This window comes from Diadema antillarum, unplaced genomic scaffold (assembly GCF_040938485.1).
Source record: "Diadema antillarum isolate AM-2024a unplaced genomic scaffold, OU_Dant_1.0 scf00000014, whole genome shotgun sequence".
Lineage (NCBI taxonomy): Eukaryota > Metazoa > Echinodermata > Echinoidea > Diadematoida > Diadematidae > Diadema > Diadema antillarum.
Genome location: NW_027270903.1, coordinates 430,726 through 502,814, shown reverse-complemented (window position 1 = coordinate 502,814; position 72,089 = coordinate 430,726). Strand labels below are relative to the sequence as shown.

The 72,089-nt window shown below is 38.5% G+C and overlaps 2 protein-coding genes across 3 annotated transcripts; both read right to left on the bottom strand.

Annotated features, from left to right (window-relative positions):
- Positions 1–3,045: 3,045 nt before the first annotated feature.
- LOC139722645 (uncharacterized) lies at positions 3,046–21,682 on the bottom strand. The gene is made up of 6 exons (XM_071633941.1): positions 21,530–21,682; positions 10,880–12,142; positions 9,991–10,205; positions 5,334–5,423; positions 4,402–4,506; positions 3,046–3,385 (listed from the first exon to the last, which is right to left on the bottom strand). Exons 2-6 carry the CDS (start codon positions 11,004–11,006, stop codon positions 3,299–3,301), a joined length of 624 nt encoding a protein of 207 aa, XP_071490042.1. The 5' UTR covers positions 11,007–12,142; positions 21,530–21,682; the 3' UTR covers positions 3,046–3,298.
- A 15,029-nt stretch (positions 21,683–36,711) lies between these two features.
- Positions 36,712–70,597, bottom strand: LOC139723261 (ras-related protein Rab-10-like). 2 transcript variants are annotated; one of them, XM_071634523.1, is made up of 3 exons: positions 44,593–47,729; positions 38,354–38,553; positions 36,712–37,159 (listed from the first exon to the last, which is right to left on the bottom strand). In XM_071634523.1, the coding sequence occupies exons 1-3, from the start codon at positions 44,786–44,788 to the stop codon at positions 36,977–36,979; spliced, it is 579 nt and encodes a 192-aa protein (XP_071490624.1). In that variant the 5' UTR covers positions 44,789–47,729; the 3' UTR covers positions 36,712–36,976. The 2 variants fall into 2 exon arrangements, with proteins under 2 accessions (XP_071490624.1, XP_071490630.1); XM_071634529.1 differs by lacking the exon at positions 44,593–47,729 and adding an exon at positions 70,389–70,597 and having other exon boundaries at positions 36,753–37,159.
- Positions 70,598–72,089: the final 1,492 nt, after the last annotated feature.

Below are 72,089 nucleotides of genomic sequence, written 5' to 3'. Positions count from 1 at the left end.
TTTTGTTATAACGGTAGTGTGCTGTACTCCGCTTGAAGAAAGACTATACTTCAGTATCAGGTACTAGGTTTCATCCGCTTGTCTGCACAAATCGCACGTTATTTCATTTCATTTCTTTCTTATTCAAGGGAAATGAAAAACAAACACGCTGGTCAATGTGCGATTATGCATGACTGTTTATACCTCGCTGTACCGAAGGACAGCTTCCCACAGTGTCCTACACACGACCATGGGCCGTATACGGTGAGTTTGTCGGTTACGTCAACTTTTGTCAACGTTTTTAATTCCTCGTTGATGTGAAATGCGGCCTTGTAATCACAGCCTTTCAATACTGAAATTTCATCTATGATTGTTACAAGACTTGAATATGTATCACATTTGAAAATACACATACTGTACTAGATTTCACCGTACAGTGCACATCGCACACTGTCGATTTCATGCAAGGCCCTGCAACAATAAAATAATCCTATTTACGCGCGAGATCGTTCAAATGTTACATAATTACAAAGAAGTTCCGACCTCGAAGGAGAATTATGTTTCTCCGTTTGTCATGTATTTAATCATTACTAGGACTAGGGAATGTCGAAAGTATTATTTTCCTGCCCACTGGCACGCTAATAATAATAGATGGCATGTCACACGCTATTGTATGTCCCTTGAATAGGTGTATATAAAAACACATTACATACACATTCACACGCACAACACACAGATACACAGCGTACACAATGTACGCAGGGATACACACACGCACAAATCCATGTCACCCATCCCTACTTTGGTTATCAAACAAAAAAATGTGGATACCAAGAAAAATCCCCAAACCAATCTGCGAAAGCTTGTTTAATGGAATACTGAGCTGGCTTCAAACTATCTTATTTGTAAACTGAGTCAAAATCCCCTCCAAAATCACCAAAAATAACATAGATAAAAGTGAACACTGCAATAGTTGTGTGTAAAACATTGGACAATACCTTAAACTGACTCACGCTGCTGTCTGTACAGATGTGTGATTTCATTTACAGAAATATAAGAAAAATATATCTCCTTTCGAATAAATATACAGCGGACAAAATATTTCAGTTACACTACTTTTCTTCCTATACCACAAGTCTGCTGCTGAAGCGTCTCAAAGATGATTTTTGACACAGAAAGAGAACAAATAAAGAAACTAGATTTTAACCCGTTTGGTTGTCATAATATATGGATATGCTGGTATAGCATCATGGTAGCCTTTTGCAAAGGCAGCTTGCTATAATTTGAGGACACACACAAGGTCTGAAGTGGAGTGGACTCCAAAACACAGCGCGCGAGCGGCGAGATGCGATCCGATCGTTGTGTGCGTGCGAGTCCATTGCGAGCTGCCCTTGCAAAAGGCTAGCATCATGGTAGATCATGAATCGAGATATTACCATTCACCTCCAAATGACAGCCCATACGGTTTGTAGTATACGTAACGATGACGTTACAATGTAAAATCGATGTCAATATGGAAAATAACCAACGCTCTGTGACAGAAGATGATCCTCAGTAAAAGGAGAGCTGTGATCTGAAGGGCATTTCATGAAGCGTTTGGTCAATTTTTTTTTCAGACAAACTGTTACAAGCTATTGAAATCCTTGCATCTGATTGACTAAGAGCGAATTTGTCCGACAAATTTGTCGGACAAAACATTTGATCATTATAATTATGTATTTTCAACTATTTCAGAATGTTTGGCTGTCTGACACTCCATGGTATGCTAGCTGGAAAATGACGTCACTGTTCATGACGACATTTTCGAAATAGTGCACTATTTGTGAAATGATGTCCAGAGTAATTATGACATCACAAAGCAATTCTGACATCGTGCGCTGTTTTCTTACCGTCACTCTTTGAACTGTAACAATTTCTAACAAAACAATTGTGACATCACAACATAGCATTCACCACACAACTTCTTGCCTCACAATTTCCCCTTCTTTGGTTTAAACTTTTTTATCCAAAATATAAAACAAATTTACTCTGCTTAAGCTTTTAACCAGAAACTCTCAAGGCAATATATATTTGTCTACTATTTCAGTGTGGTCTACATAAAACAACAACAACAACAATAATAATAACAATACTGTTATAACAATTATGGCACTTCACGTGGAACAAAAAACCTTTAAAGTGTCTAAATCATTATCATGGACATGACACTGACGTAGTTCTATATGTTTGGGGAAAATTCTGTAGATTGTAAATAAAAATCTGCAAATAATTGCTAGCACAGAAAGTTATCGCTGACAGTATGCCTTCTCAAAGTGCTTTGACAAACCCATGACACAATGCATGATGATTTTGTTGTCGAGAGTGTACAAAATGTCCAAACCTCAAGGTTTGAAAGGCTATCTTGGAGAGTTATTTTACCCTCGACTTCTTCTCACCCAACCTACTCCTATATACATCGTAATGCCTTTCTTGCAAGTCCTCGAGGTAAAACGCAACAACACAAAACTCTACTTCCCCCTAATTTACCATGATATTTCAAACTGCGCTTGCATGGGTCTGAGATTTTGTGATGAACCATGAGTGAACTATTTCAGATAATGTCGTAAATACGTGTACGGGATTGCCGCCTTTGGTCAGCATCGGTAAAAACAATGGCTATAAATATCTTTGCAGTATCGTACAACATTTAAAAACCATATTTTTGAAAGGAAACTTTTTTTTTGACCAAAAGTTTGGATCTGAAGTCCATATATGGTTCGACCAGGACCACTGGACTCTTGGCGTAGAAAGACATACTTCCCGGGAAGTAACTTTGGGTCGTCTGCTACATGGACTTGTGTGTTTTGCCTTTGAATGAAGCAATATTTCGGCAACCTGCAAAACTTCTCGTAGCCGGCTAAAACGCAATTACACTGGTTCAGGGAGACTGCTTGTTGTAAGATTGTCAGTTCTCCTGATGGCGACTGCAGCTTCTTAAGGCGACCATGTGACTCATCATACCCTCATCGTTTTGTGGAAACATCAACTACTCGAAGATGTCATGCTCCAAAGTGTATCACACTTTCTCACCAATCGAGTGGGTTTATGAGTGCAAACTTCCTTTGAAACGCTCTCTCTGTTTTTGAGCAGTTAAGGTGCTATGTTAATGACGAGTTTCTCGAACGGGGTAGCCACTGGTGCCTCGTTGGCAGCGTGATCCCCTGCAAATCTCCGACGTTTGCGCACCGAAATCTCGCCTCGACGTGAAAACAGTCATGATGTCATCGGACAGTCCATGACGTAACGGACAAGTTATATGACGTCAGATGTGAACGCTTGGTCACCTGCAACATTCGGAGTGCTCGTCTTCCTTGCCCAGTTTGATGCTCTTCGCCCGAGGGCTGGCGCACGGGTTGAGCTTCGGATACTGCAGGGAGAGACAACAGAACCACACCAGTGATGCTGAATTAAATAGCGCCCTCTTGACCCATTGCGCCATCATAACCATTCGTACCCTTGAGTATACTGTAGGATTTGTACACACTTGACATTTGGGTCTCACAGTTCTCTGTGAATAAAGTAGACCTGCCGAGCCCCGTCACTTATTGGTACAAAAGGTACTGAAAATGTAGAAAAAAATATAAACGAACATAAGTCGGACAAGTATGTTAAACATTAATTAGGTGTCGTTGATGAGGGTGAATCCTTCAACAAATACAATGTACATGTCATTTGGAGTCTCGACCCTTTCTCTTGTAATTACTGGAGGGGGGGGGGGGACTAGGTTTGTTTCGACGCACAGTCAGAAAGCACATGAAATTATTTGGTAAAACCATAATCTTTCTCTAATGATCTCTTAGAGGAGTTTGAGAAGACAAAGCCCCCTTATAAATTTCAGGACTTCAGTGAAATAAGTTGGTCTAAGTATTATTTGAAACACAAAATGCATTGAATCTTTCGTGTGTATTATTTATTATTTATTATGTTTGTCCACGGAAAATCATTTACAGGAGTCAAACCTATACGTTGCTAAATGCTATTGTGCCTTGCAGTGGGCGCCATACTATACCATCGCAAAGCTCGATCGAGGTTTGCCTCGGGAATATCGATGAAGAGCAATTTGTCAACAATCAGTTGCAATAAAAACAACTCGATGCAGTGGTTCATTAATTTGAGAAATTCAAACCTGTTCGACGTTCATCAGTTAAAATCAGTGTACATTATGTATAGATATATGATTATATATTTCTTTGTTTAACCTGAATAATTGATTTGAACATGACACTCCATGTAAAGGTACCAATATTTCGACCTAAATTATGCGAACGTCTGAAAAGCGTTTGATTATCAGTAACACATCGTGACTGCACTCCCACCCCCAAACACAGATATGGTTGTATTGGTCACCTGACTACGCAGATTAAAAAGAACAGATATATTTACCGTATATCTCAGAATCTGTTTGGCGAGGATGTGAAAAGCGTCGAAGACCAGATGGTTCTCCCTCGCGCTGACCTCCACGTATGGACACCCGAGGCCTTCAGCCAGCTGTGGATATTACACGAGAATGTAGGACGGCGAGATGAGAATGACACCACGCAGACAATAAGGGGGGGGGGGGCAAAGAAGAACAAATAATAACAGTTTGATGGATTGAAAGATAGAGTAACATATTCCTGATAACGATTAGACACTTCTAGATTATGCAATATTAAAAACAAAACGAACAGAAGCTTCCAAGCAAATGTGTTCCACGTAATCTAAATATCAGATACGATATGCCCTACTGATTTTTTTTATTCATTTTTTTACATCACCTTGATTCAAGTTCAAATGCGTTGATGTGGCGGACATGTCCATTCGAGGTTCGATTCTACCATATCCGTGAAACAATAAATAAGACACAGTATCGTATAAAGCTAAGTTCATAGTTAGAGTAATCTGTAGCCTGTAAAACATGTGATCTTTTAAAGCTGCTGTTTTGATCTCCTATTCAGTAAAAATAAAATGAAATTATTGAAAGAACCTCCAAACAAATAAGGAGAAGCCCACTGGCGACATCAGTAAACTTAGAATCAATCATACCATTATATGCAATGTATTATTGAAAGGAGCTGACTTAATCGTGGAAAATGTTGCGTTATTCTTTACAGTTGACTATATGTTTAACTCTTGTTACTAATCAGTCCATTGTTTGTATTGCACAAAAAGTATTATGTAATCATGTTTTGTAATTATGTTAGTTCATCTTCAAGAAGCATTTATTTTGTCGTTCATTTATTTGTTTACTCTCCAACAGCATGGAGATTGGAGATCTAAACCTGGTTTACGTTACTTCACATTCAGGAAAAAAAAAGTTGCAAACCACTACTTACCGCATAGCCGTGCTCCATGCTTACTTCCCGCCAATCAGCGAGATCCACCTTGTTGCCTAGCAACATCCAAACAGCCTCCGGATCAGCGTTCTGCGTGACAGGGACAGAAACATACAAGCACGCACCGTTATGGTTTGGACAGAGTATTTGTAAGTTTGTAATTTTAGGGATAGCTACAGCTTACCATTTAGCGAATCTTTAGTCTATTTCCATAACTTCCTTTACTTTATCCAGAGAATTACTGAAAGATGCACAAATACAAAATGAATCATATTTAGTAATAGAGTCGGGTTTTCCAAGTCAAAATGGGCATAAAATAGTTTATTGTCATTATGATGATTCTCATTGATCTCATGACCAACCTTTGAATGATAGGTGTCTTCATGATAGCTTTGTGCTTCGTTATTCACGATCATATATTATTGTTTGAATAAGTGTACTGTTCCAAGAAATGGAAATTTGTTTTCTTGTAGCAAATCTTTTTAGTCTGGTGGGCTTTCTTTTCTTGAACATGGCACTACGCTGTGAGCTGTGAGTGCACACTGACTGCAAAGCAACTGAAAGTAAAATGCATAAAATATCAATCCATATTTACCTGTTTCATCATCATTCAGCTCGTCACTATAACTCATATTCGAGATACTTTCTTTTGAAGTGTTCTCTGAAAGATATACATTTTAACGAAGTCTAAAGGACTAGCGAGGTTTTTTTTTCACACCCTGAGCTCCATTGTCCTAACGAATAAGCCTTCATAATGAACTCAGTTCGCGCTCTCCCATGAGCTGAAATGAGGGATACATTTCCGACTTGAAAATCACAAAATAAACTCATTATATTTTTTATTCCACTGACTATACTAGAACTGCTTATCTGTAGGTCACAATTTGACTGACAAAATAACGAGGCTGTTAAATACGTGAGGTTATGTAAGGTCATTGCGAAATTTCTTGTTTTTTGCCTGGCGTTCACGTACCGTACGATACACATTGCTGTAAGCATTAAAATGACTATAGCACTGAATGAGTGCTCCTGCGAAGAGCATGCCCTATTGTCGTTAAAGAGTAAACACGTGACGCATTTGCAAATCTGTCTGTTGCCCGATGCTGTACAATGTCGTTTGTGTAATGTCGTTTTCGGCATGATATTAGATTAATGTCGATAAAATAAAAGCAATGACGTTGTCCTGTCGAATCATAACAAAACAAAGAAGTCATGGATATAGACTAAGTTGCTTTGTTGTCATTGTTTCTGTTCTTTATATTCATAACTACGGAGAAAAACAGTAGGTTTCTTCCTCTCTGTAAAAGTATACGTATTTGTGTGTACATGATGAGCTCCTTATGAGAACAGCGCCTTTGTGCACCCACATTTTAAACATCTCTTGTGTGTTAGCTGGTACCTGATGGGACAAACTACGACGGCTGTGTTATTACTAAAACAATGATACTTTGTGAATTAGTGAAAGACACATTAATGTGTATTACGTGATTTTAACCCTTAATGTTACCACTATACATGCTTGCTATATCAAAGTCCACATTCTTGCATTATCTGGGTAATAGCTTTGAACAAACAAACGTTCCCAACTCGGGTAAACACTTAGAACATACTTGAAATAATATGCGAAACAAAACAAACCCATTTATTCACACAAGCGGTCTTATCAAGGCATATAGTAAACGGTGCCAAAGATTTAGAAAAGCACGAATTGGAGGTATTTGACCTTTCATCACACGCGGTCATGATGTAATTGTGGCAGCACATTAACTCTACCATTACCCCGGTTATCAGATGCCAGACTAGTATTGATAGGTGTGGTTCCAGGTGGGTTAAGGACCACTTGAAGAGTCTGATAGCAAAACAAGTTAACTCTATTCTCGCTAAAACCTGCTAAAACACAGAAAATACTAAGAAGATATGGGTTATTTTTAATAAATTACAGGAATATATGCTACACGTGATGTGGCACTGGAAAGGTCTTTATTTTGGGCTATCTGATGATGGACTTAATGTCTGGAAATGGCAACTTAGCCCATTTTGCGATCAAACTTTCACATTATGTTTCCGGTTTTCATATAAAACACACATTCTCCGGTGGCTCAATTTCTGTGTGTGTTCAACACTTGAATCTCTCAGGGGTTAAGGTATGATGACATAGTTGGAGAGATGTGCGAAATCTCAGTGACACATATCGGGACGCCTAAAACCACACGTAAAACATTAATCAAGACCTGCTTCGAAGTCGTGTTAGAGATAACTGACTTTTGAAGAGTACGAAGGTGAAATAAAGCTTTCTCGAGAAATAAGAAGTACTATATTGATTTGTATTACGCAATACTTTCACTAGTGCTTGTGTGAGGCAAGCAGTAATATTTTCTGTCGCGCAGGAGAAAGAAATGAAGGATGAGATATGTTTACCAAAAATAGCCAAATTCATAGCTGTGCCATCGGAAGTGCTTCATTTACCTCACGCAAGGACTCAATTACAACAACAACAACAACAACAACAACAACAACAACAACACACACACACACACACACACACACACACACACACACACACACACACACTAATTTGTACAGGACCACGATTTTGGAATTCACTTTACTCTGCTGTTACTTGTTCTGTTAGTATTTCAGTTCTGAAGCTTAAATTGAAAAGCTTTCTTGTGCATATATCTTCATCTAGATCTATAACAGAGTTATATTCTTTCGCTAGTTATCAGTGAAATTTCTTCACACATGTACCTATTCATTTCTGCTGAATTCTCCATATACTTTAAGGTATTTTCGTTGCATTCTGAGTAGTCATCATGTAAGCCTATTTTTTCTATACGCTTCATGTTAACATCTATGCTCTCTCTCTCCCTTCATCCCCCCCCCCATCTCTCTTCCTCTTAGCTGTCCATTCTTTTGTAGTTATGTATTGTTATTATACTTGACAGTGTTTCAGTAAAGTTATGCAAACTTTCAGGGTAACTGGTATAATAGTTTCTCGTAAGTCATTATTTTGTTTTTGTTCGAGTGACTTTATTTCCAAGCCACGCTTGAAAAAAGGTCTCGTCGTCTTCAAGTGTTTTAAAAGTACCAAACCTTGTGATTGTTATGTATGATATCTGTATCTGAGAAAAGGAACACAAGTAAGTAAATTTCAAGTTCAAGTTCAGATAAACGGCACTTGTGTTGATTTTAATTAATTTCTTAAAGGTTGTGTGCGTAGTATAAAAAAAGAACAACTCGAAACGAAAATGGCTTTCTCTTCTAAACGGTGTATCATCGCAGCGGAATGATGAAGGGCAAGAATGTGATCTCTTCATGATGAATAATTTAAGCCACGCTATTTCACTCAGAGCAACATCCCTCATTTGCAAACGTTCTTACATGTTTGGAGGAAAAATAGTTCTATGGAATGTCAACGGGGGTTCATATTGCACAATGATCATGGTACTCTACTTAAGCCTACGTGAGAACATGAACATCGAAGGTTATTGTTCAAAGTCTTTGAATCTGTCATTATGGTAAGACGTCATGTATTGTGTGCATCTCAGTCCTTTACGGCAAGTGGCTATGATGCCACTTTCTCTGTATCCCTTAATAATTTTGTTTAGTACATCCCACACAACATTCTCTCCTTCTCCCTCTTTGAAGACACTGCTCTTCTGACAGTGGTGACATCAATTGATATAATATCCCACACAATATATTCTGGGCTACCAGATGGAGAAATTCAGTCCTTTCAAAAATATGTTGGATTAGTTGCCACTCAGTAGACTAATTAAGTCCTATGAGGGCTCTGAGAACTATGAAATGTGGAAGTCATGTAACCTTTAAAGGAAAACAACTAATATCACCTTAATCCACATGGCTCATCTTAGTTGAATCAAGGAGGTTCAAGAGAATGGAGTCACAACCGTCTTATTTCCTTTACTAGATGTTCGATGCCGCCGCTCAAAAATATTTGAAGCATGTGCCAAACAGGATCTGCCACGCAGATAGTAAGACAATTGACTCGTGTCTCATTGCATAATCACCAGCCACTTTCTGAGGAAAATATGTCTTTGTGATGGTAATTACTTTTCGCTCTCCCTTCTTATAAGAGATAGGTGGTACAGACACGAGGATGTGCGAATTGAAATTTCGCAAAAAATGCTGAAATAAAGATGAAAATTCCTCGACTGGGCATACCAGGACACTAATCTGATAAATCTATCAATAAAGAATTATACTTGAAGATTATTCCATGTTAGTTTTATTTGTCGGAATTAAGTGGAAAAGTGATAAAACCTACTTTACCAGGATGGTACAATTTTAAACATTTTCACACGATACAGCTCTGATTTACACTTTTGCACAAATTTTTGCACGGGATTGACTTTTGTTGTACATGCTTTATCATTCAGTGAAATTTCATTTTATTTAATAGATAGATAAGCAAAATATGGCCAATATTATGTTAACGTTCAAAATAAATCTTTAGATTGCTCAGCAAGATGGCGACTTCGAACATCGATCATCAAAGGCACAAATGCACCTGTGAAATTCTTTGTACATCAATAGAAATCTGACAACTGTTTGAATAATTACAGCCACTTGGAACTCCAACTCTTAAACCTCCTTGGTTGAATCACTAGCCTACATTTACCCCTTCACCCCTTACCTCGATGACCATCGGGATCCAGACTTCCTTCAGGTGCTTGAACGAGTCTAACCTGGTGACGTCAAAGACCAGGACCACGCCCATAGCCCGTCGGTAGTAAGATGCGGTGATGGCGTGGTAGCGCTCCTGACCCGTAGTGTCCCAAAGCTGCAACCGCACACGTGTTGGCCCCTCTTTGTCGTCAAGGGTCAACTTGGCGACGCTGAAATCTACACCTGTTTCGACAGATAGAAGCAGAAACAAACTGAATAGAGTAGAATGTGCCTTTAACCCTCTGTGTGCCACGTTTATTTCCTGGTCATAGATATAATGTGTGTAAAATGTGTGTACATGTGACTCATTGGCACATAAAAGGCTAAATGGACCGGGTGATTCAGGTACACTGTAATGCATTCCGACTCGGAGAGTGTTTTTCCACACAATTAAAGTTATACTATTGTCCTATATGAGTTCAAAGTTTGCTCAAAAGTTTGTCAGGGGTCTCTTTCCCCTGACGACTATACCAATAAGAGCCGATTGAACAGAACCACAAATATAAGTATATCAGACAAATACACATGATGATTTCTGACCAGCCAATTTGTTGGTCTAAGTTTGTATGCATATTCGTTTGGGATCCGTGCCAAGTAATGGACTACACGAGATGGTAAATTGCCCTTCAACCGGTACTGCTTGCTCGACTGGCGGATTGGATGGATGGGCAAGTTTTCATCATATTTGTTCGAAATCTGTGCGTTTTCTTTTCATTTTTGATTGATTAATGAGTCTATGTGTGATTAACCCCTATTCGCTTGATGGTCTTGTTTGTTAAGTGGTAGTTGAACACACCAACGTTAATATCACAATCTCCAGTCGTGGAACCAAAATATTTTTATGACGTCATACACACCTGTTGTTATCTGCTCTGTTTCTTCAAATGTTCCCTCGGCACAGCGAGTTACCAGCGACGATTTGCCAGTCGCAACGTCCCCTATCATTATGGCCGATAGAAGCAGGTCTTCGAAGATTCCGGCCATATTTCAAGCAGTGATTATAGGTTGCCCCCCTTGTCACTTTCAAGTAGTCCCAGACATTTGATGTGCTGTTTGTTGACGAACTCTCTCTGAAACAGACGATTGTTCACTTCTGTTCGTTACTGGTGACGTACAGGTCCTACTGCTCTACAGCATCCAACCTCGCCCAGAGCCTTTGGTCATAATGTCAATATCCGAACACAAACAAGATGTATGTACCGTATTCTCTCACAACGTGAGTGAATACGCGCAAGTCTGTTCACCTGCGATGTTTATCAATAGTTATACAAACTCATCTTCCGATGGCTCAGGACAACATTGACAATATCGAAATATTATTGTCACCGTGTTGAGCTTCGTATCCCGCAGCGAAAAGTGTGTTCCAGATCCTTGGCAAGTATATCGTATAGTCTTATATCCTAATAATAAAGGGGAAAAGCCACCTATAATTATCAAGCTTAATGGTGGGTATGAAAGCGACAAGAGTCATTAGCGACACCTGCGTGATTTTCGGCGCAAAGTAAGCAGTGACTGGTGCTCCGTGCATGCATGCGCGACGTTGCCGTGAAGTCCGCCACTGACAAAACGATATTTCGAGAGCAGACGACACTGGCAGCTCCCGATCGACTTTGTCGGAAACCTTGGCAGAAACGCTGTCCAATGCTAACTTGTGGTAGTTATTCCATGGGAATGTGTATGAGTGCATGCGCATCTCCAGTACATAACAGATTTTCACGTGACGCCTATGCAGTGGAAGATGAGTCACTTCAACACGTTTGCTAACACAGGAAATGTTGACCTGTTGGTTTGTGGATCCCGACTAATTTAACATTGTCCGGTAATGAAGCAGACGGGCATGATCAGCAACCGATGTCAAATCGATTGTATCGGAGGTTTCGATCTCTGAAGCAATCAATAAGTATCGTAAAGCAATCTCTAGTCGGCGTTTCAAGGCTATTCAGATCCCTTCTCATCGTGATTACCCATTCACGATACATGTAATATCCGTTTTCCTATACAGGCAACCCTTATGTCGTTCTCACGCCGATTAAATCTTCCAACGAGATTCTCAGGGCTGGATGTTGAGATATCTGTGCTTTCCTGTCAGACGAGCTTCAGCTTGTAGGAGGTGGAAGAATCTAAGTGGTAAAACGTGGGGAAAGTGAACAGGCGTTAGGATTCACGGGTAAATCTTAGTCCGTATTGTTTAAAAGGTGTTGCTTTCATATGGAATTACATGTACATCAGTGAGTCCTGAGTAGCAGCGTGTCAGTCTGCAACGTTCACAAAGTTACCGGTACGTAATAAAACGTATGCGTCCCGGATGTATAGCTTTAGCTGGTGTGTAGTAACAGTATATTCATAGCTAAGGCGAAATATTGATTTCCAAAACTTCCAGCGTAAGTGATCTCGAAACCCGATACTCTAGCAATATGTAACTGTCAAAAAAGACAAACTGCTCGGGAATTAAGATGCCACAAAATAGAGTTATAAACTTTCCCTTCATCGACGTACATCTCGGGATACCGGGCGGAAGCTCGAAAGTTGAGCTGTTATGACGCTTGCCTAGCAATCTGGAGGTCGTTGGTTCGAATCTCACCAGAGTATGTATGCCCATGATTCTTATCATGACCATTGCTCTAAACACTGAATAATCGGTGCTTACACCGAAAAGGGCAATTTGTCAATCATCAGTTGCAAAAAAAAAAAAAAAAATCGACCCAAGAATCATTCATTCTGAAGTGATCTTATCTCTGTCATTGCTATTGGCAACCTGTCAAATTGCGATGTCAGTGGCATTTTAGACAGAGCTGGTTAAACTTTATAGTCCTCTTTCGGAGAGAGCATGTCATAAGAATATAGATATAATGTATCATTATCATCATCATCATCATGTCATGATGATTACATAACATTCTATTGGGTGTGATATACAGTGTACTAGTATACTTCTTAGTATGTTTTATGTACAAACTAATAAGGGGTAGTTGTAAAGGGATTACGTTATCTCGTCTATCATAAAAACCATGTCTGGAACCGACATTACTGGGGCTTATCTCTTTATTATTGAAAACATCGGAAATCATATCATGTCTCAACTCTCTTGTCGAATGTCTTGTGTTTCTGTTTGTCTGACTGATTCAATTTATTACAGTCGACTTGTACGTATACAGAGTGTCTTTTCATTCTAGACTCGAGGTGACATTTCAAAAGAGGAGAACTCGCATGACTTTTTAATTCGCCTTTTAACAACCAAAATACAGAAAAGATGATTAAGCACAAATTTGTACCCTATTGTTGGAATATCATTGATGTTGTTTTCATTCGTACGCATTGCATGTTGCATCATTGCTGTTCTTGCCAGAGGTCGTTTCTTACTAGAGGTGATTCGCAAGTTATTGTTGCTGTTGTGCTCAGGACTTCTAGGTGCTAACAAATTGCTCCCTGCGAAACTAATGCGTTAATGTCGTTTATCCCGTCGAGTGCGTGAATAGAGGAAAAGGCGATTTAATATCGATGAGATAGAGGAAGAGCTGAAGATAACAATGAAAAATTTTCAAATACAATCCTTCATATAAGCTTATTGTTTGAATTATTCTTGAAACTATACAATGCTTTCAGAGCTATTCACAAGTCGTCCGCAGGCCTGGGAGGTCAGTTAAATCGACAGTGTAATTAAGATAAAGAACCTGATCAGTGCTGATACCATTATTAAAGGTAGATACAAGCTGTGACTTGGCCGACTTTAAATCTGAACTGTTGTCCGAAGTTACTTGTTATGACTTGGTGGTTATTTACAAAGACACGTGGGAGAAAAAACCATACCTTTCAACGTTTATATTGTGATGCCGGATTAACAAATCACATTCAAAACATGAACGATGTACAAAATATCTGAAGTCACATGCAGTCCTCTCCACGTCATGTCTGATGCAAAGCTGACTTGATACACAGGACTATTATTCTGAAGGGTATTAAATAGGAGTTATTAGGGTTCTTATGTTCATGATGAAATGTCATATACCTACATCAGTAGATTGGCTCATCGTAGCTGGGTCTTGTAACATATCGATTTTAAAAAGCGGTGAAAAATACATTTCGAAATTTTTTGTCTTCCAACAAGGGTCCAATGAAAATAAATAATGAGAACAAAATGTGTGTTTATCTCAACATCAAACGTGTTGTAACTATTGAGGTTGTTCTTATGAGCAAAATTTGCAGTATGTCCTTTTTTGCCCTTTTGTTTCAATAACTTTGCAGTTGAAAAATCGCTAATCCTCTCTTTGAATTAACACATTGTTTGACCCTTAATTCTGGTATATAGTGTCAGACCATTGATCGCGACCAAAACATGGTCATCGTCCGATTCAACGCATTTATACTGGCAGTTTGTTTCACCCAACAAGAGAGACTGATAGAGATGTATCTATAGTGCTTCATGACAAGATGGTTTTGCCATCATTGTAACGCCACCGCGTCTAAATAAAGAAGTTCTGAGAAAGAAGGACATCTTGAGCGAGTTAAAACGATGAAGCAACCAGCAGAACTACCGCATATGTCCATGGGAATGAATGGGTACTGAATGACGAGTAAACATACAGAGCGCTGGGGATTTACTCAGTGGTCAGTCTGACCATGGAGGTACCTCCATGGTCTGACGGTATGTATGGATTCGTCTGAATGTTTAGAGGGCTCGTGACATGCATTCATATATTTATTTATTTATTTATTCATTCATTCATTCATTCATTCATTCATTCATTCATATTCATATTTATTTATTTATTTATTTATTTATTTATTTATTTGTTTATTCATTTACTTATTCATTGGATGTAAATGGCGATTTGGATATTCTCGAAGTACAATCTTTACAGCCAATACCAAAAGAAGAAGAAGAAGAAGAAGAAGAAGAAGAAGAAGAAGAAAACAGAAAGAAAGAAAGAACAGATGGCATTTCATGAATCGCACTTTATACACATAGAAGACGGGAGTAATAATCATTATATGCATAGGGGCCTACACAGTGGGAATTTAAAGGCTCCAAACTTGACAATATAAATCATCCATGAGGCGGCAAATACACGAGATATATAAGATTTACTTTGAACAATCATTCCTACACTAATCTTAGCCAAGGACGCGAAAGACAAGGCGACATTATACCACGACGCACGGCATTGAATGAAGCAAATGCTGCAAGCTTATACTTTATTGACTGATATGCCACAGCAAGACAACGGATTTGATACACTGCAGCACTCCCATTATGAGTATCATCACGCTTTGAAAGTGGTGGTCACATACGACTGTGTCTTTGGATCTGTCTTTAGAACCATATTTACCAAGTCCTCTGTTTTAATCACTAGATTTACATACATTTGAACGGAAGAAAACTGACTCAAATTGCTCCGCAGATATCGTTCAGAATTTTTCAGTGGAGATGCGAGATTGCACTTGCTTGGCTAAGCAATCATCAGGATTATATTGCCCTGCTTTGAGCACACACATACATACATACACACACATATTAAAAGGAACATTGTGCGTTTGATTACCCTTTATTTCTTCCACTGACGATTTAACAGATGAGCATATCGTATACTTGAAAATACTATAAATATTCCACACAGATTTTTATTTCGAACAATTTTTATTTTACAAGATCACTCAATATATACATGCCTTCGATTTTCTGCGTGTACAACAAAGCTTCTATCAAATACCCCGCTCATTTAGATACAGCTATCACAAGAAAGGTTTGATTTTTTTTTTCTGATTAAAGTTTAGGCAAGAACATCATGAAAAACAAACATATTCATACTTCTATATCCGTTATGCAGTGGCGATTTATATGTACCTTGTCAGCTCGAATGTAAACAAATTTAATAAAGTTTCACCTCTATGCCGCTGGTTTTAAAACGAAAATATGGGAGTTGGGTCACACTGTAAAGAGTGTATATTACGCTTATATAGTTACATATCATAACAATAAAGAATAGCTAGCAAATTAACAGCAATTTACCAAGGCACATACATATCTTATATGGAGACTCATTTATCAACATCGGAACATGATCTGCATGACAACACTAACGCCCCTGCAAGTTCCCATATTATTATCTACACTATACTCGTATATCAGATATTATTGCGAATACCTCGTGATACGATTCATTTGATATTTAGATGAAAAACTATACGCTTATGTTAACTAAACAAAACTATGGAGACGGAACTGAGCAAATGATACAAAATGTCTGTCTTTTCAAGCAATCATGGTTGAAAAGTTCGAGGTGTCGCCAGAGGGTGATGTATAGGAACGGTAAATGAAGTGTGCCTTTAAAGTGAATGGGAAAGAATTCTTCTCAGGGAAACTTATTGAAAGGCGTCACTACCAGAAAAGCGTCAATACCAGGTCACGAAAGGGGCGTAAGGTGAAATCAAGGTCCCTTGGAATTTTTCTTATTCTAAGTTTTCGTAAATCCTCCCTTACCCAGCACCTACATAGTACGTATGTAGGCCTTCTAAACCAGTCTGAACGGTATACTAGTACATCATGCAAGATCAAACACAATATGTTTTATGAAGTCATCACATAAAAGTCTTTACATAAAGCTCAGAATAGCCAAAGTCGCTATAACGTAGCTTTGAGACACTTTCAAATTGACGTAAAATCCATGTCATGAAGACTCGAACCACATCATGTAGTGTATCTTAAAGCGAAACTTTCTAGATTTTACGAAACGGACCTTGTATGCTAGTGTCGAGTTGAGGCGCCCATAATATACCATGCTGAATCTTTCGCTGGCATCACGTGATCAATATGGTCCTGATACATGTAGGCCCTATAATATAGGCTACTATACATTACAAAAAATAGAACACTGTGACAATGGCAGCACGCGGCTTGTCGAGACACCATACCATAATGATGCCGAATGATAGGTGGCATTTGAACGGTCAGAATGTTCCTGGTTCTGTTTTAATTTCGCGATAGGGTGATATAAACGAATCAGATCCGATCTTGTATAGTGTAATAAAAGGATCTATTTGACATGAATCAAGAGGCTGATGATAATGAAAGAAATGATATCACATGACTACGACGTTGAAAATTTTGATTTTTACGCGTTTTGTGAAATCGCCATTCAATCAAGTGCAGAAAATATCATATAACAAACATTCCGCTGTTCTGTGAGAAATCGATTACTATCGATACTAGCAAAGATCCTACACACATTATACCTAGTGTGTATGATCTTTGGTACTAGTAGTTGACACGCAATATATATGACTATAGCCAGTTTCCTCAGAAGCTAACGGCTGTAAGTTATACAGTCTATGATTATCTTTAATATCATGAGCAGCAGGATCTTAAAGGGATAGTATAGTATTGGTGGAGATGAGGTTTGGGCTTTTAACTTTTTGTAAGATATCAAGAAACCACTTATAGAACAGAGCATACCGTTTCTTCTTCTTCTTCTTCTTCTGATTAAGTCTGCCTCCTTCAATAGACTGAAGATTCTTGCAGACTGGTGCTATTTACATTAAATACAATTTATTTACAGATATTTACAAGCACATAGAAAATTTGACGAAAATACTAGCCACTGTGATCAACCGTTAGACGGTTTCGAAATGATCCCACAGATGGCGCTGAAACAATTCCTGACGACAGGGAATTCCAGTTCCTTACAGTTCTTGGGAAGAACGAATGGCGATGCGATTCAGTTCTCGAATATTCAGGAGGTATTCAAATTTTATTTGATGAAAATTGGTTTTGGAATGGCTGAGACATTCAAAATCAAAGTAAAACAAAGTAAATGTAATAAAAGGTGGGTCCCACTTTTTATTTGGATTGCTCTATTTTAGATATCTCAGCCATTTCAAAACCAATTTTCATCACATCAACACTGAATTACTTTTGGGGTTTCATCCTCTTTCATATTTCATAAGAGGTTTCTCATTATCTCATCAAACATGTTAGAAACCAGATGTCAAGTCTCAACCAAAACTATATAAGCCCTTTAAATGTCTATGATACTTTCATTGACTTTGCCAAGCACTGAGCAGAAACAACTCGTTACCGACATTGACTTTGTTGTTGTTATTTATTGTTTCGTGGTGATTAGGAACCGAATAAGACCTGGCAGATTCTTTTGATAGCTCTGTGGGCTTGTTGTCTAGGTCTAGGTATAGACATTCAACGAGTTTGCTTATGAGGATTCAAGGACCTTAATTGGTATGAGAGGCAGTTTCTGGAGACGGTAGATAAATTGGCTTATGGTCTGTATAAGATGTTCACTAAACAGCTTCCACATTGTGATGAGCAGTGTATCTATAAGGTCATTAACGCAACTCAAAGTCGTGACAAGATTAAGAAGATTTGTTACGTCATTCAATACAGTCTCAGCCTTTCGCGCTCAGCCATGGGTAACGGACATCAGACGACGCCATGTGCAGCTTTGCAGTCTGGACAGGGTATTATCACTCCATTTGAGTCCACTCGCTACACACAAAACGAGCGTAAACAAGGATTTAGTATTTGCTTATATGGGTGTACTCAAGCTGACATGTTTGACCATGGCGGTGTATTGACCATTTTATTGGGTGAGGTATAGATTTAATTGTGTACGCCGTCTTTACAGTCTCGGCTGCATTGTCCTTCAGTTTGGTAACGTAAAAAAGAACACAAGTTCTGATGCATACAACCATACACGTGAGCATGCGGGGAACGCGCGTCTTAATATTAATCCAGAGTCGCTCCTAACTCTCCATGAAGCTTTCTGGTTACTTGTAGGCCTACGTCATGTCTCTTTCACATTTTATGAACACTGACGCGATGACACTTACTAGTATCTAAACAGCTGATATTACACACCATTCTCATTATCTTAGATTGCAAACATGAGCTTTGTGACAAAAATTGTGTTTACAGCCCTTACATAAACAGATAATCTGTTCGAACTTTTTTAATCCCCAAATAAAATTGGATTGGAGAGAATGGTCAGTTTCAGCTGTAGTTTTGGTTTTCTTCAGTATACATAATATCATAAAATTATGTTAATCGTACATTTAGTTGCATGCTTATATTGTGTGCATGTGTCCAATGTCTATATGTTTGTTATCTCTGAGTATGTGTGTGTGGTTTTTGTTGTTGTTGTTTTTTTGTATATATTCGTGTGTACATACGTATATTTGTGTACACGTGGTGTATGTAGAAATTATTTTACTATGAAATTGATGGAAGAGAATAATTCATCCTTGCATTCTGAGCTACCTCAGAAATCTTTATCCATATTAACTATTATAGAATTATCTTTTCGATATGATATCTTTACTGAGTAATTGCTTCTTATGTTGTAATGTCTGTATATCTTATTTTGTTGTGTTTATCAGGACCTCGATACAAATCTGCATGCTGATCGAGCTCTCTTGGATGAAGATATTTCAAGATGTTACGTAGATAAATAAATAATTGATCAGAAAAAATAAATGGGATGGTCTTTCTTTCTTTCTCTTTGTATATCGAATCATTTCCAAAAAGACAATTTCAAGCAATTTTCCAGCACGGGCTAACTTGCTCTTTCTCTTCTTTCTCCTCCTCCTCCTTCTCCTCCTCTTCTTCTTTTTTTTTTTCATTAACACACAATCGCAATATATTATGAAGGAACATAACACTGGACAAGTATCATACTGTTGAGGCCAAGAAATTATCAAGGCATGGCAAAATACAGGAAGATCATCTACAGAGCTTGAGCAAGGTACTAGCATGCTGGCCGCGCTGTTCTGACTTGTAAAACTTTCTGTCCAATCTGATGGTTTATTTGCTGTCTTCATGGTGCCCCCTTGAGTTGCCATGGAAACAGACATTCCAAAACTTTCCCTCGAGGCTCGCAATCCCATGGTTTTGAGAAACTCTCTGATTTTGCGTGATAAGAACTCCGTGAAGAATAGAAACAACAATGTTTTATACATTCTTGTTGATTGGAAAATCTTAAAATCTTCAAACACATAAATTTGGCACCATTGTAAGTAAGTTATCGTGATTGTGGTAGATTTGATTATCCATGTATATGCCAAATGTTAGCCTGTCCACCCATCTATTTTCATTGTCTTAATGATTTGTTTTCCTCTTCTTTCTTCCTTTACCTACTTTTTCTGTTCGCACAATTTCTTCTCCTTCCTCTTCTTCAGCTGGTTTGCAATCCCGAGTCTCCTCAGGAATTATTAATTGACAAATCTGTCTGTCTGTTTGTCTGTCTTGAAGAAGTCAACGTCGTCACTGAGATAACTTGTAAAATATTTGTGCGATTTATAAAACTCATATCTGCAGAGCTTTGTCGCAGCGAACGGTCGTCGTCAAGAGCACGTCCTAACCAACCTCGCTTTTTGGTGGTCTTATTCAAAAGTATGTCTGGAACTGGATCAATACGCTGCCGGACCGGGTGGTATAGTGCAACGGTCAGACAATCTGTCCGAAAAGTATGACCGGAGTAGGCCTCTTCCATAGAGCTCGACCAAGGAAGAAGACAATATAACCCGTTTCAAAAATTCAAGACATGGTCTCCTGTAAACAATCTTCAAAGTTTTTGCAGCGTCTATATAATGAGTTTGTTATCGATACATTTTCTGTTCACAAGGTGCCGGCAAGAGTGAGAAAGCGGCGGAGCCCAGTAACCTGACTTCTCTATAGGTATATTTGTATTAAATGCTGTACGGTATGCCAGATTAGAACCATGCATAACATGGTATTGATCACATGCCGCCAAATCGAAACTACATTTTGGGAATTCTGTGACTTATTCACGGCAAAAATGACTGTATTCCTATCCTACGTCGTATATAGCTATCGGGATTTGACTAACAACGAGCTGTAAAGAATGTAAAGGTTGCTTTTCTGTGCACTTTTGACAGTCATTATAAATAAGTAAATATAATTTCATTATCTCTTTAATCCATGTTGCAACTTGAGAAACAGCTTCACTCCAGCTTGCTTCTGTGTTAACTATGTGTAGCAAACTTACAATAGTAGCAACAACAACGACGACAACAGCATACTGACATTGATGCCACCACACGTCAAATCATAGATACAACTCAGGAGGTCATACACTACCTTTTTAGGACCAGACGATTTGGTCGTGAAAGCTGGGAGGTCAGGTGTGCAAAGACAGGGACATGAGACCATGAAGTTAAGCTCCTTGATGATACATTACCACAAGGAGACCCAGACCGGAATTCAATAAAACGAAAGTTTTGTCATTTATCTGTTTTGGTGTCATTTTCAAGGTCTCTGTCAGCTGACTACTCAGCAAAGTATTGTTTGTCGACACTGTCAAATTTAAGATGTATATTTCAGTGGCCGACAGCTTCAGATAATTATACAGAATCTCCAGGTCTGAGTGCTATATAATTGTAGTTTATATGCACAGTCCTATTTAATTATACCCCATTCTTTAAATCAAACCTCACTCGATCCATGTACCATCCATGAAAACATACAAAGTCCCTATGCTTACAGACATGTCGTGTGCAGCCTAGTCCGTATTCCACCACCAGCGGGGCCGAAGAAAGGTGCATGTAGAACTGTGAAAGAAGTCTTCCCTCAAATCTGCCCGTGTCAATATCGCTCGCTCCTCAGACATGAGTCGACGTATACGTGTACTGGTGTCCGCTTGATGACAACATTCGCTCATAGAATGTGTCAGGGTTGTGTGACAGTACAAGAGCAAACAGGGCATTCACAGTAGTTTGCAGACGGAGAAAAAAAAAGTTCCCACGTTGCTGGTAAATACACTACAGCCAGTACCGGCATACATGTTCCGTATCAGGGAGTCCGGGAGAATAGAAGCAAGCACCATTCAAATCGTGGCTTTTATTCACAGCAGGGCTGTAGGCAAACGCACTCCGTGTCGACTTAACGTTTGCCCAACATTTGGCTGATCAAACTCAATGGTTAGACGCATCCCTTCTTTCTGATCTGAACCAAACGGGTCAATAATTCACCCTATTCACATTTAAATCCCGCTGCCTTTACACACAGCTTCAGGGGCGCTTGGCCTTGTCAGAAAACAATCAATGTTTCTTAGTATTTATCAAAGTTTCTAGGCACATATCTGTACTGTTTGCAGCCCAATGCACGGACTATTGCTGAAAGTTGAAATTAAAATGAATACTAAAAAGTAAAACTCAGATCTTTTATTTTACGAGCATAAAAACTGATATCATAATACAAATGAATATTTTCAGTCACAGTAGTTGTTGGTGCTTAAAGGCATAATTTACCTTTTGCATATGAAACAAAAACCCAGCTTTAGTGCTACAAAACAGTTCTAAATGTGAGTTAGGGATAGAAACAACCAATTTAGAAATGTGAATCAGTAAAATCAATGTTAAGTATTGTTAAATAAACAAAATGTGTACAATAAGTATAATAACAATGTTTCTAAGCTAAACCGTCTACAGTTATGGTTTATTGAGAAAAATAGAGATATCTCCTTATATTTTAGGCTTTATTGCAAAGTTTTTACATGGTAAGATGTTTTGTGATACAACTGATGTACACATATTCATCAAATGTGATATCTTGAACATTTTTAAAATCACTGCTCCCAAAGGTAAACAGTACCTTTAATGCAGGTGAGTGTCAATGGCTCTATAATGCACACAGTAAAATCAGACGAACGCGATGTCGATGGACCTGAAATCACATAGTTTGAAAATTTTCAAATTATTACGAAACAATGGTATTAGTCGCAACTACTTGCGCATATTGAAAGATATATAATGACAGCATCGCAAGACTCCCATTGACCAGGAGTCCGTTTCATGATGTCATCACATAAAAGTCTTTACATAAATCTCAGAATGGCCAAAGTCTCTCATAATGCAGCTACAGAAAAGTAAAATCCATTTCATGAAGTCTATCATAAATAAGTGTGCCTTACGAGCAAAAATTCTCTCATAAGATTTTATCACGAAACGGACCCCAGTACACGTATCTTCACTAATGTTCTTAATGGCATGAAAACGAACAGAACAAACTGTATCTATGATACCATCAAGTGATTGTAGTTTTGCATAGTGACCTGGCAACAGTGGATTTAATGGAAAGAGCCGGTTGGAGAAACTGAATAATTGTATTGACCAAAACGCGCTTTGTGATAATTTAATAATTATGTCGAACAAGTGTGAGTGTTAGAGCTATAATACCATCGCCTCTTGTAGGTCCTAATGAAGGACATCCCCTTGTACCGTCTTTATTTCTTAACGATTGCAATTTTCTACAATAGTGATTTAGAGGTATTTTACATCTCATCGCATAACATAAAGACACATACAAACACAGAGTGGCAGCACAGCCAAGTTTTGATACCGTTGGTTGATTTATTGATTCATTGATTAATTGATTGATTGATTGATTGACTGATTGGTTGTTTGATTGCTTTTTGGTTGGCTGAGAACTTGACTGACTGACTGACTGATTGATTGATTGATTGATTGATTGATTGATTGATTGATTGATCGATCGATTGATCGACTAATTGAATGATTGATCGAATTATTGATTGAGTGGTTGAGTGATTCACGGATTGACCTACTTAAAAATCAATTATGATATGACTGACTTATTGATTGTTAAATGTCGTGAATGTGTCTGCCTTTGGAAGTACAGTATTAACGGTTTTGTTGATAATAAAGATGATGACGGCAGAGTTATGACACTCATGAACAGTTATTAACAGCTATCGATAAATTGAAAAGTAAAGGTGTTGGTGGTGGAAACGGCATAATACTAGTTTCACTTTGGATGCAGTTGTTACAGATGGGGTCACTTTGGTATACGCGGTATAGTTGTAGGAGTACAGATATTGGTGGGCTTGAAATGTCGTCACAATGGGGTCGAGTGGGGTCGAAATGACTGTGACCGGAGTGTGTTAATTCAGGCTATGATTTATATACGGGATGGTGGTGATGATAGTAGCAAGAGGTGTGGAGTATGAAAGTGGGCGGGGTTGTATTAATGGTTTGACAGGCAGTCCTCGCGGTGGCGGCGCGCGGTGTTTTAAGAATTCAAGACCAGTTGAAAGTTCGTTTGAAAATAAAGAGTAACATTTTCAAAGCACAGCAATGAACATTTCGATCAATTCTTAAGTTTTGACATTTTGAAGTTTGCTAATTTTCCCAGACAGTTCTCGAACAGTAAATATGAATATGCAAATACTGTCGTAAATTGATGATGTCATCTCCACACAATTTGCCATAAATATATTTTTGAAATGTCTAGTTTTCATGAAAACGCAACTATGCCCCAGTCTCAAATCCTGATATATCCGACCAATTATTATTTAAAGTTATTCATCCTTGTTTGTCAGTGACATTATGTTTTATACTTTTACAGCAGAAACAGATAAGCTTCATATTATGGTGGTGTTTTTTTTTTGTACACGATCAATAGAAAATTGTGAGGTGATGACATCATCCGTTCACTTATTTACGTATGTATATCATCTGTTCAAAATTAGCAAATCTTCGGAATTTCATACCTTCCTAACTTTTAATCCGATTTCGACCAATTCTTCATTGTTGTACCTCTCATATTTTACCCTTTGTTCTCAGACGAACTTTAGACTGGTCCAGAATTACCCTGTTATGACGTCGACTCGGTGCAGACGAGTGGAGGGGACAGGGATGAGCTAAATGATTTATGATAATTTCTGGCTAAACCGACAGATTACATAATCGTCGATCCATTATTGTTCTAGCTCGCATCCATAACGACACAGCAAAATACGACATTTAATCTCTCGATACCAGCAAGTCAACTTTAAAGGCATGAAATAGTATCGGTTGAGGTGAGAATTCAGCTCTCAACTTTTTACGAGATATTTAGAAACCACTTTAAGAAATGTTAAGAAGCCTACAATTCTAAGAGAGATTCAAAGTTTATTTGATGAAAATCTGTTTTGAAATGGCTGAGATATCCAAAAACAAATGAAAATAAAAGGATCCTAATAAAAGGTGGGTCCTACCTTTAATTAGGATCCCTTTGTTTTGGATATCTCAGCCATTTCAAAACCACTTTCATCAAATACACTTTGAATTCCTCTTGGAATTATATGCTCTTTCATATTTCATAAGAGGTTTCTCATTATCTGAAAAGTCATCATCAAAAAAAAAAAACACTGGAAACACCAAACCCCCCCCCTCTCAACCGAAACCAAAACCATCCCTTTAACCCGTGTCTTGTATAGATCATTATAACGCCAGAAAAAAACAGAAACTACTTTGAGTGCTCAGTTTTAAGGTTACAAAAACTGGAAATACATTGTAGCTAGAATGAAGTGTATTCATATTTTTGTCGTTGATGAAATTTGCACCATATCAAATTGTGTTTTCTTTATTGTGCACGGTCATGCACCATAACCATGGGTTATTGTTAACAGAGGATTACTGTTGTAAGTGCTCTTTATTTCAGATTGAGTCAAAAGGGCCTGTGTATGAGCCTTCGACCCCATCAGAATGTTCGTCAGAGGTAAAATTACTCGGACCCCTTTTGAGTCAATCAATTTTACTCCATAAGCACTGTGTCGCCTTTTGTAAATTGAATAGGGAGTTTTCGAGAGCTTTTTTCCCTACACTAATACAGTGTATAAAGTAACAAATTGCACGCTCTGTCTTGCATAATAATTCAGGAAAGTATTCATACCTATTGCATAATCAACCCTCATGTATAGTCTCTTTCACCAGAACGTAATTATACTGCACTCGGGCTAAACATGACCCACGTGTAGTCAGGTACAATCGAGATCATGCAGTTTAAATCTTAAACATATGGCCCGAATTCACAAAGGTGGTACAATTGAAACCATGATTTAAACCATGGACATTTGTATGGTTTACACCATGGTTTCAATTTTACCAGCTTCGTGAATTCGGGCCAAAGGGTTAATTTACATAACACTACATCTATTCGACATTGCCAATAGATGAAAAATGTAATCACAACATTTTTTTTTTATTTATTTATTTATTTTTTTTGGGGGGGGGGAATAAAATACATATAATATTTTCCAGTAAATCTGGCTCAAAATTGAAGTACACTGATATGAGAACACAAAGAATGACAGGGGAAGAAATAATTTCTTATCACTTCAGCATTTTTTTTTCTTTTAATATAACCAATGTACACGTGTATAATGCTTACAATTCTTTTTTTTTGTGATCGAAGAAATCATGAACAATGCTCTCATTCATGTACTTTGTTTCCTTCTTTTACGTCAATTAACATCACATGTTGTCATTTACATTCCACTTCTTTAGTCATCGTGAAATGTACGATGCCCTTGTGTTAAGCGTAGTATTCATAGCTTACACATATTTCATACTCAAAAACTTTTTAATGTTCTTGTAGAATCGGTACAATCTAAACTACAGAATAGTGTGGTATAGCTGTGCAAGTATTCAAAGGCTTACTGATATAACTAACTCAAGATTTTCCATTTTCATCACGACTCGTACTCGAAGGCAAAAATAAAAAGTGTATTCCACAGGCTACACAACTCTCGACGACAGATACACACACTATCAGAGATGAATTAGCAGCCAAAGATTATTTCCTCTCAACTTGAAACTCCTTTCTTCTGTTTCAACTGAAGGAAGTACAGTGTATAAGAGACAAGAGGAAGATAATGCGCCCTCATAGGATGATGTTTTCTACCAGCTTCTGTAAGACACCTGCAAATTCACACCACGACACACACTCAAAACACACACATACACACACTCACAGATTGAGAAGCACATACTTTCCAATCCCATACACCGATATGAATTAAAACATAAATTTCATCTCTATTTCAAAACCCGATCTCAACTGCATCTCTCATGCCTGGAGTACTTGGTCAGATTTACCCATCATGTCTGCTTCTTGCTCCTTATCCTCACTGATGTACACATCTCTATTGAGGAATTAAACCATTTCTCTCTCGGACTACACATCAAGGCATTAGCCCTGTAGACTGCAATTCAACTTTCACCTTTCTTATTATAACACCAGTATAACAGTATAGGTAATCATGGAAGAATACCAGCTGTGATTGAGCAGCATGTTACATACAGTGTCTGCACGCTGAAACACTTGATGTAGTTTCCTCGACCTATGTCAACATACACCAATGCATCAGTTCCCTCAGATATTTGCACCAACTTCAACTTCTGCATACCTCTGACAGCCATACAGGAAATTGTGTCTCTTGTCTGAAATATCCTGTACATTAAAAATTCAAGAATGCACCAAGCCAAACCAATACAATGTATTCAAATTAAGATAAATATTCTTCTTCTAATCCTTCTACACATGCAAGCTCATGAACCTGCTGCATATCACATACAGTTACTTGTTGATATTCTGGGCCGATCTAAGAGACAAGCCTTTTCACTTCTGAAAAGTCTCAGCAATAGATATTACGCACATGTGTCAAATGTTTTCTTGTAGCAGTCATTTCATTTCCATCCAGTGTTTTCCCATCCAAAAGTACATGGCATACACAAATCTTATCGGCCTGAACTTTTCAATTTTTCCAAAGCCCATCAAAAGCCCTTGAAACCTTAGTGGTCTATGACATAAGTTAACAAAATGGTAGATTTCACCCTGTATCTTATTTCATTTGAATGCAACTTTCCTACATTGGCCTGATTACAAGCAAACAGCAACAAGATAGAGAGAATAAAGGGGAAAAAAAAGTTCAGTTTATATTTCACATGTGAAGGGCACTTTTACCAAACTCCTTATCACTCTTACAACCACCATGCCGAAGTGTCATTAACTTTTGTACACAAGCAGGTCGGCAAAGGTAATGATAGATTTAAAAGTTGATGAAGCACACCAGTTATGTAACAGATGTTTAGACAATTAATCTGCTAGAAACATCTTTAAATCAACATCAATTTCAAACAAAAGAAAGAAAATATCAAGTATAAGAATCACTCGGCACAGACAATGTTCAAACTATTGTTATACTTTTACACTATCATCAAAAAGGTACATCTAACATTCATCTACCCCATCATGGTCTTACATGCTGTGCATAAAAAAGGAACAACAAATAATGAAAAAGAACATTTAGAATTTTAATTACCTGCATGTAAGATAATCATTTGGGGCACATTGGTTGATGAAAAAACAAACAAAAACAACTAAACAGATCAACATGAAACACACTGCTAGCCTGTGGAATAACTTTTTGTTTCTCTTTTTTTTTTAATTAGCAATAATAATCCTTTAACACAACCAGCATTTCACATTGCTTTAGATTATCTTTTTTCTTCATTATACACAAGTTTGTACATATCATATTCAGTTCAGATTCTACTCTAATGACCTACTGAAACTAGTGTATTGGTTTGATTTTTGATACATTTGAAGACACAACTGTTAAAAAAAAAAGAATAACCCCCGGCAAATCTAGTGGAAATGGTACAAGGATGTTGAAAGCATGGCAATGGAGCATACTCAAGTAGCATTCTCATAAGACACTGTACAACATTTGCACATTTATACGCCCATTCATTGCAAGGAGTGTGATCTATACAACTGCATTCTCTCTCTCTCTCTCTCTCTCATTCTCTCACGCACTCTCTCTCCCCTCACATGCTATACGTAATGTTACTTCTACATTAGGAATTCCTCCTGGTTTTACTGATCTCTGGGTCGACATTACGCACCGTCTATTTCCGTTCTCATTTTAAAATTACAGCACAAAGAGTACGACATGATGGAGACTGGTGGAAAGGGAAAAAAGCTCAAAAATGTACAAGAGGCACCACAGACCGACACAACATGACTGCAACAAGTGTTGTACATATCTCCCATCCTCTTAAGTTTACAGATGTTGGCTAACCAACGGTTGGGGGTAGGGGGAGGGGCAGAGGTGCAGGAGGGGTCTAGTAGCATCAACAAGGTGTCCAAAAGAACCCTATTTGATGCCTAAGAATATTCTAGATGACGTGAACCACACTTGGTTTTACAAGCACTTCATTCCCCGACACCCTCTGTCTCAAAATCGCTTGTGTGCATAGAAACTCACTGTCTCACTCAAACATCGGTATACAAAGGCAAATTCCAACGAAGACAAAAAAAAAAAATCATTAGCTGCCCGTTCCCCTATAATTCGGCAAATTCTATCACACAAAAAACATAGACTGCATGCATTCTGTATTCTATCATATTGGAAAATAATTCAATTCATAACATTACATACATACATACATACTAATATCATGATACTTATAATTATAATAATAATAACAATACACTGTAATAATTAATTTAGGCTTACCAGTATTGTTAAAAATCATTCCATACATAGGCAAAAAATGGTATTTTTTGTAAGTCAGGTTTTGATGAACCCTTCTGATACCGACACGCAGTGAGCACTTTATCTCCTCCTAGTGTGAGAGAATTCTTTCAGGCGAACTGCCTAGAAATGCAATGACAGATGATCTATGTTTGGTCAGCATTAAACGGAGTGCTGGACACAAGCATAGGGTATACCCTACCATAGCTAGCCAGACGGGCACAAAAAGGTTCTTGGACTGTCTGCCTCGCATTCAGTAATTTTCCACATTTTCGGCTCCTTGTATTTCATCGCTGTGATCACCGGGTCTTAAAAACCAGAATAACATCTGTAAGTACAATTAGCACATGAGCTTCCAACAACATCAAATTGTTTGTTTGCTTGCTTGTTTTTGTCTTTTTTTTCCATAAGTGGATGGAATAGGTAAGATAACATACACTGTAAACTTGAGTTCCAGTAATCCACAAATAAAATATCTTCCCTTAAACCAAACTTTCTTTGCCCTTTGCCCTGATCTTGTAAATTAGTCTGCACATTATGTCCCGGACACAGCATGAGACTCCATATTTTTCTCTCTTCCTCGATATTCACCCAAGTCTGGTTGGAAACATTATGTCCTTCACATGGGGAAATAAGATCACACGTATCAAAATACCAATCTCTCTATTATAGTATATTAACAACTTCTCTTGTTTACTGCCATAAAGATCAAGTGAGAGAAAGGCAAGTACCAGTACGAAATATAAATGGTCCTTCATTCAGTGAGATTGCAGTACAATAAACATTTATTCCAGATTTTGACTCTTTTTGTTCATATCATCATTGGGTGTGTGATTTTTTTTTAAAGAGTGCTAGTAACAAATTCAGTAATAGCATAAAATGACATTGCTAGATATTTTTCTTCACCATGCGCATCACGTTCTGAAAATGCATTATATAATAGGCTAGACACATCACAGGATGTGATACTTGCGAGTGTTCCTGCGCCAAAAAGGCGTATCATCTTCCACAAGCAATTGATGGCAGCAGTCACAAGTAGTCTACTACTGGGGGGTGGGGGAGAACTTCTACTAAGGCCCACTACTAGAATGGTTGTAAACATACTAGTAAGAAAACTGCTTCACAGAAACATAATTGTAGTACACTCTTCTACTAGACAGCAGAGGGCTATTGTACTGTATTGAAATGAATGACCATTCTTTTCTTTCCTTTTTTGTTTTGATTTTCTAGCCTACATCACATGGTATTGGTACTCAGCTACACACTCCACAATTTTCTTTCATTCTACTCACGGAGGTGGGAAGATCTTTTCTCACCTCCCTGTTCTACTCATACAGCTGGCTGTTGACAATAGCTGTTGCTAAGTCAGGCAATGCCTTTGTAATAGCGACACAATTTTTGAGTTTGCTTTGGCTGACCTTCAAGAAAAGGATGAAAACAAAATGACATTCAACATATTTGTTGTAAACCCTGTACAGGCAACCAGTAAAATCTGAAATATTGCCTCTACACCACAATATCCTTTGGTTGTATGTTCAAAAGGCCATCTCTTATTGTAATAGCAAATGCATGGGTGTCCTTGAATTAATTTCTTGAAAAAAAAAAAGGCTTACAGTCAACAATTTCTATGACAATATCATTTCTATTTGGGGAGGGGAAGGGTAAAAATTCAATCACATACTGTCAAAGTTGAGAGACAAAGGTCAAACATAAGTAACCAGTACACACCGACTTTTAGAAGAAGTACATTTGTAGGGAAGACTTTCTTTCCTATCGTAAAGGAGCAATATTTGTTAAAGCATGTACTTATCCAGAACTCTCATTTTCCAGTCCGACAAATTCATAGACAAAGCATCTACATTGTATTCTTGCTAGATCACTTGTAGCATTGAAAGATAACTGACCTACAGAAAAACACAAGAACAAAAACAGAAGAAAGAACTGAACCTTCATGCTTGTTGATAAACGACCTCATATCTTGGCGCACATGACATTTCACAGCTTTATTCACACATATGCTGTAATGTGCTGTTTACAGACGTACAGTGAGGCAAATCATACTGTGGCTTGCTGGCTAACAGAAAATATGTTTGCTCTTTCAACAAGAATAAAAGGATACAGCAACAATGAAAATAACTTCTGCATTGTAAAAATCAAATCAAGTATGCAAGATCTGAATCATCCATATAGGTATTGTTCTGAAAATGTCAATTTACCAGTGAAAATGTAAAAGGTTTTATTGTGACATTGGAAATAAGAAACCAAACTAATATGCAAAAAAAATAAAAAATGGTTTTACTGGTCAAGCATCCATGTAAACATAATCCTCAAAAAGTGTGATTGGTCCTTCAAAACTTGCATACTACACAGAGTTGGGGAACCACTCTGTTTAGAACAGGTCAAACACGTTAATGTGTGACAACTATGGGTAGTACAACAACACATTTAGTGACCAATGGGAGCTGGAAGGTTTGTTGTTGGTATATTTACTTCCACACAACATGGTCACTGACAAGACTAAGAGCATACTATGCCTAACTGACATGACATTATTGAGCAGTACATGTGTCTGCTCTTACCCTGGCTCTCTCCCCTGGTCATAAACATGGAAGAACCCTCCCTGCCATCACCCCTATCTACCAACCACAGAGCAGACAAGACCATTGTCCAAATACAGGGGTGTACAAAGACCACAATTATCTCTCCCCTCTCCTCCAGAGAACTGCGGCCTGAGCTATGTGACATGCAATTAATCAACACAATATTCTATTGGACCCAAAAGCTTGCTCGTACACAGTAAACGATCATTTGGAAAATGACAAATTGTCACTTTTGCATCATCAAAATAACATTGAAGGTTAAGTAAGCTTAAGTGCAACTTTGTAATTCTTCACCATCTAAAGACCACTTCACAGATAACTTCAGAATTTTTCCACATGAAACATGCAATGCAGAGTCCCTAGAATACATAGATAATCAATTCTTCAGCTGCGCCATTTCATGGGAAATACAGAACTGTTTACTCTCCAAAATGTCTGCCTTACTAAGAAAACATAACAGAGAATTCACATCATTTCAGTGACATTGTACAGAACTGTTTACCCTCAAAGATGTCTGCCTTTCTCAGAAAATGTATCAACAGAGAATTCACATCATTTCAGTTAGACTGATTTTCTGCTCTCCTGTTTCGGGGAAAAGACTGAAAGGTGTTTGTAAGTGCTGCTGTCTCATTCAAAGAGACCATTTTCGTAATGTATTACAATGCACGGATGTTTCTTTTCCTATAGTCCTATCTTTGGTGGTAACAAACCATTTCATTCACCCACTCCCTCAAATTAAATTCCCTAGGTAGTTGTTGCTTGCAGCCACCTTTGTGGTTCTTAAGGGCAACTTTTGTGAACACAGCATGCGTATAATTTTGAAGACTTTACCAAATCAGTCTGTTGAGGAAGATGTGGCCATCTCATATGGTAAGAAAATTTGACTGGGTTAATGAAAAACAAGAAAATAAAGACTGGATTGCCAAAAAACAGAAAAGAAATTACTAGGTTGATATCAGGCATGATCACATATTAAGTATTGGGCTCCTGCATTCAGATGGATGTTTTGACCCTAATACCAAGTTTCATTTGTTTCCCAGACTTCATGTCAGGATAAAGAAAGAGGGGGGGGGGGGGTTCCAGATCCCTTGAATAAAACTTTGGAAATAACAATGATAGCTCTATATTAACAACATTTGCTCAACTATTCTAGAAATAAATATTATGCTTTACACCAACTTACAGTAAGCATTAATAACACATTCCTTCCACCACATTTGGATTCGATGCATTTTTGCAAAGGTAAAAGATTTTGCATTTCCAATCCATATTCTAGACTCTCTCATTTTTTAGCAGACTTGAGGTCTGACAAATGATCAACTTTCTCTCTTTGATGGCAATCTTATATGGCATTTCTTGGAATACAGCTGACTAATTTTGTTACATCACTATGTGACATGTGCTACACCAAATCAGTTCTTGTTTGCTTACTACTACGCATACACATACTAAGTGCCTGGTTTAAGACCTCTGGTTAGTGTACTGTGCTAAGGTAGGTTAGAATAAATTTGGGTTACAATGGCTACATCTCATCATGAAGCCCAACATGTCAGGATTTATGCAAAATATCCCGAATGCGGCTTCTTTTGAAATATCTAGGAGTGCTGTCGTGATATCATATGTATCTATATATATAAACAGATATATATAGAGAGATATTTTTCACATTACAGTATAAATCTATGTACACAAACATCATGTGAATAATGTACGAACATGGATGACTCTACAATATCTGTCCAACAATCATTGTAAATGTAATTTTATTACATGGACTGCGTGGAGGTTTTATGGATCTGTGTTTTCTTTGTGATGTAAACTAAGCTTATGTGATGTGGTGAGATCTGAACCAGGGGTATTCATATCTCTATGCAGAAGGGGGCCTATCAAGCAGGTGTCAAAATATATCTCTATGGGTCAAACTGATGTTTTTAGTGTGTTTTTTTTTTAGATTAATGTGAAGTCTTGTATGAAACCCAAGCTCTTCCTGTCCTTGTGTTGGCATAGTGTTGTGTCCACTACACACTGACCACTACCCATCCAGTCATTTTCTTGTCTTGCTTAATCACAGAGTACAATATCATATCCTACAGATCATGCCATTTGGCATTATCAAACACAGAAGCAAAGATAGGCATTAATGGATTGAAAGGTTTGTTTACACTTAGTGTCAAATGGACAGCTGGACAATGACCATGACGTGGAGGAGATACAGCTGGACAATAATAGTGTTGCATCACACCACAGGATCCTAGACATCTAGATGCAGTACAAGGCCAACAGAAGCACTATCAGAAATATATGAAGAAAGGAGGGAGTTAAACTACAGAAACAACCCAAAATGTAAATATCTGCTTCCCTTTACATCTCTTTAAAAATGTACAAAGAACATTTCCCCTAGTGTGGTCAAATCCATTCATTTCAGACTTTGTCCTCTGTCATCTCATCCTCTGTTTTTTTCTTCCTTGCATCGTTCTCCTTTCCTGATTCCTCTGTGTCCGCATTGTGTCTTTGTTTTACTCTCTGTTTTTTGTTTTGTTTTTTTGTCTTACATTAGGATGATATGCTTAGTGTAGATTACATGGAAACGTTGAGGACTGCTGCGATGGCTCTCCCTGGTCTTGCACCCTACGGACAGCACTTCGGACCTGACCCACTGCTTGACCCTTCGTCCGGCTTGACCACGCCGGATGAGCCTGTTTCTCTTTGTGGATACTGTTGGAGAAGGAATGAATGGATGAAGAAGAGACCAAACAAAGACAGACTTTAGGGCAAGGACAAAATGGACACAATATGAAAACAACAGCAATTCTGTTTATGTCACAGCTCATTAACCCATCATTTGGTCCTCATAAGCAGCCTAATGTAAAAAAAGAAAGAAAGAAAAAAGAATGTGGAACTGGACACGCAAGATTTTAAAAATGTAAAGCCTGAAATAATTCTATTTGAGGGAAACAAAATTTGTATGCAAATCATTCATTCAATATTCATCAAAATGCATCAAATTCAAATATTCATTCTATCATTTCATTGTGGGGTTGCAAGGCCACAGCTTGAAGGAATTTGGCACTGTTAATATCACAGGTTACAAAGGGATATTTACAGCAAACTGAAGAGGAAATGAGACAACATTGCTTCATCAGAATGTGAAAACAGAGGAGAAATATATAGCAATGTGGCAGCAATTACGATTGACATAAGCACAACAATAACATGAGAGTCTGCTGGTCAGACCATTCTCTGCCACAGGTACAGTTCTTACACCACCCTTCCCACTCCCCCCCCCCCCCCCTCCCCCCCCCCCACCTCCCCCCCCCCCCACCTCCCTTCACATGAAACTACTAGATGCCATGTCCTTGCTCTAAAGCACTGTGTTTCTGCAGCACAGTGTTCCTGAATCAGTCTTGCCATAATCTTTAAATGGTGTCAGATAAAATGCCTCAGATGTTCAGAGAAGACCTAGAAGAAAACTAACGAAAGGCTTAATGCTACTCATCCCATAAACACAACCCCTGCAGACACACAAAATCTGCCCTTTTGTCTAGCCAGCGATCCATTTACTTACAAAAGCTCTAACTTTCTATCTTTGAAGCAACCTTTCAGAAGTTAACAGTAACAGCACTCGTTAGTGCCATTATCTTAGTATGCCTTCTATATTTCCTGGAATGGTTTCTAGAACAGTGACATCCTTCATACTCGTAAAAAGAAGTAGAGTTGCTTCCATAACATCCCTCAGGTGGAATTCAGCACCACTGATCAGCAGAGGGCAGTGTTCACAGAATAATCCCACTTCACCTTCTCAGGTCAGTAGTGCAGAAAGGTGACATTCCAATAAGGATTTGGTTAACATCAACTGACTGCTACTTAAGCATTATAAGCATGCTACTCACTCACTTCTAAGAGATTCAAAACAAATCCAAGGTGAAGATTTGGATTTTGTTTTCTGTGTACTCACAACAAACTGCAAATTCTGCTTAATACTTTAATCTGTATCTTCTATTATCAGGACTCGAGTTTAAGTATCATATAATCTCTAAATCACAAAACTCTGTGGCCTGAATTCATGAAGGTTGTACAATCTTGTCCACGGTTTAAAAACATGGACAAAGACCATAGTTTTTCATGGGGCGCCAAGTGTTGCATGGCCTATTTTCGTTACGAAATCAGTCATTTCATTGATGAAACGATCATTTTGTCACGAAATGACAACATTTCGTGTACAGGAAGTACTGATCACATTTCAAGAGAAACACCTACAGGGGATCTGCTTCATACCTTCCTATTTGGAGGAAATGGAGAGAGAAAAAGATGTTTGCCTGCTGTGTAAATTAAAAATACTTGCTCTAAAATTAGCTACAGATTTATCACATATTTTAGTACAGTTTCTCATCAATTTACAACAAAATACTGATGTACTTTTGTGATATGTGCATATTCTGACAATATAATCTTTTCTTACTTCTAAAGTCATTCTTTTTTTATAAAACAGTGTTGCTGTCTTGTGGGGCTAACAACATCATCACTTCCACTGATTCCTAACAGTGCATTCAAACACAAAAGTAATAAATTGTTTATGAAGAACAAGATCAACATGGAAAATTTTGCCAATAATCTGCCTTCCTGCTTTGTAGTTGATAGAGTAATGACCATACACGTCTTTCAGTCACATATTGTCGTGTCTGTTTGAGGTCTGGCCATTTTCAACTTCATGTACATTGTGATACATACAGTATCAACCTATGCTATAGTGCACTGATATTGGCATCATGAAATCATGGCAAAACCAGTGCCGTATATAAAGAGAGTCTGGCCAACTCATAAATTGAACGCCATGTCGTTGCCCAGCGTACTAGCGTTACAGAGTTAGCATGTACGCTCAGACATAATAATGAAAACCTAACAAATACGGGGTAGTGAACAATGGGCACTGCGTATGAGTGCACTTTGGTAACGACATGGCTCCGCAAAGATCACGGGACCACTTTTGACCAAGCCCAGGCTTCAAAACTCATAAGCCAAAAGCCGAGTTGGCCAGACTCTCTTTATATACGGCGCTGGGCAAGACATTAAAAGCCCGCCCTCTGTTGACCATAATACTCACGCTCTCTCCCCTGTCCTTGTTGATCATCCTCTTGTCTTCCATGTCACATTTGTTGCCTAGTAACATCTTCTCTACGTCTTCGTTTGCATGCTACAGAAAAGAAAATATCATCATCAAAACGACTCTTTACTTGCTAGGCATTCAAAGCATTGGAGGAAATAACATTTAACTTGTGTATTGTTTTTCTTACTCGCTTTTGTTGTGTGTTACAACTATTTTTCATCTGTCTTTCATTTGACTGTCCATTATCCTATGTCATTAGTTTCTTTTTTCCCCTTTTTGTTTGCAATGTTTATTCACAGAAAATTGTACAAGGACAAATTACTACAGCATGAATGCCCCAAACTGAAATAACAGGTAAGCAAACATTTGAGCAAAGAGAAGTAAATAAACACAACCTAACAAACAGAATTTTACTACCTTTTTTTGAGGGTGATTTATGCAAGTTTTTGTCATATTTCACACATTTTTCACTGGGCATTCAATTGCTAACTGTCTTGGAGGAGTCTGCGCCTTTGAATGTTTCTATAATAGATATATGGCGCCATACAAATGCTGTGGATCATCATCATCTTCATTTTCCAGGACTGCTCTACTGATAGAAAGGAGGTCACATTATAGCCTAATTAAAAGAATGAGAAAACTGCAAAGACAAAGGCACAGACACAGATAAACACACACGCACACAAGTATACAGTATTGTACTCAATCCTTCCATTTGTTTAATAACATTTTACATGAAAGAAGCTCATGTCAGTTGCATGTGACGGGGCGATCATTAACGGCCCACTGACGATCACCCCGTCACTGTATAGGCATGCTATCCTGGAAACATTAAACTGCACATTACTTGAATATGAGACCATTCTGAAGCAATTTATTTTCACACAATAATAGACATATAATGTACTCTTAAATGAATCCCACTAGGATTGGAACAATCATCCCCCAGCATTCCCACTGATTCCCACTGATCAGTTACTAGCCATCCCCTTTAAATTTTGTTTCATTAATTCTAATGGCAACAAAACATCATAGCTGCATCTAAGGGATATTCATAACAGTGATGGTTAATGTGACAGGGCTGACGATAATAGATGATAGTAATGATAGTAATAGTGAAGAGAATGGTGACTCATACAATGAAGATGATATCAGAAACGTAAGAAATACAAGAAATAGAAACAATGATAATGACAATGGGTGTGTAGACTAGGTCAATGTGAAGGTATTAGTAAACGAAACAACAGAAATGACTGGCTTTCACCGACTTCCTGGCCTCACCTCCTGGATGTTTCTTAGCCACTTTGCGATGTTGTCGAAGGTCTTCTCTTGCGTGATGTCGTAGACCAGCATGATCCCCATGGCCCCTCTGTAGTACGACGTCGTGATCGTGTGAAACCTCTCCTGTCCGGCTGTGTCCCAGATTTGTAATTTGATCTTCTTACCATTCAACTCTACCGTTTTAATCTTGAAGTCGATACCTGCACATTGACAGAAAATATAGTATACAATTTTTAAAGATGAGCAAATGAAATATAACATGAGATCACATATATTGTAACCCTCAGGTACTTCGTTTGCGAATTGGCATTCTCGCTGGAGTGCTTTCTCCCTCAACTGGCACATATGTCTTGGAACTTGTAATTGTCAATTAAAAAAGATATAACCAATCATTCTTTAATAATCCAGAATGTGTCACCATGGCCCTTGATTTTGGACCGTGGCACATTACTACACCTGAGTGGGCCTGCAAACTTTACAACTGGGTCAATTTTGGATGGATCACTGAATGTGTGATGAAAAATCTTGGCAAATTTAGTCAATTGTCTGAGGACATAAAATTTAGGTAAAGAGTTAATTAGAGATAATGCCACCAGCTACATTGTGTGGCAGAGGCATAAATAGATGGCGGAGGGGGAAGAAAAAGAGAAAGAATGGACAAAGAACCAGATACAAACAAATTGATGAATATGTAATACACAGCTCATCAGCAGAAAGATAAATAACAGCAAACCCAATGAAATTTAAATCAAATTCTCTCCATGTTAACACTAACTTTCACTGGGTTGCTGCTTATGTTGATATCCTTGGGTCCCTCCCACTGGTTTGTGCATGAAACTACAATCAAATCTTCTCAATAGTTATGCAATATTTTACAAACATCATCATTACAGAATTGTTACAACTCTACAACAATTTGATAGAGGGATGCAATATCTTCTTGAATTCATGTCAAATGATGAATTTAGAGAAGACATACACTGCAATGTACACATGAATAGGAGACTTATCTATCACCACATCTAATGCCTACATGTACATGACTGTCATTACTTGTTCCCAGAAGATACAAACACCTCTAAGGTCCACAACTCCTTATTTTTCAAATCTTAATTTAATGCTTTTTCTGTTTATGCGATTTAGTGCTACTGTCTTAATCAACTTAAAACTGGAATGCATTATTACTTTAACCAAAAACTCCTCTTCAAGTTTTCCTTCTTACTAGCAACTGTGAAGTTTCGTTTGTCCAACCCCACTGATAAAAGAAGAAAACAACTGCAAATCCCTAAATCCCCAAATCCTTGAGATCCTTCAAAAAGCCTATCCTTAAGAGTAATGCATCCTGTACAAACATTTAAACCTATGTGACATTTCAAGTCTCACTTCCTGGTTGTAACTACACTCTCACCAAGCACACACAATCACAATGTCTGTTTTATGAACAAATTCAAGACTACCGTAAAACATGATATTTTCGCGGCATGAAATTTTTGCGAATTGGAGCCGAGGGCCTTTTTCGTGGCATGGAATTTTCGTAAGCTGCCTCTAACATTCAATGCATATAGTGAAGACAAGAACTTTCACATGCATCTTAATTTCGTGAATCTTGGCTCTCGCGAAATTCGCAAAATAAAAATGCAAGCAAACATTCCTCGCTTTACAGTGTAGTCCCGAGTATACTTGGAAAGGCATCTATAGGAAATGTGTGTTTACTACAGCAAAATCAGCTGATTTTCAACAAGTGCTCATATACAAGTTGTATGCTATTACATCACTTAAAGAGACTCATACCCTAGACATCTCTGGAAATAACTATTCATGTGCCATGGTGTAAACCCCCACGTGCCACATTATTCTGAGACAGCAGCGTAGGCATGCTTTGGGGAAGCATTATGTTTTTCAAATCTATGTCACTCTTACAGATCTTTATTACCCTGGACATATTACAAGCAAAGTTGTAGAGAAAATGCCAAGCTTGGCTTTGATGTAAATTTTATGACGAATTTATGATGTTTTCATTTCAAATGACCACAAGCTACATTATTGTAGAGGCATGACTTTCGCATACAAAACAGTGACAAAAACTTAGAATTTACTCGTAAATTCTGTAGGAAACACCACTTGATAGTCAATCACCACATAAAATGCAAGCTTTATGTGCCAGGAATAGAACTGTGATAAAAATTTTCATTGTAGTGTACTGTGGCATTTGGTGCTTTATCGATCAGTTTGGGTGGGTTTCTGTGTTTGAGCAGAATATGAGAACTTCACACATCGGTGACTGAGTCGGGCATGCAAACATGGCATATAAAGAAGAGAACAGCAGATTCTCACGGCTAGCAAACTGGAGACTCTGATTGCGCGCACAATGCATGTAGCACATACTATGAGTGCAATCATTATGTCCTTTGCGGGCAGTGTCCAGGACCCTGGAATCTCTAGAATTATCCTAGAGAATGCTCTCTGGTGCTATCTTAGCTTTTCTTTTTAACAAACAATGACAAAAATAAAGTTCAGTGGGAGAAAGCTAGATTTTATGCACGAGACACACAGCGAGAGTGGGAAAAATTCAAATTCAAGCAGGAGAGCTGGAAATTTTGAGAAAATGGACTCAAGCAGGAGAATTGGAGTCTCTGCATTTACACTTAAAGTGAAGGACAACTGCAATGCCTAAATAGGACAAAGAGAAAAACAGATCTGTATGTGTGTGTTTTGTTTCTTAAAGTAGTACGATGTATGACAGACACTCTTCTGACTTCAACTATAACACAGAACTCTCCTTTTCGACTTGGGTGTACAGGTGAGAATACTACAGAAAACAGAATGCCATCAAAGTGTGTGTCATGACAGTGTACTTGTGGTCACTCTGTCCTAAACAGCTGTGAGTGTTGAACAATGAAAAAGAAAAAATATAAAAAGAAAACCAAAGTAAGCCAAGTTACTACAGTAACTAATAATGAAGTATTACAATAAACACTCATTAAACATTCTTCGTTAACACTATACAACCAGTATATAGGCGCTAGAGAATACAAATTGTATGTATACACAGCAAAGGCAGAGCTCCATGGGAAAAAATCCAAGAATAACGGGAAAACTTTTAGTGAGCAATTGAATGGCAACTGGAGAAATTGGACTTTAGCACACAGTCAACTTTGATGCCTCTGCCTTTTCATGCCAATCATTATACCAGTACTAAGCCAAAAGTATGGCCCTTTAATTCCACCAAGAGCTACATGTAGTTTGTTGAGCCTGACCACTGGCCCTGACAACTGACCCGTAATGCTCTCTATAGAAAAGGAAGAACTTTCCCATCCATTTTCATCCACCATACCAAATTACATTACACTCTCCTTAGTTCTGGCAGGAAAGTGAACAGTATTATCTCAATTTCAGTAACCTTTGAGCTTCTGTTATCATCATCAAAAAAAAAAAAAAAAAGATATGATATAATTAAGTTTGTACTGTATACACCATAATTTGCAAGGTTTTTATCTTCTGAATTTCATGCTATATAATGCGTTTTTCAATAACAAACCAATATTAACTCTGCTCTCAACATGAATATGACGTGCGAGTGTACATTTCTCGTTTACTACTGTACACCACTATCACAAATTTAATCACACATTAAATTGTCGGGAAGTCCAAATTTGTGAATAATTAGACTCACAAAATGGCAATGTATGGTGTTTACAGTACATTGTATCACAAATAATATTACCACTTGCTATTCCTGGCTAGAGTTACACCTGGAATAATATGACAGTTTCAGTACAGGGTGCCTTTAATTTGAATTCAAAATTTGTATCCATATAATTGAAAGAAAATAACTGTCCATTAGTTTCCATCCTTTCTTCCAATTTTGTTATAATCACTGGGAAATTCCTAGTGGACAGATGGACACAGGTAAACATGCCTCCAGGACCTATACACAGGTACATGCAGAAATATAAAACACATGACACAAAATGCAAGACAACCCTCCCCCCCCCCCCAAAAAAAAAAAAAATAAATCAAATAAAATTAAGCTTCTACCGTATTCAGCAAGTGAGTGGAACGAAAGCTGTCAAGGTATGATCCCTTAACTAGCGCCCTATACACAAGTTCACCTGGACAAAGCACTCTTACCGAGAGTCATCTTATGGAAGGGGTGCACAAGCTTCGATCCTGAGACGTACAGTTCAGCGAGGGCGCTCTTTCCCACACCACTGTCGCCCAGGACCAACAGGGGAAAGAGATAGTCGTAGGCATGGCCACCTGGCAGCCAAGATCGGCTGAGAGAGACTTGACGGGACGCCCCCTGCCTCGGCATCTTGCATCCAAGGCATGAATGCTCGAGACTTTTCCCCCAATCTTTGAGGCATCACATGGTAAGTTTGACCAAAGCAGGTCCTGAAACCTGGATATTTGTCGTTGACAGGCTTACCCAGGCTTGCTGGTAGGGACACTGTAGTCATATTTCAAAGTCAAGTGCTTTGAAGGGCAAGCAAATCTAAATCTATCCAACCGCAGATTTGAAACAAAATATGGCCCTGTGAATGATGCGCACAACAGCTCTTCAAATATCAAATCTCGGAGATTAGTATAAGATTTCAAGCCAATGTTAACTACAACAAGGCTTGAAATAGCTGATTTCTACAAAGCATGTTGACAAACTCTATCATGATTAAGGCTAATTGCACTTACGAATGCACCAGTAGTGCTAACTCGACTGCACTATTACAAAGACAGCAGTTTTTTCCCCCCCAAAGCCCAATGACAAGTTACTCATTTTCACCTATGAAAAGGCACACAAAAACCTGTGTCACAAAATACATAATAGTGTTCCATGCTACTGTATATCCTCATATCCCTTCTTCCATAAAAACTTAGCAATGTGTTACACATGGAAAACATTTCCATGAGAATGAAAAAGGAATATGAATAACAATTTTGCCTTCTCTATAGGCATTCTCACTGAGTGAGAAAAACATGTTTGTTTTTTTAATTCACATGTCACTACAGCGCAAGTTGGCAAGTAGATAGCAGATTGTGAAATCTGCCCTGGTGATATGAAATGGAGATCACCATGCTCTTGCAAACTCCAGTAAAATCATGATTTTCATCATGCACCTTTAATTATACCCTCACATGAAGCGTAAGAACATTTCCAGCAAGTTACCGAGATATTTCAAACACACAGCTTCTAGTACATATGTACTATATGAATGTAGGAGTGCTCACATACAAGCACACACAAGTCTTAAAATAAAAGTTTCTAGATTGGACGCTGTTTATCAAAGGAAATACATAAAAGGAGGTCAAGCTAAGCTGTACTTCTAAAAATATATTTTGAGGTCAACTATTATGAGTGAGCACTAAGAATGAAGTAAAACTGAATAGTGCAAAACATCTCTGGACCATGACTAAAAGTAGAGAGTCTAAGTAGAGATATCAAACAAATATGTTATGACCACATCATACAAGTCTGACTGTGGGTGAATATGACCTACTGGTTTCTGCAATTGAATGCAATGCCATCTCCTTCTTTTATAATTTCTTTAGTACAGGGACTACACCAATATGGTTGCTACATTTGCCAGTCCCGATTTTCTGTTACAGTGCACTCCCGTTATAACGAACATGGTTTAAACAAAATTCCGGTTTATATAACAAAGTAAGCATTCAGGCCACAACATTATCCGCTCTATGTCTTTTATCATTTATTTGTTCAGTTATAATTGAATTTCGATATAACAAAAGACTTTGTGGACTTTGTTATAACGGGAGTCCACTGAACTGTACTCAGCCGCTCTCTTTTTTAAGTATGTTTACGTGTTACAAATTTACCAGTTATGAGGAGGTAAAATCCACAGACCCAGCAACCTTGATTGTTATGAGATTTTGCCATACTGTTTGATTGATTTTCCTATATTAATTGCAGCCACATTGAGCATGAGTGGAATCGGACATTAAATGGAGACTTCCCTTCATGTAAAGTAGACTGTAGTAACAAGTGAATATCAAACACACAGTATCACTAGTTAACGACAAAAAAAAAAAAATGAAAGCTACTGGAGTTTGAAGATTTAGAGTATATACATACTGTTGTGAAATGTACAAGTTTACATTGAATTGTACAAATGTACATAACTGCCACAATCACAGGAAAGTTAATAAATAAAAGTTGTTTATAGCGTATACCCCTAGAGGGCCTATATCAATACATCCCTGTGCTGAATCACATGGGTCCTTACCAATGGTGGCCTGATAGTCTCTGTATGGGGAGGCCCGCCCGCTGGAGAAGACCTGTATGAGGGCGGTCTTGCCCACATAGCTGTCACCTATCACCAGCACCTTGAAAATGAAATCGTAAACGTCCCCGCTCGGCATCCATGAGCGCTTTAGTGAGCTGTCAGCGAGAGTCCCGTTCGCGCACTTCCCATTTTCCATCAGTTTGGAATTCCTGCTAGGCTGGCTCCGACTCCGGAAGAGCCATGGGCACTAAAACTCTATTTCTTCACTGTCTCTTAATTAAATCCACAAAGATACTCTACTCCAAGTGTCTTGATCTTCAATCAATCAAGGGAGAAACAATTCACATATTTCCACCTGTTCACAATGCCATGGAAAACAGAAGCACACGATTCATAGAGCTACAATTTGTGGTTTCCTTGAGTTTTGAAGAAGTTGATCTACATTGATGGGTGAACTGGGACAAAATGGTCCACAAAGTCAACTTGAAAAAGGCAAATATAATTTGAAGCTGCAACACAGGCCACAAACAACCTTACAAGTAGGACTCCAAGTACAACAGCAAGGCACTCACTGCACACAGAACACTTATGTAGCTGTTGATTTCTAACAAGAAATCAGTATGTGTATTCTCACTGATCAACACCTGTTGAATGGGCACGGCATAAAAACCTCCACAGAAATGCTAACGAAATAGAATCACAATGAGCTCCAACCGTGACTGCCCTTCTGTTCAGAATCAGAGCTGGAAATATCTCTCGAGGTTGGCAGGCAGTCGTCTACCAAACACAACTGCTTTTAAAAGTACAGTTCGGTCTACAATAATGTGTAAGTCGTACAAGTGTGATACCGCGACAGCACAATCACAACATAAATGATCCTGGTAAGTTGGTCAGTATGATGTTGCACAAACGTTGTGAGTTCATGTGGAGATTACTTTGCTCCTGGTGAAACTTGACGCTGGAATCTCACTAGAGAGGTCAAATGTTCAGCACTGAGGTCAAACACAGCCTCAACTCTTTCCTTCCAAACCTCACGATGTCAACTCAGAGCACCATCAACTGTGTAGAGTTCTCATTCTACGAAAGGAGCCAGAGCTGGAACAGCGTGAAAGTCAATTTCCGTGTATTCAGTTTTATGGAAAACTGCCTTCTTTGAAAATGATTGATACTTTGTGAGTCAATAGTTGTAATGTTACAAAACACCTATGTTTCTACTCCCAGGCCGTATTCTTGGTTTTGATCACAAAATTTCTAAACTGCCACATTTGGTCTCTATTTTTTTTTTCTTCAGAGGTGCATGTAGGCTGCCTGCATAAGGCTCTCAGCTGGTTGGCACAGTGCATACAATGGCAAAATATAGAGAATTCCGACTCTTTTCACCTGTTGTTATTCTGAATGCACATGTATGGGAAACAGCCATTAAATAAATCTTTTTGTCCTCCAAATGTATAGCTGGAAGGAATGCTGGTAAGAATGGGAGTTATATGACCATTGTGTGAGTTTTGTTTCAGTTTGGTTTTTGTTTTTCACTCTATCAATGTACATCGGAATCTTCAAAACTCTGTCAGAACATTCTTCAGCTCTGGAGCACAACGCTGAATATTATCAACCAACTCAACCTGCTGGCCCATAAAAACAGTGTTTCCATTGGAATAATCAACCACAGACACTGGACGTCCGTGTGTTGATCAAAATTCTGTGCTATTTATGAGCGTCTTCACAAGTATGCCTATGTGATAGAAATTGGTAGGATGGAAATGTTCACAATATAGTGAAGAACTTCAAGAAGTATGAACAATTATCCAAACTGTACTGATCACGCTGTTCCTGATTTGTGCATGTGGTATCCAGAGAAAAAATGCAGAAGGTAAACAATCACACGAGCCGATAATCCTGATAGCTGATTACAGTTATCGATGTTGATCAACACACAGTGACTTTGCTTGATGAGTATAAATGGTTCTGTGTCACGCCTTGTAAGTAATTAACAATCTTGTCCCCCTTTTCCTCCACCTTGCTTGGTCTGCAGGCAGGGACATATGTGGCAGGACACACATGGAAGCAACTTTGACAAGATCGTCAGTAAAAGCAATGGTGTCAATCTATCTTCCTGAATGGTATTATACTGTGATCCAGCTAGAGATGTACTATACACTGCTGCTGCTCAGTCACAACATGTCCAACAAGCTTTGCAAAGAGGTCATGTCAACTCTTGTAATACACCTCCTCTTGATTCACACGCTACAGGGAGCATAGGGTGGTTACAGCGGCTGCAATGGCCCCCCTTTGTGCAAGAGCACCGGTATAGTCACTGGCCAGGGACATCCACATGAACAAGCCAAACTATTTTTCCACTCCACTGCAGACTGAGGAGGGCTGCACTCTGCGACACACCAATTGTGGGCAGTCAGCATGAGAGTGGCTCTTTACCTTGATAAAACTGCACGAGTTTGATGGCCACCAACGAGTCATTCAAAACGAGAAAAATCCTGCCTTGAGCTTGGACTTGGCTGCACCCCAGCCTTGAGGAACAGAAGACAGGCATATAATACAAACCAACTGCGCAAGGATGGAAGGCGTTGAAGACTGTACACCCCAACAGCAAACACAAGAGTGTGCACTAAGATGTACACCCACGGAGTTTGTGTACAAAAGGGAGGGCGATTCCACCACCTTAGAGTTATCTATAGAGATTGCATAACACCTCTCTCTCCCCCTCTCTCCTCTCTCTCTCCCTCTCTTGTACAGGGATGTGCCATGATACAGATGTAGGTGCTGCAATAGCTTTACAATGCTTGGATTTCATCAATCAATAGAGCAAAGTCACTGGGCCATGCGTCACCAGAACCAAGAATTTAGGCGGGGCGATTAAAGGTCCCCCTACATCCAATACATGCTTCATTTTGCTGGTGTTGATTAGTCTACAAATAACAAATTCCAGGGTTATTTCATGAAATTATGTATCACAGACTTTTTTTATAATTTTACTTGCAATTCTTTTTTTCTGCAACCAGGAAAAGCGCTGCCCCTAAAAACAACTTTATTGCCTTTTGCATTGTTACTATCAACAATGAAGTCACATCAAATATAGAGCACCACACTGTGGTACTTCACTTTGCATAATACCAAGGAGGCATTCCTCATTGCTACCGTAAAAGTGGAAATTTTTGCGCAAATTTGCGCAACCAGAAACTAGCATGAAAATAGAAGCATGCAAATATTTTTTGCTTGCCATCATATGGTCCAGTACATGATGTCTTGATTCCACCGAATTAAAAACACGGTAAAAATTCTCAACGTGCCGAGCGCAAAAAATCAGTCGCCCCAAAATATCCACTTTTACAGTATTACATTTACACAAAGAATCATAGCAAAGACAGGTCTCATAGAACTATAACTCAGAGAGTTGGACCATTGTTGCACCTCCCTAGTTGGATAATATGAGAGTTATTGCCATGTGGCATATGTTCCAGGATTGAGCATATGCTAAGAAAAGATGTAGAATTTTATTGGGTATAAGACCTGTCTGGCTGTTGTGAGCTGGTGCCTCCCACTTAGTTATGGCAAGCTGCATACCATCAGGTATTGTTATGCTTATTTCAGCTGACATCACAAAAGGCAAAAGGAGCTCTGAGGGGTGGAGCTTAGTGGGTGCAGAAAATGAAAAGATTAAATGATCAAATGCATTTGACACTCATGTCAATCGAATAATTCTTGAATTTGTGATGTGAAGACCCATCCACATTAGACGAAGCCTTTGTGGACAGAAAAATAAGAAAGGGTTACATACTGCATACTCCTATGATGTGAACCTTGGATAAGCTATCATCAGGGTCTCATTTCTCCTGTTTTTTTCATAGTGCTAATACACAGTCAAAGAGTGAACAGCACTGAAAATACATCCAGCAAAAAACAATAACAACATTAAATCAAAACAAATTATCTCCGTATCAAAAAAACAAATGGTTTACTGTAGCATACAACATGAACATGGCTGGAGTTATTGCCTTTCAACCATTTACTAAGTGCAAACTTACGTGCAAACTTCAAATGAGGGGTGTCCTGGATTTTATTTCTTTGAGCCACATTCTTTTTAACAACAAGAATAAAATCTTCAAGTAGTATGGCTTCTGAGGAGATGCCAGTATCGTAAGCAAACCCTGTCAAATCTAAAATTATCTTTAAAAAAAATAAAAATTCTTGCAGGAGGCAAAGTTCAACTGCTGATAAAAAATGGCTGATTAACATTCCACTGTCTTATATACACAGAAAAGTGAGGTACAGGATATTTTAGTATGACGACAGTATACTTGGCCACTACTTGCATTTCTTTTGTGAACATTGTAATATAGTTACTCATGAGGCTCTCTGAGATAAAAATAATCCTTTTGGATCACACATATCAATGTATCATTATTTCATTTAATCATTTTTTTTTTGTTAAAGATGTTGAAATGTTTCTAACAATGAGAGAGAAGAATATGCGGCCTGTATGACCAGAGTCACACACAAATTTATTCTCATTTTTGCCATTACAATCTCTTTGTGCCACAGGCTTGAAGTACAGTGTAGTTACTGTAATGTCCTGTAGGATGGGTCATTGGACAAGGAAGTATACCCTCTTGGTCATTGTTAAGGAAGGGGGGGGGGGGGGTGGGGGTGGAGAGGGACAGCTTTCTCTGGCGTAGTAATGGTGCCATTTTGTTCTCATAAATTTGTATGGAAAACAAACCAGGTTCTTTATTTACACCATAGTTGCCATGCTTCTACACTATCCCTATTTATATTATTCCGGCTGAAGAGCCACATGAAATAACTGTATTGCAGAAATAGCAGTTCATTCTGGAACCAAGGCTAGCCCACAGCAAACAAGTTCGATGAAATAAATCAGAGATGTATAACAATTGCCACTTCATAATTTCCATCATAACAAAAGAATGCCCAAACACAGAATGGATCTCTGTACAGTGTTCCATTTCGCATGCCTTGGCAGGAGAGGAAAGCAGAGCTGAAAAATACACATTTTGTCCTGATTGTGCAAATATGAAAATTCAATCACAGGCAAATATAGCATTAGTGAAATCACACCATTTGTCACCCATACATGTATGGGTTAACGGCTAGGTTGTCATCATTCAAAAGATAGTCGGATCAAGGTCATAAGGTCACAGGTCAAAGAGTAGCCCTACATTTTTCTTCCGACTTCCACTGTGCACAGTATATTTCTTCCAAAGAGCATTTTCAGAGCTGAGGAGCGACATTGATTTTGTGTGTATCTATTCACCCATCATTTTGATGAATATGCTAAAGACCTGACATGTGTCTTGAATGCAAGAAGAATTATCTCAACACCATTTTCAACTATCAAAAAAAAAAGAGGAAATGTTTGGGCCTCTTTTTCTCATAACTTAGAACAAAGAAATGTTTTACATGAGATTATGAACTTTGTATTTCACAACATTGGGCAAACAAACAGAAGTACAATTGTAACCGCAAACTATATTTATCTAATAACCTTGAACCACATAATGCCATGTATGTACATGTAACTGTACAGTGCGTGTGTGCAAAATTTTCTCCACCAAATAACAAAAAAATGCAAATCTCTCACAACATCACATGGGGGGGGGGGCCAAGAAACAATTGAAGCGAAAGAAAAAGAATATCTTGAGAAGTTTTACCTTGTGGCTATATATAGAGCGCATGCACAGTTGCTCTTATTGTTGAGTACAATTGCAATCACAGTCAACTTGACTATATATTTAGCATTAATTCATAATCATTGTTTCTTGGAACAATCCAACGATTTCTCCTTTGTTTTTTGTTACCAGTTTTTGCCAGACAACAGCAGGTAATAATACCATTCAAGGAATTCTGCACTTTATAGCAACTGATTCACAAATTGTCTTACACTGATGTAAATAAGCACTAAATTGATCAGCATATATATCTTATTTGTACATGCAACGCTTTGTTATTGTATCATGTAGTTTTTTATGGAAATAAATAAACTATTGAATCGAACTGAATTTGTGCAATAATGTCAATATAAAGTATATGGCAAGTTGTTAATCAGATGCAATAAAAACAACTCGGCGCAATAACCTCATCAATTTGAATAACTATTCACTTGCAATTCATGTTGATTTGTGTTTCAGTTTCCCAGAAATGTCTTAAAATAGTAAAATGGAAATATGCAAGTTATGCTAAGTCTAGAGAATGGGGCATTCCATGTCTTTTGTTAGTCATATCAGTATTTTAGCAATGATTAACAGATGATGTCCCTGACAAAATTTTGGTTGGAGGTTTTTGTCGGCATATCCAAGTAACCTGAAGAAAAATACAAGTAGAAGAAATCTGATTGCAAAATACAATGACACACATACTTTGTATTAAACTTAAAGTACACTCATGTTAAGATATTTATTTGCCCATGACATGTAAGTGATGTTGCAGGTACTGTACATGTATATCATGAACATGCATTTGCAATCACATACAATGTAGTTCCTTTATTAGCTTGTCCATAACACACAATGCACCGTATGTAAGTATCTTCTGGCTAAAAGAGCTGGATACACTGAGCATGGTTCTGAGATAGAAGGGTGTACAAACAAGAAGAATTTTTGCCCTCCTACTGGTCCGTGGATGTTTGGTGTGATCACTTTATGACTGTTGCCAGTTCAATCAAAGGCGAATAGACAAGATACAGAGCTTGTGTACAGTGATTACTCCCCTCAGAGCTTTGTGTCTAATGACGGAGCTTGTTATCAGGTGTGTTTGCTCCAAACAAGAACAAGATCTGGCCAATTGATTTCCACTCAGAAATAATTTAGGATCAAATTACCCAAAAACCTCAAAACCTAACTTACAATGTAAGTTCAAAGCTTCTTTATATGTGCAGGAGACATTGAATAGATCTGCATTTTGTAGCAAAGTAGCAGAGAAAAGTGTGTGCTATTTATGTTTTCTATCCATTGTTTGTGCGTGAATGATAACGGTATGTTTTGTAATTAAACTTCCCTGGTCGAACGGTGCAAAGCAGCGGCACAGTGGCAATACTCGAATCACGATTATATGATTGTTAGATACATGTAAATGCAGCACCACAACAATCGCATTTCAAACCATATTCATAAATGCCACTCAAAATGCGTTTTGAAATATAATTCTCTCAGGTTTGATAAACACAGCCTTAAAGGACAAGTTCACCTTCATAGACATGTGGACTGAGTAAATGCAGCAATATTAGTAGAACACATCAGTGAAAGTTTGAGCAAAATCGGACAATCAGTTCAAAAGTTATGAATTTTTGAAGTTTCTGCTCAGTCACTGCTGGAAGAGAAGACTACTATAGCTTGTGATGTCATATGAGTACAACGACATAAAGAAAGAATAAAGAAAATTCAACATGTTTCCATTTTTCTCGCATAACAAAGAACACTCGACTTCTCTCTTTCAGAAGGCAGGGGGAATAATATTACCCTTAACATACTTCAGTAGCAAGTCGAAGAAATGTGCACTTTATTCAAAAAGTAAAGTTTTGTGAAATTCTCTTTTTATTTTCCTTGTATAGTTGTACGCATGTGACATCATACACTGTAGTAGTCTTCTCTTCCAGCAGTGACTGCGCAGATACTTAAAATATTCGTAACTTTTTAACGGATTGTCCAATTTTCCTCAAACTTTCACTGATGTGTTCTACTAATATTGCTGCATTCACTCAACCCACATGTCTATGAAGGTGAACTTGTCCTTTAAAGACTTGATCCTCTGGAAAGCATGTCCTTTAAACTTGATATCATACTGATTATAGCAAGCACAGCAACAATTGAAATCCATGCAGATGAGTGACTGGTTGCTGCCTTTCCAAAGCCATAAAACTTAAACTGCAAAAGAGGAAGTTAAAATATGTTCATATACGTGCAGTGTACAATAATGTGTACAAAGTGTATGTGAGGAATGGGGCTTAGAATGCACATTACAGCGGTCACAAATGGCCCCGTCATGCATTAATTTTTTTTTTTTTTTGCTCTGTGTAAAATTACAATTGTCATTGCCCATATTGACGAAGGTGGAAAAAAAACACGATCTAAATCTAGTCTATGGACTAAACTAACCATGAAAAGTGGTGTATTTGTATAACCTACAAACATACAGTAATGCATATCAAAGCGCCATTGTCATCGGATGTCTGTAGACATACACATACGCCAACAGTACATCATCTGTCACATTCTTTTATGTAGAAGAAATTTGCATGATTCATGGACAAAATTCAAACTACATTTGCGAATGCAAACCATTACGCACACTACAGACAGTTGAAGTCAGACTCTACATTTCTGTCTTTGACTTCTTGTGTTTGATCTTTAAGTAATTCAAGCATGAAGCCTAAAATCCTAGGTCCACAGATAAGCTGCTTAGCTCTGACAAAATAAGGTGTGGATTGTTGGTAAAGGATTCAATTCCTACAAGGCTTACTTTTCATTTGTCTCGTTTGTTAAGTGTCTATGACACTCATTTTGTCTACTATCTCTGATGCACTGCAAGACTTTGGCAAGGAATAAACTCTAAATGTACTGACCCTGCCTGTCAATATTTTACCAATGTGGACATACAAACTTGTGAAACGTCTATAAACATGATTTCGCCTGTGTTTACAGCAGGCGAGCATGCAATGCAAAGGGATAGTACTATGTGGAAAAAAATTGGGTCTACATGCTAATATTTTACTGTAAAACTCACTGCAGAGGTTACGATACATGTATGTCTTTCATAAAGTAAATATTGTTTCCAGGGTGCTGACACATATTATTTAAAGACTACAACTGCTCTGTAAACTTGGAACAGTCATCACTGTGACATCTTATAAATTTAATTTTTTTTTTTGAGCTAGCATGAAAATAAGAGCATTGGAATATTTTCTTCTTTTATTATTATCTTTTTTTTTGGGGGGGGGAATATTGGAATAAACACAAATTAAACTTTACTCTGCCCAATTATAAACAACATGGATCATGTAAATTGGCCTAGTGCAGCAACAACAAAATCATCCCAAGAAATATTGACAAGGAGTTTGACAAAAGGTACCCCTAGGCAATGGAATGCCACAGTATTCACATAGCTTGCTGAATTTGTTGACTTGCCCTCATGTAGTTTGCTTTGCAAACTCCCAAAATTGTAATAAAAAAAATCAAATCATCTTAAAGGGGCATTCCAGACGATTTTCATAATTTCACATCATGAAGCACATAAATCAACAGCTCCATGTATAGATTTGTGGAATTTATTGTGGTTCTTGAGCAGAAAAACAATACTTACACTGAACAGTGTTGATGACATAGGAGCCTCCCATATTTCAGAAATGTTCAGTGTAATTCCATTACAATACCACTTGCTTAACAAGTTCACCTGTGTAGAATGTATGCATGCCATCTTCTTTTATTCTGCTTCCTTGAGCCCCAGCTCATGCATTCTTATGGGTGAGGCTGCCATCATCCTTGTTCATTGAAATTTGTTGCAAATTTTAAAAACATTCTTATTCCTCAACCCAGTCACCATAAATTCTGAAACTCAGTACTCGGTTCTGTGTATAACTAATTTAGTTGTTCAAATGTAAAAGTCTGAAAATCATTCGGAGGTCTCCTTTAAGATCCTTTTGAAAGGCACATCATGCCAATGCCAAAGAGGATTATGAGCTTCCACAAAGAAGGGCATACATAAAGAAGAGATCCAGGCCAGTAGAAAATTAGTCTGAAAAGAAAGGGCAAAAGTTTCGAAGCAAAACAATGAAACATTCGATCCAAATCTGATGAAAATGAAGGAAGTTATGAAATTGTGAAGTTTTTAAAATTTTCGCATAACAGTTTCTTGAACAGTCGAAATGCAAACATAAAATGTAGTGAATTGATGATGTCATCCCCTCACAACTTGCCATTATCTCTAGGATGTGAACTGACATTTTATAGTAAAATGCACCATTATGGCCAGGGTAAATTAATCTTGCTACAAACAAACAAAATCAAAAAAAAAATCACATAATCTTTAGAGCAATTGTGATACCTCTTCACCCTGCTGTAGAACGTAGAATGACATACACTGTACATTGTACATCACTCAGCTGCCTATTTAGAGAAGGGATGCTTTTCTGGGTTAGTCAATTTATAATATCTTTCAGACTGTATGTACATAGCAAACACACAGATCAAGGAGCTTCAATGCAAACACTGTAGTCACCACAATCACCCTGACATCAGAACAATCACTATCTAATAGACTAGAACACTCAGCACACAAAAACGCGCAGAGAATCAGATGGCAGGAGGCTTGGAAAAAAAGTGGATGGCGCCCTCTCTTGCCATATACAGGAAAGGTTTATGCAGGAAGACCCAAAGTACACTACCCAGTCTGAACATGACCAAAACACAAGAAAAAAATAAAGATAAATAAGCCACTCAGTAAAACTTAGCAGTTGGATCATGTATGTCTACGGATTGAAATATGGACTCTTATAAACACTTATTAATTTCACAGTGACTATTTTTTTTTTTTCAGAATGCAGTGAAACTGTTCCAGAGTGCAGTGACAAGTTGGTACAAGATTCCAGAGTTTTAAAGAGTTACTCAAGTTATTCTACTTAAAAACTAATTGACATCAGCAGCTAAACAAAAGTACATGTATATAAATCACAAAAGTAGAGTCATGTTCACTATAAAACCACAAACATTAGTGGCATGAAACTTCAGTGAACTGCCACTGGCATTCTATGGATTGCGTGTGCATTTTACTTTTGCAAAGCTTGGTGCCTCACAAAATTTTGCAGAGGTTTAGTGCACAGTAATAATTTTGAGTGCCGATGTACTTTGAATTCGTGTCAATGACCATAACTGCAGTACACATTTTAGGGGCATCTCAAAATACATTGTACATTGTACACTGTACATGCAGTCAAATAGTAACAGCTTATCTCTAGTACTCTGTATTTGTTTGGATTATTCAACGACACAATTTCAAATGCTTTCAATGGAAATATTCTCTCTGTTTTTTAAACCGCACGAGATTTATATACCCAGAACATCATATTCTTGGATATCTACCCTTAAAAATAGATAAGGTTGGTATCTTTCTGCGAATTCACTAAAAACCTACATGTATTGACCGATTCGGGTTTGTTGAGGGCAGCAGACATTTTACGGCACAGGGCGCAGCCATAGTGGGTGTATCAGCCGACCCCCCCTGCTCTCCCCCACCCTGGGGCAACATGTTTATCACGCACTTGTAACAAAGGTTCGCGCACTAGCAAGCATTCGCGCACTCAGTACGAGACGCCCATTGGCTAAAGCAGTATTTCATTCTGCGCGCGTGCTAATGTAGGGAGAGGGGTGGGGGAGTGCGGAGGGGGGGTCGGCTGATACACCCACTATGGCTGCGCCCATGCCAAAAATACACATAGCGCGTCACAGAATCGGTCAATACTCAGATGTCATTTTGTACCGGTAATAAAGCAAAACTCACGGGAAAGTGACAGAACTGTTTACTTGTAATGGCAATTGACTAGTGGCAATCATCAAACAAAATAAAGTACAATAATTGTATGCTGTACCTTACTTCATATGAAGATAATATCTTCCTTGCCAAGAACTCTGTTGTTTTGATACCTCACTTCAAATCATAGTTATTGGCTCATTACAGTGATAAATATACACCGCACATGTTTACATAATGTCTCACCCACACATGAAACTAGTTAGGTAAACAGGACAGTCAAACACATACACAGTTTAAGGCAGGCGAATGAGGAAGAGGGGCAGCCCTAAGAAAGCCTAAATGCATGTTTCATTCACTTGGGATACACAATTGAACGTTGCTAAACCTTGGCTCCAAACAATGCCTTTGAGGACTGTTTATACCCATGTACAGCATATCATCACTTGTCAGGATACAATTTTACAGCATATCTTTATTTAATCATGTATTGAATAACGCAGTTATATAAACAATCTCCTTAAAGCATACAAAACAAAGGTACTGCCTAGTAGTATTATATCGTACAATCTTATACGGGGTACCTCATTTCATGAATCATTGATTCTGATGAGTTGAAATTGCAGGCATAGATTCAAGTTTCAAATTTACTGTATATACCGTATATTTGTCCAGTGCAATTGCTACGCAAACTTCAGCGGCAGGGCCATACAGCAATCACAATTAACAAAGTAAAGTTAACCAATGTCTATTTTTTTAAGAATACAGAATACAGACTGTAGATGTACAATAGACTGCTCTTATTTGAGACAATGTTGATTATTATTGTCTACCGGGGCAATGATATCAACAATGCCTCAAAAAGCATTCCATATCTGTATACTTATGTATATTCCTGTTCTTGTCTTGTGTGTGGCCCACTTGTGCACTACACTTCCTTCTCATAATAGTGATAGTGCATTAGAAAAAAAAAATGACGCTAGAAAGTTGATACTGAAATTTGTGAACGCAGCCAAATATGGAAAACAGAAAAATAAGAAATTCCCATACATTTGAATTATTATTGTACATTTTCATACATAAAGAGCATCAAGTATGTAGACTATGATGATCAGCCTGGTATAGTCTTTATACTGACATGACTTGTTTCACGTTTTTCATGGGCATTTTCTTGAATTTACCGAGCTGCCATTAAAAGTAAATTTTACATTTTAAAGTGCAGATTTTTCCCACTGTCATTATCGGGCTGTAAGAACTGCATTGCAAGTAATCAAACCTGAATAGAGCATCCACTCATGCAAAAAAAAAAAAAAATAGGTGGCCTTTAAATGACAAGAGGCCACTACATACAGGTTGCAGTCAATTTGATTCAAAACATTATTTCTGCAATACACATGCACAGTCTCAAACACACAATTGCTTTAATATGGCCATACAAGTGTGTAGGTCATTACTACAGGTATGTTTTGTGCATTCAATGATACATCCATGTAAGGAAATTCGATGCAAATTGCTGGGTAACACTGTCATTACCATGCGACATCTACAATCGTATTTGTGTACAATTTTAATGTCATTTTGAGATACTGGGTCTAAGAGGGTTGACTTTAACCGAAAAAGGCTCAAGCCATTGCATTGTACAGTAAATGTCTTGATAAATAATGGCTGACACATTTGAATACCCCATTTATTCAGGGCATTTAGAGCACTCCAAAGCTACACATTACATTGTACAAGAATTTCTGCACTCTCTGAGTGGGCTGCTAGAGGGATTGTTTTATCAAGTGCAATTCTAAGAGTTTCACTAAAATCAGAAATGGAGAACAGAAAATGTTCTTCTTTTTTATACAGAATTCTCTTATGCTACAGATTTTTAAAACTTATAGTACTATGCAGTAAATGGTTGAAAGCTGTACTAATTTAACCAAAATCAATAAGGGGTTGTTGATCATTTACAATAAACAAATTAGTTTGATGATGTTATACGGCCAATGTATGCCATTGCTGACCAAAAATGTCATTTGGACTGATATCACTGCAATAACAACAACAAAAATCTTGTAACTTCAGAAGTGTTTTTATAATTTTGGTTAAATTTTAGTAAATTTGTCACTATCATCATTTGTCTGATTCTATCACCCTGCATCCACATATCCCAAGGCAGGGTAGTACATTATTAAAGGGCCTGCTTTTATCTATAATGTCTTTAAAAAAAGAACAATAACTGCACAATGACAGAGTGCCATGAATATGGAAAGATGACAGATATCAAAAGTTTGAAGATAATTGAAGACACTCCACTGCACAGAGGCCTCAACGTCTCACTGACAATCGCATTCTGGGAAAGTTACAGGCAGTTAAAGGCATAATTTACTGTTTGCAGATGAAACAAAAACCCAGCATTAGTGTTTCAAAATAGTTCTAAAATATGAGTTAGGGATAGAAACAACCAATGTAAAAATCAGAACCAGTATAACTGATGTTAAGTATTGTTACAAGTGTAGATATACAAAATGTGAACAATAGTTATAATAAAAATGTTTACAGACTAAATCGTCTGCATTTATGGTTTAATGAGGAAAATAGTGATATCTTCTTATATTTTAAGCTTTATTGCAAAAATTGTATATGGTAAGATGTTTTGTGATACAATTGACCTACACATACATGTATGCATCGAAAGTGATATCTTGAATATTTTTTAAATCACTGCTCCCAAAGGTAAATAGGACCTCTAATACTGTATTAAAACCCAGAAATTTTCGTGTAAATGAAACTTGCAAATTTCACAAGGAGCCAAGATTTGCAAAAGTAAAATGCATGTGAAAGGTTGTTTTTTTTTTCCTACACCATGCATCAAATGCCAATGCCAATTTATGAAAAAAGGATGTACAGTATACAGTAGGTTCCAATCTGCAAAAGTTTCATGCAGGGAAAGTTTCTGGACTTTCAGCATTCAGTCAGTATTCTCCCCTGCAAGCATCTTTAATCCATACTTGTCTCAGGAAAGGATGCTGGCTGCACACTTTACTAAATGTCCACATATACAAACACGTTCTTGAATTCTTTAACAACATTACACACTTGTGTGCTATTCTACCAGGAAGCAAGCACATCAACATCATGATCATTTGTCTAACAAGCGTGACAGGCACAGGACAATTTGCGGGAAGTACGCTTGTGATGCATCAACAGCTGTATCAACGGGAATCTCTGGTAAACCTAAACATCACCGAGGCACGGAAGCAGAAGGTCTTTGGGGGGTGGGGTGGTAGAAATGTTGTTTTTGATTCCCTATGTACAATAAAATTGCTCAATCCAATGGTCGCAGCAAGTCCAACCCTGAGTGTATGTATACATACATGTATGTATTCTAGCAATACAAAGATAGGACATTTGAAATAAAACACAGAGCAAAATTAATGATCTTCTATTGTGATTACTGTTTGCTGCCAATAGTACTGTACATCACAGACCATTACATCTCAGACAACTACAATGTACACATTTTTCATAATGTGGTCATGCATTTTTCCACCAATCAAGCATGTTGGTGAGATGTTATGTGTTTGTGGAACCCTAAAACATGTTGTAGTGTTCTCTCACAATGGACTACATTTGTATGATTCTTATTTGAGCAGATCATGCGTGATAACACTGCAAATGCAAATCCATTCTACTAAATTGCACTTGGGGGAAACCCGGCTCCCCAATGTGAATCAAAATTGTGCTATGAGTGGTGATCCAAATTAAAATCAGCCTGCTAGCCAACAGCTAGAATGAGTACACATTTCTACTCGAAAGTTGCAGTGGAGGATTATAAAAATTCTGGTAGATTGAGGAAATGTAATCCTTTGGGACCTTTCAATGTTAACAGGATGGAGAAAGTGTTTTAAAGTATGACAAATGCTGTGTAGTGATGAGCACTTCAAATTTGTAGGCTGAAGTCTATTTCCGCCGAGCACTTCACTTCATAGAACTTCTAGTACCATGCCATATCACTAGCTGACAAACTCTACAGGCTACTCAGACACACTGTACAATGTATATGTACATGTACCAGTACGTGTACTTACAGTAAGTCCTTTGCACACTACCAGTCAAAAACTACTACATTGGTCACATAATTTATCACTGGCAGTCTTTGTAGGGACGTCTAGAAATGAAGGCCATTTCAATGGCAAGTGAAACTTTCCCCAGTTTCACAGGCACGTCTTCCTGGACCACCTTCCTGACAGCATGAACCAATAGATCTCGACTGGTACCAAATGGTATTAATATGTGCAGATTACTGTCAGTAACAGATTTTTTTTGTATGAACTATGATCACAATAGATGTGTTTGACTTTCAATATAGAATGTATTTCTACTGTGTTTTTTTCCAAATCAATCACCGATGCTTGCTGAAGAACCTTGGTTCAATTTCATAAAATGACACAATCTATTACATGATTATGTATCTAAAAACTTGTATGACAACAAAACATCAACAGCAACAAGAACAAAAATGGCTGTCTTGGTCCACTGATTGTTATTCCTTGCTGAGTGCAATCTCACTCATTAAATTTTTTTGAACTTGGCATCCCTGTGTGCATATGAACTTCAAAATTAACTTCAAAAATATACCTATTCTTCACCCTCTCCAGAGCCTTGTTTGAAACATGTTCTAAATCCCCTATAGGGCTTTTTACACTTGCAAATTTTTGCTTAGTCCCGTACCAACGGTGGGGCTGAGGGGGGGGGGGGGGGTTGGTAACGGACTTTCCTTAGCCCACTTTCTGTTTACACTTGTTTTTGCCAAAGTGGGCTAGCCCCACCGATAATCCCGTACTATCTGGCCCTGCAAAATAGCAGGGTTAGCACTGCAATTGCGGTGCCAAGCAAGCGAATGTTAACAGAACGAAAAAATAATCCGGGTCTAAGCGACGGAGATGAAGTCCGACCCCCCACTGACCAATCAGAAACGAGGTAATCATGTGCTGCCGGTGCGTGCGTGTACTTGTACAGTGCACAGCGCAATCATGAATATTCATGTGGTTTGGAAAGTACGGGACTAAGAAATAGGAGTGTAAAAAGGTCAGTTTTCTCCTTAGCCCAGGACAAGAGCTTAGTACGGGATTTATTGGCAAGTGTAAAAAGCTGAAAAAATTGACTAACGATAGTCCTGGGTCAGAGAAAGTACGGGGTTAACAAACACAAGTGTAAAAAGGGCTTATGATCACTTTAACCCGTTGAGGACAAACTGATTTCGCTAGAACACCCGTTTCCCATAGACATCTGCCCAAGTATACTAGGGACTTCTGTAAAGCAAAACATTTTTGCAGCATGAAGTTTTTGCAAACTGGAGCCAACGGTCTTTTTTTGTGGCATGAAATTTTCAAAAAATGGCACTGGCATTCGATGCATATAGGGTAGAAAAGAACTTTCGTGTGCATTTCAACTCTGCAAATCTAGGCTCTCCCAAAATTTGTAAAATTACAATGCACGCGAACATTTCTGGTTTTACAGTAATTTTAGTCTTCAACGGGTTAATGGAATCACTCTTCAAGGAAAAACAAAAAGAATGGAGTTCATAATGCAACTGCATATTAATAAAATCACTTGCATAGCACTCACCAACTGACAGTCTTGCTGACAAAAATGAAAGATTAAACATACTGCCTACACTAAAATACCCTGCCAAAACTCATACTGTGTTTCTTAACCAGTTTCATCAAAACTTATTCAGATGCAAGATGGGCAAGTACGAACAGCTTTGGGCTGTACTCTCTCAAAGAATTGCACGATGCACCAGTGCTGAAATATACGGTATGTCATATCCTTAGAATCAACCTATCAATGAAGACATGAGGGATAAAATACCTCAATGACAGTTGCTTGGAATGATTATGCGGTCATCTCTGAACTTGAGACCAGCAAAGCATTTTAGCACAATCCTGCTAGTATTGCCAAGAAAATTTTGACAAAATGAAAGTCAGCAGTTCATTGTAACATTAGGTCATCTTGACCTGGCATCCCGGTTGGACCTTGGACTGCTGTGTCATCTTTCAATAGTTACACATCTGTGATGGTTGCACTTGCACAGGAGTCCTCAATCATTGCAAGCACATAGAGATCAAAACTTTCTGTAATTAATAAAGGACTCCACTTTCAGTAAGGAAGATATCTGTCACAAGCATCATACAAATTTAGTACACTATACAAGTTAGAATATGTTCACTGTAAGATAGTATGACAACGCAAAATCATTCACATTTGATACAGAGAACAAATTCCTAAAGCTTCGTCACAGCAACATAATTTAACCTAATACCCATCTGAGGAGACCAGTGAACCTAAATAGTGATTATAATATGATGATGATGATATTTAAATATTAATAGGGAGTAATAATATGCATTAATTTTCAATAGGAGAGAAAAAAAATAACTCAATTTCTGCAGTACGGTATGCTAGAAAGATGTGATGGTCTGAACGTGCATCTGTAATGGTTTATAAGGATGAATAGTATGCAGAAATTGATCTGCCAAATGAAGTTCCAGCTTCCGCTGTATACTCCTATGTAATTTCTCATCTTGATTATGGCAATGCTGTAATGTCACATCCACTCAACTTGCAGAGTTGCAAAGAGCACAATGCTGCTGCTCAAGTGTTAAGTAAAACATAGTGATCCAAGTTCTTTCACATCACTCCCCTTGAAACAATTGCATCATGGGTTACCAGTATGTGAGAGAATTACATGTAAATTGAGGACTCTGTTTTTGACTCGGGAAGCTGTCTATGGTTGTGCTCTTCAGAAATCAGTCGAATTAATTTTTTAATACAAACCCAGATGAAATCTTTCATCTTGTGGGAGTGGCATGGTACAATGTATGTTGGTTCCACAAGGGAAAGAGAGAATATATGCAGCATCTTCTCCTGTCTTTGATGCCCTTGGAGTATGCAATTCAATCTCATATGCTGCATTCAAGACAGCTCTAAAGACATCGTGTTGCATATGATTAATTTTCGAAACAAAATTCATGTTGGCTTATTGTTATGTTTATGTTTATATGTACCCCTCTGCAAGTCAGAATAATAGCAGTGAGACTAGAGTAAAGGCATACAAGTGTGTTTATCATTATCATTTTTAAATCAACATACAAGGAACTTGTTGGGAGTTTGAATGATAGTTATTTCAGAGTGGCGGTCCACTAACCGTGTGGAGGCCCCATGTATAGGCCTAACCCTGAATCTACTGCTTTATTTCTATCAAAAATAGTGTGGCCATATCACCTTATTGCAGCTTAACATCAAATGCAAGTAGTTTCTATCATCAAAAACTTTGCATTTGATCAGGGTCAAATGCAAAGCTGTGTTTGATTCATCAAAGTTGCGTTGGATATTTGCATATTATATGAAATCAAACGCCCTTTCAGCAATGGACAAGGTTCATTTTCAAGAATGCAAAGTTTTGTATGATTTAGGGGATCTAGCATTGGATTTTTTGAGCTTCTCACAACTGGGCCCTGGCCCTGTAGGATTAGAATGCCAGCTTTCCAGCAGAAGTGATCAGAGTGGTCGGCAAATTTCAGCAGATGATGTGCATACACCTAGCAAGAGCATGCATAATGCATATTAGGGAGGAGTGAGTGAGTAGTGAATCGATAACTAGGTCTATGTGGTTTCTGTAGGCATCCATACATATTTAAGTATGGCATCAATTTCATTAAAGATTGACTAATTTGGTTTGAAATGGCATTAAAAAAAAATTATGAGAAGCTGAAACATGTCCGATTACATAATTCATTCTGTAATTGTCAAACGGATTTTCCCCAGTAACTGCTAGAGTGCGGAGTATGCATACGCCCTGTACTATTTTTTGTGAGCGCATGGGGCGCACTGGAAGACGACGAGGCGGTAGGCTCACCCCTCGTGCTAACACGCTAGCAAACGAGCAACCACCGAGCAGCCAAATCTAGAAACTTTGTGCGTACTCGCGTAAAAGTTCAAATGTGCACTGTAAATGTTACTTCAGTACGCAAAGTCTGCCATTATTAAGTGGGTAATGGCAGCCCCCATGAAATCACTGACACCATTATATAGTTTGCCCTCTAGTGGTGGGGAGGAGAAAAATCTCTTTGGCAATTGTTGTAGATCTCTAAGTGTCAAGATCAGGTCAAAACAGAGCATGGCCCCTAAATTCCTGGATTGCCATCATCCTGCTGTCTTTCACTGAACTTATAACACTCATGACACTGAAAGACATTTTCATAATTTTTTTTTTCATTCACTGCAATGGACTCCCATAAAATAACATAAACAGATATCAGATCGCGGCGCGAGGGAGGTTCAGTCACGTCAGCAAGTAACCCTGCGGTGCTGGAACCAGTATTAGTGCCCCGATGACTTGCATGCAGTTTTGTTGCAGTAATGGCAATGCATTGCAACGCTTGCAACTCTTTCGACCATTCATCATTCAAATACGACCAAACGCCGCATATTGTAATAGCATACCGTTCCGAATATCATAAATGGCTATGTATTCCTAACTATTACCTCTGAAAACAAGTTGAACTGCCATTATCTTTGAGACAATCTCCGGGATACCCATTCTCAACCGATTCACCATTTCTAGTAATTCTAGAATAACAGAAGGATATTCAACTGCTGATGCACAAATTAATATTCCTTGTTTTTTTCCATACGTACGACACGTAAATGTGTGCTACGTTTATCCATTTTTTCTGTCAGTCCATGCACGCTAAATGCATCGACAAAAACTGGGCTGTTCGCGCATGTGCCACGTAACCAGTTCAACAATACATGTAGGTCTACAAAGTGCTCAAGGACTAAGTAAAAGCTCAGATAAAATCTTTCCCTGGGCTCTGCCTCTAGTCAAATGCAGTTCGACCTCGATTATCCGGCCTCCTTTTATCCGGAAATCTCTATTATCCCGACGCGTTCACGCAGTGAAGGACTTTTTTTTCATCCAAAAATTGAGAAAAAACAGTGACTTTAACATCTTTCCATGGATCTATTTCACTAATTTCATAAAATGTGCATGATAGGTTTCTCAATATCTAATGAGGTAAAACATGTATGATTTTCACATAAAGATATACTTTATTTTGTGAAGAAGGGACTACAATTTTGCGCAGGCTAGCATAGATTACACCATCGTTGCGGGGTACGCTACCTGCCTAGCTGCCAGTGCACTGGGACGGCAGCTCGGACGGCAGCTACATACATTAATGTTGTGTCTCCCATATCCGGCCAATTCGCTTATCCGGATGAGCGCCGGTCCCGACATGGCCAGATAATCGAGGTCGAATTGTAGCATAGCACTAAAGCAGATCCTACTGTACTATACTAAAGTAGATCGATCCCCTTGCTATTAAAATCATTGTAAGTATCTTATCTAACAATAGCATCACCGCTAAGAATTTTAGCATAAAACCCTGTATTTCGGTCTGTTGTCACCCTGGTGTTGTCGGGTGTCCAACACTTTGACACCCTTTAAATGTTTTTCTATCAATAGATAATTGAAATATCTCACAATTTACCTGAAATTTTACTTACATGTAAAGAAAATATTCTGAATTCACAAGCACGCACTGAAAATGCGATTTGTGGTACACACTTGCGCACTCCGAGACAACTGCTTCGAACGCGTAGCTTATTTTGACACGCTCGGTTGCGCCGTATTTTGAAACCAACACCCCTACCCTCTATTGACAATACGTGTGAAATGCCCGTAATGCTTTTCCTATGTGCATTTATAATCTACGGTATCATTATTTTGCTGTTGATCTTCAAGGTACAGACACAGTGTCAATGTGTTGGACACCTACTATACTTTTACAAATAAGAGACATACAAATTAGGAGATATATAAAAAACGATAGGGATGCCCTGCAACCCCGACACGAATGTACTGTTGCTGTTGGGGTCGGTCGCTGGTATGGTCAGTCAGCTCAGCTCAGTAAACAACTGTACACAGCCCTGTCAGTGTACACAAGTCGCGACAGGGCTGTACCGTGTGGACACTACGTAATATTTGTTACGCAGACTACATGAGATGAAAACTTTATCAGTTTAGCTACCGTCTTTAGCTATCGATTTTGACATACAGATATCACAACTTACCGAAAATGAAGCTTTTTAAAATCGTATACGCCGCAGAAATCATAGAAATCGCAGAAATAATTCGAAATGTCGGCGCAGCACTGAAAAATAATGGGCAAAGAGGGTGCTGTCGACCGTGCGGGCGTACAAACTCTAGCAGCGCAATTTGCATCGTTCCAAGCTGGGAAAGATTTATTTTGACTCGCCCAGCGATGATCATAGCATTCCAGGTTAAGATTGAATTTTTTGCTCAGTGAAGTGTATGGTTGGACCTACTACTCATCGACCGCCTAATCTTAATGTGCTTGATAAGAATATTTAACACTGAAATTCATGTAAAAACTTGACCTACGTGCATGAGAAAATCCAGCACTATCAAATGCCATTGTTCCCTTTTCAATTCGAAGTTTCAGTGCAAAAATATCGCCGTCGAACTTGCGTGGCCTCGTTTCAGCTCCCCGCGATGCCGCTCCTTTTTTAGATCGACCGCTGTTTTTGCATTGACTATGCACACAAACTGAGTTGTATTGAACACCGTAATGTACGAAGCTTTTTAGAAAATGCATTGACATTACATTATGATTCGGTTAAAATATTCATTCGAAATTTTGTCCTTGATTAAAACCATTAATGAACAGTGAATTTTCGCGTTTTCCCACACATCCTCATCAACGGTCAAAGCCAATACATTTTTATGTGCTCTGCGCACAGTACAGTGCATACTAAGCGTTCTGTGCGCCAAAACTACGCAGTCGGTTTCAAAAAGGGTGGTCGATGTGTAGTAGAGCTACGTACCATACAGTGCACAGTGTATACTTGGGTGACCCGCACTTCGTCATAGTTAATGTTTGTGCATATTTGAATCACATTTCGTCACTGAAATTCTATGAAATCCCACTCACATACAGGAAAAATGCTGAAAATTCCAATGGAATCACAAGTTCACTGATCGATATCGAAAATTTGCAGCTATCATCGCCAAACGCAAACGATGCGGAATAGTTGTGCGCTAAGGAAGGGGCCAGCAACTCGTCACCCGCGCTCCCATAGACAAAGCACGTAAAAGATGTGTGCGGGTGACCGTGATGCTCCCATAGACATACTGTACACGTAAAAGATGCGTGCGGGTGACCGTGATGATACTTACTGTATACCACGTATTCCTCATATAAATTTCAGATTTTCGCGAAAAACTGTTCGGTTTTCACCACAATTTGCGTGGTTGTGGTAGACCTGTCAAGTTTCAAGCATACTGAACACAGTCCTAGGCATAAATTCTTGTTTAGCGCGCTTGTAACAATTTTAAGTGGGGTGACGGTATTCGGGCCCCTGACGAGGTGCGGGCACCTCACTATAAAGTTACATACACTTGATACAGTATGACCAAGCGTTGTGGGACCGGACAGGTTGTGGGACCGGACGCGTATTGTAAGTGCGTCTGTAATGAAAATGATGCACCCAGGGGCCAGGAATTCTCACGCCGTTTTCAGAGACATATGTTGTCTAGTAAATGAGGAGTCTATATTAAGTCTTTGAGCTGAGGTAGTAAAGAAGGTAACTACACGCAGCCGCTGTCGCGAAGCGACGCGGCTGCACCTCTATTCCCTCGCAGACATTGTCATTTTTCAGTGTGGTTGTGCGACTCCTTCATGAATATCTTTATTAATCGTGGAAAACTAAAATACAAGGAATTATCGTAATCTATGATAATCATTCAATAATCGGTACGCGATTTTTTGTTTAATTACGTCAAAAACTCACCGAAATCTGTGGCTGAAATCAGGTCTGTAAACGTCCTTATTGCTTCACTCCTCATCTGCGTGTTATTTAAATGGCATTCACTCTCGTATACTACAACGTACAACGTAGGTAGTCGGAGAGCTAGAGGGCGCCTCTCCGACTACCTACGTTGTACGTTAGTATACGAGAGTGAATGCCATTCAAATAACACGCAGATGAGGAGTGAAGCAATAAGGACGTTTACAGACCTGATTTCAGCCACAGATTTCGGTGAGTTTTTGACGTAATTAAACAAAAAATCGCATACCGATTATTGAATGATTATCATAGATTAAGATAATTCCTTGTATTATAGTTTTCCACGATTAATAAAGATATTCATGAAGGAGTCGCACAACCACACTGAAAAATGACAACGTCTGCGAAGGAATGGAGGTGCAGCCGCTGTCCCTACAGCGGCTGCGTGTAGCTATAAAGAAGGGTGCATATTCTATGTAAAATGGGTAAACGTTTAAGTTTTCACACGCGAACTTACATGTAAGTGTCCGGAAACACAACCCCCCAATATCATGGATGTAACGGTTGTTAGGCCTATGTTGTGCGAGGGCTCACTCACTATGGGCTGACATGCCATGCTCATAGTCCAAGCACCTCAATTCACGTGATCTGATTCGTAAAATTTATGATAAGAATGTAGAAATTTTCAACAGTTTTGTTGTTGTGCGGCCGTGTTTGAGGGATTTAGTAGATTGGTGTATCAGACACTGTCAGACGCCGTGCAGGCTAGGCCTACTCAGTAAAATTTTATTAGGAATGAATGTTCAGCAAGATTTGAAAAAAAAAAAAATCATCCACAGCTTAACTGCCGCTGATAAGTATGGCGCATATTACCTGAATCCAGTCAATAGTTACGTTCAGACGGTAGGCCCTAACCTCGAGGTTAGGAAACCTCGAGGTTTAGCTCTTGCCCCCTAACTACGACGTGTGTCCACACGACGAATCGTAACCTCGAGGTTACGAAACTTCGAGGTTAAGCTTCTGCCCCCCGTAACTACGAGTGGGTCCCACTCGATGTTAAAACCACAAAACCGGAAGTTTAAGCCCACATTGCTAACAAGGCGTCTATTTATTCTTTAGTCCAACCCTGTCGGACTCGCTTACAGAACCAGGGCTTTTTACACTTGTGTTTCTTAACCCCGGACTTTCTCTGACCCAGGACTATCGTTAGTCCCGTACCAATTTTTTCAGCTTTTTACACTCGCCAATTAGTCCCGTACTATCTCTTGTCCGGGGCTAAGGAGAAATCTGACCTTTTTACACTCGTATTTCTTAGCCCCGGACTTTCCAAACAACATGAATATTCATAATTACGCTGTGTACTGTACACGTACACGCACGCACCGGCAGCACTTGATTACCTCGTTTCTGATTGGTCAGTGAGGGTCGGACTTCGTCTCCGTCGCTTAGCCCAGGATTATTTTTTCGTTCTGTTTACACTCACTTGCTTGGCACCGCAATTGCGGTGCTAACCCCTGCTATTTTGCAGGGCCAGATAGTACCGTACTATCGGTGGGGCTAGCCCACTTTGGCAAAAACGAGTGTAAACAGAAAGTGGGCTAAGGATAGTCCCGTACCAACGGTGGGGCTAAGGCCCCCCCTTAGCCCCACCGTTGGTCCGGGGCTAAGCAAAAATTTACAAGTGTAAAAAGCCCTTTTTTCTCTGTCATGATATGCAGAGATAGCACTGCACTGATGACTTTATGCCTTTATGAAGATATTCGTCGAAAACATTTCTTTTTTAGCGTCGGAGAAGAATATAGAATACAGTAGCGAGTTCGACATGTTCAGTTTCAGAGATCAAGCGCATGGGAAGAAAAGATGATGTTGTTGTGTCGTGCGTCATAGGTTTTTCACGTGTAGTGTATTTGTGGTGTACGTTTGGGAGGTTGACCCGGAAGCAGAGGGAAATTGTGGGGGGGCTGGAGTTTACGGCGAGGTCACTCTTAACTTCGAGTTCGTTGTTTTTTGTGTCCACACGGTGCTTAACTACGAGTGGGGACCCCCCGCGGCTCGTGGTTAGAGCGCTAACCATAAGATTTCTCGTGGCTCGAAACATCGAGCAAACCTCGAGGTTTGCTAACTACGAGTGCGTCTTCACGGTCCCTAACTACAAGCTCTAACCTCGAAGTTTCCTAACTTCGAGGTTAAGGGCTCCCGTCTGAACGTAACTAATGAATGACTATCTTCAGCAACAGACTGCTTTAATTTGCGTAAGTGATAGACCGCCTAACGTTAGATCTAATTTTCTTCCGCAGGTACGCTCCTAAGGCTAAGCTAGCCTACATTTCGGCACAGACTTTTTGACACACAGCAAAAGACCAAAGAGGGATGGGTTGGGCAACAAAGCGGATAGACTGCTGTGTATAGCATAGTAGTGCGAGAGCACGGGACGATATACTCACCTATTGTTGATATAAATGTCGTACTGAAAGTATCGTCTGAAAATCTGAATAAAAGACATGTTTTCCCCACGCCTGAGTCTCCTATTAGTAGTAACTTGAAGAGCAAATCATACGTTTTCTTGGCCATTTCTGTGAAGAATCAGAAGTTTCTACTCATATGGCACATACGTTATCCCGTTATTCACCCACTTCTTCCTATCTCATTCGTCGTCCACCATGAAGAAACTATGGCTCATAAATAATATAGATAATGTTGAAAAAATCAGCTAAATATCATTTAGTGTTCCATTCTGCTAATACAAAATATCATGAATATAATATTTAGACATATTTTACGATGGAATTCTCCTAATTTTACTAGATAAAATATTTTGTAAGAAGACCAATGAAATCAAATTGGCAACGTAGTGACTCATTCTCTCACACAATAATCACCTCCACCGTAATACACGCATCATACGTGATTATACACATCGCCAACTGATCACAAGACTCAATGCCAACTAACGGACAACATGCACCATTGCGTAATCGCCATCACCGCCATAAAGAGCTGGTATGGCGACACGGGGAAAGATGATAATCTCAACAATAATAAAATATGGCTAGGTTTATTTTTCATGAGTCCACGCTGATAAGTGTCTTCACTATCCACTAGGTTTCAAATAATGTTGTTGAGGTATCCAGATGGATGGTACAACTTTCGCAACTACACAAGCGATGACCATAATATCTCAAGGCCATCTCTGGTACCGTATTCCTATAGCCGGTTCTACTAATTGACGCAAACTAATGCAAACTGACGCAAACTAAAGCAAACTCAGTGCAAACTATAAATGTATGCAAATTTAATTAGTAATTAATGCAAACTAATACAAACCGCGTGCTAGCGGTGAAAATTAGGGTGAATTACAGCACCTGGGCACTGTCTTATAAAACCTTTGATCGAAATCAATCAATCACAATGATAGCTGCAGTCAATCACAACCTGTGGTTGATTGATTGCAGTTCTCCGTCTTAATTTCAATCATATCTTTTGTATAGGATGGATTTGCATTCGGCGTAAAGTTGTGATTGATTTGAATCAATCACAAGTCTTTATAAGACGGGGCCCTGGACCTGGCTATTCCCAGGCGGCCACTCTAGCCCTCCCGAAACAGATATCGATCAAGTAAATCTATCCTATCGAAGAATGACTTGTTCCTTCAGTATATCAAACATCTCACCTCAACAGTCAACAAAGTGACTCGAAAAAAAAAAACATTTTATTGAAAAATCATCAAATTCATATTTTTTGACCAAACAGATGACGTTTAGGCTTTAGTTTGCTGTCAAAATTCAGAAAATGTAGAACAGAAGAAGCGCAGAAATACTCCAAGCAGGAAGGTCTCACCCATGCTCCCTGCTCCAAGACGCCCCTGGCAACGCTATCCTAGAGTCTATCCTACCACAGTATCAACCAAATAATATCGATTACAAATATCGGAAAATGACACCCCGAAATATCAATTAATGCAAACTCAACGCAGACTGCAAGACACAGCGCTATCCTATGAGAAAACCACATAAATCGATTCTAAATTTCGGAAAATGACACCCCGAAATACTAGCGTAGTTAATACAAACTCCAAGACCAAGCGTTATCCTATATGAAACTGACCTAAATCGATTACAAATATCGGAAAATGACACCCCGAAATC

Coding starts and splice junctions, on each gene's coding strand:
- LOC139722645 (XM_071633941.1), bottom strand. CDS start 11,006: ATGGCCGGAATCTTCGAAGACCTGCTTCTATCGGCCATAATGATAGGG. Junction 10,206..10,879: donor AACAGAGCAGATAACAACAG/GTGTGTATGACG, acceptor CTGTCGAAACAG/GTGTAGATTTCAGCGTCGCC. Junction 3,386..4,401: donor AACAGATTCTGAGATATACG/GTAAATATATCT, acceptor CTCTCCCTGCAG/TATCCGAAGCTCAACCCGTG.
- LOC139723261 (XM_071634523.1), bottom strand. CDS start 44,788: ATGGAAAATGGGAAGTGCGCGAACGGGACTCTCGCTGACAGCTCACTA. Junction 38,554..44,592: donor AGACTATCAGGCCACCATTG/GTAAGGACCCAT, acceptor GTCAATGTGCAG/GTATCGACTTCAAGATTAAA. Junction 37,160..38,353: donor GGCTAAGAAACATCCAGGAG/GTGAGGCCAGGA, acceptor TCTTTTCTGTAG/CATGCAAACGAAGACGTAGA.